The sequence below is a fragment of the Monodelphis domestica genome, chromosome 2 (assembly GCF_027887165.1).
Source record: "Monodelphis domestica isolate mMonDom1 chromosome 2, mMonDom1.pri, whole genome shotgun sequence".
Classification (NCBI taxonomy): Eukaryota; Metazoa; Chordata; class Mammalia; order Didelphimorphia; family Didelphidae; genus Monodelphis; species Monodelphis domestica.
The window spans coordinates 361962525-362034613 of NC_077228.1; the positions used below are offsets into that span (position 1 = coordinate 361962525).

The 72089-nt window shown below is 35.6% G+C and overlaps 1 pseudogene; it reads right to left on the reverse strand.

Moving 5' to 3' along the window:
* Nucleotides 1-23133: 23133 nt before the first annotated feature.
* Nucleotides 23134-44839, reverse strand: LOC100027545 (sulfotransferase 1A1-like; annotated as a pseudogene).
* Between the last annotated feature and the right edge of the window lie 27250 nt (nucleotides 44840-72089).

Below are 72089 nucleotides of genomic sequence, written 5' to 3' on the forward strand. Positions count from 1 at the left end.
GGAGAAGTCCCTCCCACTATTTCTTGACATAGCTAGGTCATTACTTATAGAACAAAGGAAAAAGAATAAAAGCACTACCCAGCTAAAAAAGCTAGCTGCTGCCATTGTCTCTCTTCTGAAGATCTTTTGTTTCTCTCCTTGAGATCTCTAGTTCCTGTTTCCAATGACCAAAATTTATGGTACATTTCCCTTTGTCCCTTTGATTCCCATTGGCATTTCCACTTTTTTGGGTAAGGCATAGATATTTAAACTCTTGTTACATAGTCATAGAATGATAGTTTATAGAGATATAAGAAATCTTAGAGATCATTTAATCCAACTCCATCATTTTACAGATGAATAGATTTTGTGCTATGCCCAAGATCAGACAGCTAATGAACTGTGATGGACCTAGGAGCTGGAACCCAAGGCTTCTAGTTCTTTCTATACTATGCTTTTTCTATAGTATTGACCTATTTTCCCCAGTTGTGTGTGTATTTTAAGTTCAATCTTTAAGGTTTTATCCCTATTTAAAATAATCGTGGGCTTCACATAGAAGATGGTAGAAGTATTTAGAATTTTGTCTACCTTTAAGCCCAAGACTTTAGGCTTAACTAAAATAGAATGCTCCATTACATTTAATTCTCTACACTGCCTATAGGAGGGTCAGTGCTGTAGCCAAGTGCTGGACAACACCTCTTTCCCTTTCCAGGTTTCTAGGCACTTTTTGAAGGCTGGCAATGAACTGTTTCATCAGTGTTCACAATAAAATCATTTCCCCTCTGTCACAGGCAAGGAGATGGCTGGGCAGCAGAAAATGGGAGCTCAGGGAGCAAGTATTATTGTTCCTTGTTCAGTGCAGTAGGGAAAAAGAATTAAGGGATCAGGAGAAAGGCTAACAACAGCAGTGCCAATAGTAGCAATCTATGGACAGCATTTGTCTGAATAGCCCCTGCAGTGAGGAGTCTGTTCTGGGGCCAATCTAATTTCAGACCCTATAAGCAAGCTTCAACCTAGTTTTGGAAAAGGGTAGAGGAATCTGACTGCTCGGTCTCTGACCCAGAGCTTAAAGGTACAGGGCTGACAAAGAGAAAGAAAAAGAGGAAATGAAAGTGGTACCTGTAGCTCATCCACTGTGACCCCCATGTGGAAAACAATGATGGATAGACAAAGTGTTGACAGTTCCAACTTCTCTGAGGTACACTTAGTTTTTATCCTGCAGAATCTCTCCTCCCATTTTCAACTCTACCCATATTTACCTCCTGTATCTAGATATTTACATCTTTTCCCATCAGAATGTACATTCCTTGATAACAAGGATTGTTTCTTGCCCTTGATCCCTAGTGATTAGTTCAGCACCTGATACATTGTAAATACTTAATAAATATTTGTTGACCATCATCTCTGTCACCTCTGCTCTGGGTTTTTCTCCCTTTCTGACTTTTTATATCTAGCTTATATCAATTAAATATTTTAATTTGATTCAGGAAAAAATTCCTCTCTCTTGTCCTTTAGTTCATAGTATAAAAAGCATGATAATTACTAAATGCCAAGAAGAAAATCCAGAAAGGAATCTTTCAAAGAATTTGTAGGTGATTAAAATAAATTTGATCATGATTCTATATACCAGGATCAGAAAAGTTGAGTAAGGAAAAGCACAGAATTTAGACCCCTTCCTCCCAATGAGCAAAGTTAACTATTACTGTGTACGGTTTACATGATCTAGATTTCTTTTTTAATTTTTAAAATGGGTCTTATGGATATCTTTTGTTTTTCCTTGCTTAGTTTCCCACCGCCATGCATTCCTTCTCATTCCCTTCCCAGAGAGCCATGCCTTATAATAGAGAACGCTTTCCCAAGAAAAACAGAAACAAATTCAGCAAAACCAATCACATTGAATAAATATGAAATTACATACAATATTCCACATATTTAAACTCTGACTTCTGCAAAGGAGCACCAGGTAGGAGGATTAGGGAGGGAGGTGTCTTCATATTGCTCCTTTTGTGGCAAGCCAATTCTTTGTAATTTCATAACATTTGATTTCTATTGTTTAAGGTGGTTATTCTTTCCATTTCCATTCCCATTGACAAGTCATTGTGTATATTGTTTCCCTGGCTTTGCACACTTCTCTTTGCATCAATTCATGTAAGCCTCTCCATCCTTCCCTGATTCATTATGTTAGTTCTGTCTTACAGCACCATAATATTTCATTATATTTATGTATCTGAATTTATTCAGTCATTGCTCAGTAGACATCTACTTTGTTTCCAGTTCTTTGCTACCACAAAGGATGTCCTCATAATTTTTTTTGTGAGAATGGAATTTCTTTTCTTGTCAGTGCTCTAGAAATTTAAATGAGAGCACTGACAAAAAAGAAGATTCCATACACCTAAATAAGAGAGCACTTTAGCTGTCCTTGATGAATTCAAACCATCTGTCCCAGATTAACTACATCCTTGGGTAAATACTGACAGATATGATTATTGAGCTCTTTTCTATGACCTCTTGTATATATGTGTATATATATATATATGTATATATATATATATAATTTTTACTTACCTGTTTACATATTGCCTCATACATCCCCTCCTCAGTGGTATATATAAGCTCCTTGAGATCAAGGGCTGTTTAACTTTAATCTTTGCATCTTAGTGCCTAGTATAATGTTTTGCAGAATTTTTTGAATAAAAATATTTGTTAGTGGATTTATTGGAGACACTTTGAAATTTATAGTCATTCTTCCCCCTCGCACTAGTGCTGATAAAAAAGAATATTGGATCAGAGGAATCTTAATTTGTTCAAATTCAATTTGAATTGGTTCAAATTAGCAGCAACAATCATGGAAGACACAGGCAAGCAACATCAAACTTGCCATCTTCTTCTCTATCTATATTCCTAGAATTATTTCCTCCTTGTATGTGTCAGTCACTCAAGAAGAACATACTCTACTGGTAACATGTCTATAAAACTCAAAGGTCTGAGTTTTGATTCTTCTCCATGTATCTGTTTCATTATCAACTACTTAATTCCAGAGATAGCCAATTCTGTTCTTTTCTCCTAACTCCATGAAACTTACTCAAAGTGAGGAACTCTTAATTTCTATGAAACTTGGAAAAGTTGGGCAACAGACCCAGATCTTAGGGGAGTAGATAACCACTTAATCACAACATATTCCCAGACTATCACCACTAGAGAGAGAGTTTTCTTTTTCTAATGCCAAGAACGTTTTTGTAAATTTCTCATTAATTTCAACCCATTTTTCATCCAAAATTTGAAATAGTCTTAATCCTGTGTTTTTATCTATTATTTCTTCAGGTTCTGCATGAGGTGAAGTGAGAAAAAGTGCATTCAGTATAATCCAAAGTAGCAATGAAAGAATCTGGACATATGTTCACTTTAACAAGCATCTTGGATGTGTTTTCAAATACTTTTAATTTGTTGAATTCCAGAAGGTATTTTGCCAAATGTTTATCTCCTAATTTGAAAACTAAGATGCACTTTCTTTAAAATCTATTCCATATGTTTACAATTTACTTACACTTAGCTTCTTAAGAACATTGGAAAGGTTATATCACAACTCCTTCAGTTTTTTTTATAAGCATAGTAACATTTTGGTTCATGAATGAGGGAAAAACCAAACAACTGAGGAAATTTTTTACCCTCAGAAATAAATATAATGATGTAAAATCCAAAATTTTTTCCAAAAATCCCTACTTTTCCTCAAAATTTAAAAATGTTGTCTCCTTGATCAGAGGAAGCAAATCTTGTCTCTTAATTTGAAAATTTTAAAATTATTTCATTATTTTAAATAACACCAACCTAATATCACACATGCATGTGTGTGAAAAACATTTTCTACCAGAAAAGATATCCCAGGATTCAGAAAACAAGCATGATTGGTAAAGGAACCTAAGAGGCACTATATAGAGAGGAACAGGGGAAGTGGTTTGGGAATAATTATGACATTTAGTTGAGAAGGATGGTAATTTATAATGCCAATGAATATGACACAATTGTGTTGTCTTTGGGCTGAATTGGTTTAGCACTGGAGAAAAGATCTAGTCTGAATAAACTTTCAGTGCCCAGGAAAGGTTATGTGGTTGCATCTGTGTGATAACCTGATTAAGCTTTTCATATGTGTATTGTGTAATTTTCCATTTGCTCATCCACTCAGAAGGCAGTCCAGGGACATATGTGGTGTGTCTTTTTCTCCCCGTTTCTAAACATCTCATTTCATAGTCCATAGTTGTGTTTAGTGCTTCTCCACTGATATTGTAATTGTTTGGGATGCTCTTCCCAAAAGATCATAGGTAAATTCACTGGAAGGGCAATTTGCAAAATTATGGTTAGTCTAATATCATATAAGATATAAAGCCTTAGCCCCCATCCTTCTGTCTGTGCAAAAATGCAATAGAATGAGCCTCTAACATAAGATCTACAGAACAAGAACCTGTTGTTTGAGTAGGGGGGTCCTCATACCACACCACCTTTCCATTACTGCTCTCTGTCTCCAACTCTAGACCCTAGAGAAGCTTTACAGACCCCTTCCTGTGACCGAAGAAATCTGGCTCACACCTATGGTACATGGCAGCTTTTTCCTGTTTTCCAATTAATTGACCTCCATTCTTTTAGAAGGAGTACCAAGCACAGCCACAATCCATGGCTATATATTATGTATGTGAGATGCCTGGAGGCAAACAGACAAACAGACACATTACAGATAACTCTGGGCTACCTTAACGACTATCTTTCACACTGCTTTATACCTATAATTCATCTTTCATAATGTGCTGCACTCCATTAAATCTATCATGTGTCTCTCCATTGCCCTTTGGATATTCCACAATTTTTATTTCTCAGGGGCTTTGATATTCCATGTTTCACAACCATATTGGACATTGCTATAAATCAGAATAACAGTGGTATAAAAAAGGAAGGAGAATTTATTTTAGGGAGAAGCTTAGAGTCACTAAGAGCATTTTACAATATCCCAGTCAATCCAGACTGATGATCCCTTCCTCCTACTCAATTATAAAACCAGTTAATTGTCTATCTCTACAATGAATTTATACTGATATCTTAACTCTATAGGTTACTCATCTACTATCATAATACAGATAAAAGGAATTCTTCTACTACTTGGTGCTTCCCTGGCAAATAGACTAAATTTTTATGAATGATTTGTGATGTCTTTAAGAACTTTAGCTCCAGTGACAAAACACCAGTGGTGAACACATATCTATGTTTTATGGTTTGATTCACACTAATAGCCAGAGAATTATCTAATGTAATTTTATTATTACATCTACTTGGTATCATTTGTTATCTTATAGAGAGAGGAGACACCATGTTGGAGATCCTTTAAGGGAACATTTTTGCTCTACCATATGAAATGCTTTTTTTATTCAACAACAAACAGTATGCACAGTAAGCTTTTGTCATCTCTGTACAGTTTTGACCATTGCATGACTATTAATGTACATTAAACTTTCTTTTTAATAGCATTTTATTTTTTCAATTATCAAATATTCCTTTTTTTCTCCTTCCCATCTCTCACCTCCTAATGGAAAAAAATGGAAAAAGAAAAACACACACTTCTAAGAAATAAGCATAGTCAAACAGGGTAACTTCCTACATTGGCCCTATCCAAAAAAGAGTATGTATCATTTTGCATATTAATCCATTATTTCTGTATCAGAAAGTAGGCAGTATTCTTCATCATTGGTCCTCTGGAATCATGCTTGATCATTATAGTGGTTGGAGTTCTTAAATCTTTCAAAACATTATAGTATAAATCATTCTTTTCTTTTGTTCGTTTCATTCTGCATTAGTTCATGTAATTTCAAGTTTCTCAGAAATCATCCACTTAAATAATTTACTATAACACAATAGTATTCCATTATGTTAATAAACCATATTTTATCAAGCCATTGCTTAAGTGATTGGTGCCATTTTAGTTTCTAGTTCTTTGCCATTGCAAAAAAAGAGAGAAAGAAATGTTATAAATACTTTTGTACTTTTGGTTATTTTTCTTCTTTCCTTGATCTCTTAATACATAGACCTAGTAGTAACATTATTGTCAAACACTCCTTTGTAAAGATTTATAAATGAGTGAATGTTCTGAACAAAATGGGCCATTGCCTTTGTCTACTGTATCTCTATTCAGTTTTATTCCTTCTCATTTCATGCTGATTTTGATCTTTGCTCTGAAAAGTCAATGAACTGACAGTACACAAATAGCCAATTAAAGCATGACTCCTATTTTTGAAGTCATTTACTAGATGTTAAGATATAATTACTTAACTCTCTAACAAAAATAAACAATATGGAAATATTTTTACATTATAATATATATATATATATAATTTGAATCAAATTGCTTACCAGCTCTGGAAAGAGGGAGAGAAGAGAAGAAGAGAGACAATTTGGATCATATAACTTTAGAAAACTTATGTGGAAAATTGCTACTACATGTAATTGGTAAAATAAAATATCTTTACAAAAAGAAAGATATAATTACTTAACTTTTCAATCTCCATTCCTCCAAATAATTATCAGAGTATAAATTGCAGAACTGTTGGCAATCTGCAATTGTTGTGGGGATTTTCCTAATTAGGAAATTTTCTAATCAGCTACAAAAATGGATTGTAAGTACTTAAGAAAAATGTATGGAATGTTACTGTACTATAAGTGATGACTTATGGAAACATGGAAAAACTTGTTGAGTTGAGGTAAAGTAAAGTAAGCATATATAGACCAAAAATTTAAACAATGGCTACAGCAATATAAATAGAAAGAACAAAAAAAAAAACACTCAAAATTTAATACTGAAAAGTTATATTAAAAGTTTGTCCCTCATTAATGCATTGCTGATGGAGTTGTGAATTGATCCAACCATTCTGGAAAGCAATTTGGAGCTATGCCCAAAGGGCTTTAAAAAAACTTTGATCCAGCCATACAACTACTGGGTTTATATCCCAAAGAGATAATAAGAAAAAATATTTGTACAAAAACATTTATAGCTGCACTCTGTGGTGGCAAAATTTTGGAAAATGAGGGGATGTCCTTTGATTGGGAAATGGCTGAATAAATTGAGGTATTTGTTGGTGATGGAATACTATTGTGCTCAAAGTAATAATGAACTGGAGGAATTCCATGTGAACCATCTGGCTCCTCATTTGTGGTTAGAAGCTGAAGACCAGCATCTTCCCTCTCCCAAATCCTCACCAATTCCAACCCTCACAAAGATAGAGCACTGAGTAGTAAGACTTCATTGATGAAGAGTCATATGCAAATATTACTTTTTATGTCCTTCATTACATTCACATGCATATTCTATATAAATTTCTCTGATATAATTTAATGTTAACATGATATACTTAAGAAATAATTCATAGGGGGCAGCTGGGTGGCTCAGTGGATTGAGAGCCAGGCCTAGAGATGGGAGGTCATAGGTTCAAATCTGGCTTCAGACACTTCCCAGCTGTGTGACCCTGGGCAAGTCACTTGACCCCCATTGCCTAGCCCTTACCACTCTTCTGCCTTGAAGCCAATACACAGTATTGACTCCAAGACGGAAGGTAAGGGTTATTAAAAAAAAAAAAAGAAATTCATCATATTAAGTACATAAAGCCATTAGTTTACATTTCCCTAAAATAGTAGCATTGGACTATCTTACCACTACTAATCTATTTGGGTATTGTTTTAAATTTCCTATTCATCTCTGTTGTTCACCATTGCTCTTGCCTTTCCCTCCTCCAAACTGGATCAAAATACATCCAAACCATGTTCCTTCCTTCCTTTAAACTGCTGCTAAAGCACATCTCAGGAAGCTTTACTCCAGTTAAGTACCACACTTAGCCTCTAACCATTCAACAAACCACAAACCAATCTTCCCTTGCATTCACTCTTGTAATTATTGGATTAGTGTCAATCATGTGTTGGCATGTTTTCTCTTCCTCCTAAATTATAAACTATGTGACGCTAGCTAGAGACCATGTCTAATTTTTTTTCCTTTTACTCAAGTAACTAGTACCATGTACTGAAGCCTGAAGATATTCAATAAATATGAATTGACTAAATGTTGGTAGAGAAATTCAACTTTTTATTACTTTCGTTGTGGCAAAATCAATAGAAAATAGGTTATTTTTGAGGCTACAAAAATATTACTAGATCTATCAGTATGCTGGTCTCATTTCTTTGAGTATGTTTAACCAACTTTGCAATATTCAGTAAGAATCATAAACTGAATAGCTAAAATTTTCCTCTTTTTTTTTCAGAATTTCCTCCAAGTTTCCTGCCACTGATATTAAAGGCAAGCATTCTTGGAGATTGACTCATAAACTATCCTGATTACCTGAGGAAATATAGATGGGGAGGAGGACATAGAGAATGGGAAATTGAGATTTTATAATTATATTTACCATTAAAATATATAATCCCATGGAAAACCCTAGATTTCATGCTGAAATGAACTTTAGAGGTTATTTATTTCAATCCTTTCATTTTTACAAAAGAGACCAGAGAAGTTAAATGATGCCCAAAGTCACATGTGGTTAAGCCAGGCTTCAAACCCATGTGGTCTAACTCCAAATCCAGTCCTCTGTACCATCATTCTTCCCAATGACAGTTTTTGCAAGTTAGCATAAACAAACATGTTTCTTTTTCTTGAATTTATAGTTTTATGTCTTCAAGTATTTCTTGAATACATCCTCTAAGTAAGGAAGGTATAGTAGCAGGTAGTAGATAGGTTCTATATGTAATTCAAATAAGTTAAATATATAGTCTGAATTCAAGGAATTTGTCAAGTTGAAACCTTCCTAGAACTTTGGATGAATAAAATGGGCCAAATAATTTTTATGATGGTGATACCTGAATATGTACATATAACTTACCTCAAGTAGTAACCACAACTAAGCACCTTAAGACAAACATGAACATGGTGAGATGTGCATAGACACACAAGGAAACTTGCAAAGTTATATATACATTTTGATTTCCATTAAAAAATTTATAAATGGAAAAAAATCAGAGAGAAAAGGATTCACTCTTAGAATTTGGAATCTTCCCAAAGAAATACATAGCACTAGAACCAGACTTAAGTATTCACAAAATTACATACAATTAGGGAACAAATCTGTTGTTCACATAGAGAATAGATTAACCCACCATACTCAGATTCTCTTCCCATTAGTACAGGACCAATTCAATCGCCAACAAGAAATCAATCCAATTTTTCAGGACCTGTGGACAGTTGCTTGGTCAATATTTAGAAAAGTGTCCCTAGGGTGATATTAGATAAATACTGCATATGACACAACTGGCCTGGATTGCAACAGGGAGTCTAAAAAGGCAACAGACAATTGGCAGGAGAAATAGAGCCATAATAATGTGTTCCCAGAGAATATATCCATAGTTCCAAGCCCTGCCATTTCCCTGTTGATTCATAATCACAGAACCACAAATGGTAGCTCAATTTGTCATGTCTCCTGGAAAGTTAAAATGTAAATGATTAATATTGCTGATAAGTGTGCATTCACCAAAGCTACCAGTGTGTGTCAGTTAGAAGCCCAGATTAGGGGAGAGGAGGAGAAAGTGAGATATTCCAATTAATGTAGATAATCAAACCGAATTTGAAGACCTTAGATTCATTAAATCTAAATATTCCTTTCTTTCATAAAGTTCTCTTTCTTCTTAAGGAATCTATAGTTTGCAGCTTCTGGTGTTCCTGTACCCCCAAAGCAACTTTATATTTATTTTTCTGTGTGCATGCCACTTGCTCCCAATAGAATATAAGGTCCTTGAGGGTAAGGTTCATTTTCTTTCAGACTTTGTATCCCAAGCATTTAGTACAGTGTCTGGCTCATGCATGCTTAATAAATGTTTGTTGAATTTAATTGAATGAAATTGATGTGAAAAAAAATTGTTTGCTGGTTACTCACAATCTAATGTTATTTCTTGTACAAAATAATTATTTAATAAATATTTGTTGAATAGTTGAAAATTTGGGTTCTTGCCTTAAAAGGCCGTATAATCTTTTCAAGCATGTACCTAAAAGAGAATTTTTTTAAGTCTACTTGATGTCTACAACCTCCTAGATCTGTCCTCTTGTTAGCTAATCAACATTTCTAAGCAACAGTTATTTTAGGGCCACTTATAAGAAGAGCAGTAGGGATCTTTTTTGCAGCTGAAAAGCAAAAAATTTAGAAACTATATATATCCACAGGCCACATCAATTTGCATTCTCAGCTCTATTTGTCTACTTTTCCCTTACCTTTTTCTATCCATAATTACTAAATTTCAACCACATACTGATAGTATCCAAGGGATGCACCAAGGGTATTTCTTGGATGTCAGTGAAATTTTAATGGAGTTGTACTAGTTCTAAGTAATATAATATTCTTATTTTTCATATCTTCCAAAATATCAAATGCTTTATACAACCTAGATGCTTAAAATCGCATAGTCTTTGAATGTCACAATGACCCTTCTTAAAGTGTTAAGTACTGTGAAGCAAGTGGTGTCCTTTTAAAGATGGAACATTGCAAGACACAAATGCTCCTAGGTTGATCCTCCAAATGGGTGTTGTAGGTTTGTAGACACTGGGATTTAATTCTTTGCCAAGAATAGTCTCTAGAGAAGAAAACTAAAGCATATTTTCCACTCAGCTGTGTTATAATAATCATTTGCATATAGCATTTTAATGTTTGCTAAGTGCTTTTGAAATATCATCTCATTTTATCCTAAGAACCATGAGAGAAGGATGCTATTATTATCCCCATTTTACAGAGAAGAAAACTGGAGCAGGCACTGATTAAGCAACTTTCTTCAGGTCACACAGCTAGTAAATGTGTGAGTCTGGACTTGAATTCAGGCACTCATGACTAGCTTTAGCACTCTATTCATTGTACTTCCTATCTACTGTACCTTCTGTCTTTAATCAGCTGTTTTGAAATATAAAAGATAACTATTAAATTAACCTAAGAATTAATTATCCTGAAATTTCTACTTATAAAAAATATGATGAGATAGTATAGCATGAAGAGCTAACTTCAGAGTAAGAAACATTTAAGTTTAAATTCTATCTATGATACATACATATGTCTGTATGATCCTGGGCAAGTTATGCAACCTCTCAATTTCCTCAGTAATTCCCTAAGACTACAAAGTACAAAGCAAAGAGTTATCTGCTTTGATAGAGAGAGTTTCTCAAAGAGAATTTCCTATATTAATGAAATCACTGCTTGATCTGAACACAAATATGGCATGCAAATTTTTTAAAGATTTAAAGTAATACAAGTTGGGTAGCAAGTTAAGCACCCTATTTAAAAGTTATAAATTAAAGTCACTTGTGGCACACAATATATTTCTTCACTATTTCCAGATTCCTCTCAGTGTTAATCTGTAATCCTACAATCTATAGGCCCTGAATAACTGAAATTATCTCTGTTATAAAGTGAAACAGAGGAGAATCAGAACTGTCAGGTTTTTTGTTTGTTAACATCATGAAATCTGTTATCAAACAGTCCTAAAATGAATCCTCAAATCTATAAAATTTGTACTCTTCTCCTGGAGTAAGCACCTACTCCAAATTGTTCCTAACTACCTATCAGGATGAATTTAAATAAATATTAATTTTATTAATTAAATTAATTAAATATTAATTTGACACAATTAATGTAAGGTATTAATTATCTATTTAACATATTCCTTTTAAATTTGAGACTCTCTCTCTCTCTCTCTCTCTCTCTCTCTCTCTCTCTCTCTCTCTCTCTCTCTTTCTCTCTCTCCCCTCCTTTTCTTCTCCCTTTCCCACTGCTATGGAACCTGAGAGATTTCTTTTCATTTCTCCCAAACAAAAAAGTCTTTACTTAACCTTCTCTTTTAAGCTTTCTGTCTCCATATTCTGCCTTACAATTTACCCAGAAGCCTCTTAAAAATAGATATACTCTGTGTCTTTGTATCCACAACTTGACTTCTTCCACGATAATCTCTCTAAAATCTAGGGTTTTATCTGTAACAGTGGCTTTCCAGCTTCTTTCCAGATTTCTTTAAGAGAATATATCTTTAAGTGTTTTCCTGAACATTTAAAATCATCCTGAACAAAATTAAAATATTGTTAAATAGAATCAATAGCCTCTTTTTCTTATCATAAAGTTCTCTAAAAATAAAAATATGAATAAGTAGAAAGCATGAACTAGAACAGAATTGTAAATATGATAAAATATTCCTCATTACTGGACAAGTTGTGTTTCTAAATTAGTTTTCCTCAGTAATTTTATTGATATGACAGAGATGATCCTCTACAAAGTAAAAAAAAAAATTAAGTGTAATTCCTATAAAAGCCACAATTAAACTATGTTCTATATCCTTCCAAGATGGAACATTTCTGAGAACAATAATTATTTCATAAGAAGAAAACATTATTAAAGGATCATTATGTATTGTGATCATCTAGGTCCCTAAAGAAATATTTTTAAAGATATAATTTTGGAAAAAATATATAGTTAACCTGAAAACACAGTGTTGTTGCTACCCAGGCTATGAAATGCATTGGGAAATACAGCAGTTTTCTCAACTGTAAAATCCTGAAATCTTGGAGGGTGAAAAATCCTACATTTGATTTAAAAAAGAGAAAAGCCTAAAATAACTTCCAAAGAGAGAATTTGTTTTGAAATAAAGGGTATAAAAATAATGACTTTGCTTAGGAAATCATTTCACACAAGAGGCAATTTAAAGATTGCATGGAATAACTTGACAGGAAGCCTGGATAATGAATCACAGGACTTGTCCATTTTTTTTCTATGTTTATCCCTTGGCTTTGTGACTTCTGTATCCAATATGATCCAAAGACACATCCAGTATTCTTACAGTAAGTTCCCATAGGCTGAAGGACTTGGTTTTGTTTAGACTGGGTTTTATTTGGCAATTTTCACTAGAATGTGTGGCTTGTTGCAATTCTGGCCCTGTTTACTGATTTATTGCTCCTATCTGCAAAAAGACTTCAACTTCCACTTTTTTTTAAATTGTCTTACATCTCTTCCTGCACAGAAGCCCTGAGAAATACACACAAGGAACAAAGACCCTCTGGTCACTGACTCTAAAATGAACAGCCAACCATTTTTGCAACTTTTCACGAATGGGCTATTCCAAATGGAACTTAACTTTAAATTCTAGTCTTATAATTGAGAAAAGGATTTTTTTACAACAGAAGGTAGCATATACACTATCAATCGGAGCTCTCCATAGACCATATCTAAAAACAATAAAATGATTTCCTTTTCTAAATATAAGAATTACATATTTCCAGCTGTATTAGAGTCCTTGGCATCACTCATATCAAGTGGTTCACCAACTGCTCTCTTTTATGAATATCTAAGCTAAAATGCAATTAAAAGACAATTTCCTCATTTTGAAGTCCTTGAAAAGAAAAATATAATCTAGAGCTACTTTGTACCATTTCTATACTTTTGTAGCTACCTCCACATAGTGTTGAAAAGAATGATTTCAAAGTGGGAAAATGCAGTCAACCTATTGTTTCATCTAAGCCATATGATTGGCTTGGTGAATTTTTATGACTAAATTGCTTGCCTTGGTATTTTAGCAATTGACATAACCTAAATTAGAACTGTGTGGTTTGGGCCTCCTTCAACAATGTCAGATAGATGTCTTATGGTTAGATTGTGTTTTTTTTTTTTTTCGTACTTCTAAAGCTTCCTCATTCCTGTATCAATTTTTTTTTATCTTGAGTTAGCAAATATGTTTTATCTTTAAGGGTGATGACTTTAATTAGGATATAAAAAAATTCTTCTAGTGGGCTATAAAAGAATTAGGTAACTCTCCTCTCTCTGTTGCCAAAGTATAACTGAAATTTAGTACAGGAAGTAATAGTAGAAAATGTCATTCACTTAACTATTCCCCAATGAACACTTATAACAGAATGACTTTGATGTTCCCAGAAGACCTATCACATTCCATGATAAGTCTGAAAAGAATGATATGCTAAGAAAACCTAAAAAGTCAAATGAAATTATGTTGATAGAGAAAATCCTACATCCTTAGAGAACAGCAAATACACACAATCCCTGCATAACATTACACCATTGTAGTAGTCAGCACCCAAGAAGGCTAGACTAGTTACTCTAAGCATAATTTAAAACATTTCAGGATCACCTTTTTTATATAGAAATCATGCAGAAAAATGACAGGCACCAGATGAAGATTATGAATCTTAAATGATGCAAAGATTTACAATAAGGAACAATGTAAAAGCAAAACATAAAAGTTTTCTGGAAAGATATTTGTTGATTTTCTGTAACAATCCCTTAACAATTTTCTAAAAGCAAAATAATCGGGTTGTGTTTCACTTTCAAGTTTCTCCTAATCTCTTTAAGCACTTTCAAGACTTGCAGTTTCATTTTAAAAACGAAATGTAAGTAGACATGGTATCTGCCCCTGCTTTGGTTTACTAGAAGTGTTTCCAAAAATTCATATAGCTCTTAATAGTTTCATAAAAATTATTGTGGATTGAATTTAGCATATAAATGTGGTTCTCTCTAGTTTGAGGTTCATGACTTGGTCCAAATCCCTTTTAAAAATCATAAAGTGCACACCCATTTCTTTAAATAATGGTAAGAATTATTCAAATGATTCTCAGTGGTCCTAAAGAAAAACAGTCTCCTATGGGAAAATTTTTATATTTAAACAAAGAGAAAAAGGAAAGAGGGAAGTCATTTTCCATAAAGAACTCTTAACATGTCTCTAAACTAATTAAAAGATGTAAATCTAATTAGTTTATAAATTTCTACTTGTACCAAAAGGAAAAATAAAAGAGCATTTTTGGACTACACATACAAAAAAGTACTTTAGAGGCTTTCTTTTGTTAACTAATGATGACACAATTTACTATAGAGAACAACTGATACTTTATTAAGTTTACCTCAGAATTTCTCTGAAATAATGAAGCAAAAAATTCAATTAATTTTTATAGCAAGAACACTCTGGCATCTGCAATCTTATCAGAAACATTTTCTCTGTCCTATTCTCCTCTCAATTGGAATAAAATCAAATAAAAACCTAAAAAGAATAAAACTATTTGCTTTAACAGATTATCTTGAATTTAGATCAAACTGAAATTATCCAGGATCTGGCTATATTTTTACACTTTTTTTTGTATTTCTTTGTTCATTGAAATTCACACTTCTTGGGAAATATGTTCTTCAATAGAGAGAGAGAGAGAAAGATTGTTTTCTAAAGAGATTCCAATTCAGTTCATTTATATGCAAAAGAAAGTTTTCCTATAAATACATTTTCATCATAGGATAATTTTTGTTATAAATGAAATTATTAATTATGTCAAAACAACAAATCATAAGTTTCCCATATTCGTTATTCTTTTGTCAGAATTGTTTTCTTTTCATGAAAAGAACAGCTCAATAAACCCATCATTTTAAGGACAACTTTAATGTTTTCCATTAGGACTCACAAAACAATCAAGACAATAGTGTTGCCACTAGCAGTAACATCTCTTTCATTAATGAGAGAGAGTTTTAGAAGTCTCAAATGAGAAGGTCTTTCTAAAAAAATTCCAGAAAGAAAATATGGCATAACCTGAGGGTCTAATGAATGACACAATTTGTATAAGAAGATAAAATTGGGCCAGGAAAGGACTTTAGTTAATCTTTGGATTGGACACATTTGACCCTCCTAATAAAGACACTTAAACATATTCTAAACCTTCACATTTCAGTACAGTTTTAGGAGGCAGACATTGCATCCTATTTGCATGTGGAGAAAGTCTTGGAACACTCTTTTCCAAGTATCATGAGTAAAGAACCCACTTTCAAAGTTCTCTACACCAAAATTCCCTTACTGTTTGATTAAGTGGCCATTTGAAAGTCAGAACACTTTCTTTCAAACTTGTTTGCCTTTTTTCCCCTTCAGCATTTCTCTTTCCCTTTTGTAGCTAAATTCTGAAGCACTCTTTAACCTTTCTGACTGCTGTTGTCAAGAGCTACAATAAAGAAGGAACCTCTAATGGGTTAGAGTCTGTTTCAAATCCTGTTCCCCCAAACACATTTGCCATTATCCATTCTGATGGCTTCCTATGATTAATATTGTCATTTACAGTCTGAAATTGATTCTTTCATCACCATCCAAACCTTTCACAAGAGAAGGCCCAGCAATGTGGGAGGACAAGGCGATTTCACTATTTTTAAGAGCCAGGAAGAAATTTAGCAAAGGAAACAAAGCACGTTAACATTAAGAAAAGAGGGCCTTCTGGACAGAGAGCAAATTGATTCATCACATGTTTATTGACAAGATCTACACTAGTTATGGCTAATTACACAACAAAACATTTCCCACTTTGTCCAGGTTTCCTTCTGCACCTTAGAAAGCAGCATTCCTGAACATCGTGGAGAGTATTTGCACAGTATTTGCAATGAACCATAGGTTGTGGGTAATTTATCATCATCATTTAAAGCATCAATCGCTTTACCTTCTCTATAGTAGAATTGTTTGCCAAGAGAAAAACCTGCAGAAACCTTACAAATCAGTCTTGCCGATGGCTACCCAAACATTTTTATTAATTTAAAAACAGCAATGAATACATCAGAGACACAAACAGAGTAGCTTTCCCCCTCCTGTCCCTTTTTTTCCTCTCTCACCTGGGCTTCTTCTTTCAGCACATAAAAATCCTCTTCTTCAGGGTTTAAAGTTGTTCTCAAAAAATAGCCCTCAGCTTCGTGCCTTTCGTTGCCTTTTCTCCTTTTTTCTGCCTGAGTAAAAAATTCCTCTGGCAAACGACATTTCTGCTTGAATTGATTGCCCAAGCCTTTAATTCTAACATTTCAATACATGGACTCAGGGAGATTATAGATGTGTCGTGTTTCATGGACTTTTCATTGTGATAATTTAGGTTTAGATTGCTGATAATGTTGGGGCATTGTACAATATATAGTCTGACAGCGGTCATAAAATGGACATTTGTTACTGCATTGTGTTTCATGTTGCTTAATGGTGTCCACAAATATTTGCAAAACATAAAAAATACTGATATTTTAATGATGCAGTAGGATTGCATCAAATGAAAGGCACTTTAGCTGTAGCTGTATGACAAGAAAATTTACTGCATAACAGTAGGAGCAGAATTTAAATGAAAAGTCCTATAGGAAAGAATTCTTTGCTTCTTGGAGGTTTATATGTATGTATGTGTTTTTATTGGTGTGCTAAATTGATTATATACAGCACATGGCATCATTTCCTTTACATAGAATTTTGATAATTTCCAGATGGCTTTGGTTTTTATTTTTAATTTATAATTTTGATGAAGAATCAAAATTATTTGCATTGACTTTCCATTTTAACAAGCTTTTCAATTTAACATGACTGTGCAACCAAAACCCAGGTAATAGTCATTGGATCATGGAATCTAGAACAGGAAGAGAGCTTGGAGATCATCTCATCCAGTTCTATCATTTTTCAGGTAAAGAAGCTAAAACTTGGAGAGGTAAAATAACTTGTACATTATCTTCAGTTGTGAATGAACTGCATCTTTTTTTATATCTTTCTCAACAGTAAAGACAGAGCTAGAGAGTCAGAGAGATAGACAGGAACTGAGAAGCACAGAAAGACAGAAAAGAGAAACAGAGACACACAGAGACAGAGACAGAGAGAGCATAAATGATATAACTATCTTCCATAATTAGAAAATAAAGTAGTTTTCATATTCAAAGATAACTTTACCAATGGTAAATGACAACCAATATTCCTGAGAGCTGTATTAAAAGGACAATACTCTTTTTCCACAATACATTAATGGAAATATTACTCTTTGTTTCCAGATGCTTGACCATTTTAGAGTCTAAATTTCTTGGTTCTATTTTTACTTACAGTATGTCCTTTGCTTTAAAGCAGTGGTTCTCAACCTTTGTAATGCCATGACCCCACAATACAGTTCCTCATGTTGCAGTGACCCCAAACCAAAAAATTATTTTGGTGGCTATCGCAAAACTGTCATTTTGCTACAGTAATGATCCAGAATGTAAATACCTGATATGCATTATGTATTCTCATTGCTACAAACTGAGAGGTTGAGAATAGCTGCTTTAAAGGATTCACCCATCTGTGACTGTTGCTCTCTAGGCTGGTCAGCCCACTACAGTTATTTTCCAGCAGTCCTCTGCTACATCACGTTATTTGATAGTAAGTACCAGCATGTCCTTGTGTTATTTCTCCTGCCCACCCTGCTTGTGGTTCCCCCCATCTTGGCTCATTGCACAGCCTATATTGTCATCCATTCTCCACACATGTCCACCCTTGCAATATTGGGTTGCATAAAGTCTTGCTTTGGGGTTGGTAGACTGGCCCAAATCCAAGATCTTGTGGGTGATCCTGTTTGACATTTAATGCTAAGTATGGTTTTGATAGTGATGAAGAAACTCCCAGAAAAGCCCAGCTGATTGTGTGTGCAGGTCTTACAGCTGTAGAAGTTAGACACCCCCACCATAACTTGGACCCTACATTTGGCATGGAGCTTGATGTCCGATTAGCTCCACATTGTCTTTCTCTGCCCTTCCCCACCATCCCCAAAGGAATAGACTTCCTGCTTTAACTATCAATCAATCTATCTATCTATCTATCTATCTATCTATCTATCTATCTATCTATCTATCTATCTATATCTATATCTATAGCTACTGTGTCTTTCCAAGTGCCAGAGTTCTAAGTATCTCTTGATTTGTATCTAAAATATCAAAATATTAAGCTTCTCTGATCTACAAAATATTAAATTACTCTTTAATATTGTTCAGGCAAAATGAATTGACTGACTAAAGTCTTCTTCTCATCAACGATTTCTTAAGACATTATAGACCACACCTCAGCAACAGCGTGTAGTTGTCTCACCATAAAATTTTACAGTGAGTTTTATAGTTTCCCAAGTATAGGTTGGAACTATATGTGGACTTAATATTTGGTTAGAAAATGATATTTCACAAAATGTTATATTTCAGCTGGAAGGAATTTGAACTGTATTGCAAACTCTCTTCCTATTTAAAAGTATTTTTATTTTGGCTTCTACATCTACATTTTTCATTGTGATTCAGACATTTTTCAGTCATATCAGCCTCATCATGATCCATTTGGGGGGTTGTTGGCATACTGGTGAGATTTGTCATTTCCTTCTCTAGCTCATTTTACACAGGAAGAAACTGAGAAAACAGAGTTAAGTGATTTGTCCACAGTCACATGGCTAGCAAGTGGACACATTTGAACTCAGGAAGATGAGCCTTCCTGATTCTAGGCCCTATTCATTCTATCTACTGTACCACCTAGCTGCCCATACCTGCATTTTATCTTCATTTTGATATAATAATCTTTTTTATCTGTAGTATTTGGAGTATTTTCAGATTCAACCATAAGAGAAGCCTGGACATTCATATTCATGTATATATACACATGTGTATATATGTATGTGTAGAGTTTTTTGTGTATATGTATAAAAGAAAATTGATAATGTTATAAATATGACATTTTGTCTCCAGGATGCCACAGAAGAGTTAAAAAAAAAGATAGATGAGAATAAATAATGGCTCAATAATATCTCCTAGAAAGGAAACGCCTGAGAAAATTGTCCAAGGATCTAAGATATTTTCTTTTAGCTCTGGTTATTGTGTCTGGTTGACCCCCATTCCTGGAATGCTTTCCCTCCTCAACTAAAATCCCATGTTTTAAAGCAAACATTCCCTAATTCCTCTAAATTCTAGTGCCTTCCTTCTGATAATTGTTTCTTATTTATCCTTTCAAAAGCTTGTTCATATTTATCTGTTTGCATCTTGTCTTCCCTACTTGTGAATTCCTCCATAGCAAAGATTATCTTTTGCTTCTTTTTGTATCTCCATATCTTGGCATAGTACCTGCTGAGTCGTTGATACTTAATAAATGTTTACTGATTAAGTGTTATGAATTGTGATAGATTCCCTGGTATATTGGAAATTTGATACACACTTTAACAGAACCAGGAGTGAGTATCAGCTTCAACCTTTGCACAAACCACTTGAAACTTTTATGGAAGCAATTATTTCACTGTTGTGGATACCCCCCCACACTCCAACTCCTACTGATACAGTATCTCCATACTCTAGGCATCCTATATATCTTTTATCTATAATTGTATTAATGTCCTATAAAGAAACAGTAACAAAACCAGCAAACATTTATTAAATATCTTGTATGCAGAGCACTGTGCTAGGCAGTTTAGGAGCCCCAGTGCTTATAAACTACATATTCAATGTCTTTGAAGAGATTATAATCATAGGTGGGAAGTGGGGGGAAAGGCAGGCAAATACATGCACTGCTATAAAACTATAGAACATTGGAGAATTGTGAAGGAAAATGCAAATTGACGTTCAAAGGAAAATATCATTACTAACTGGAAGGTGTAGGCAAATCTTATTACAGAATCTGATTTATAAACTGGCCCATAAAAACCACATAGCAATTCAACAGATGAAGAGGAGCAGGAAAGCAATTAATAGGATACAATGTAAATGAGGAGCCATAAGAACTTAGTGTCTGTTCAAGGGAAGGTAGAGAAATAGTGCCATTCAACTAGAACATAAAGTATGTAGAAAGAAATAATGTAAAATTACTCTAGAAAAGTAGGGGCCACCTGATCATGGGAACACCAGGCAGAGACAGATGAATATTATTCAGGAGGCAACAGAGAGTTTCTAAAGTTTTAAGTAAAAGAGTAACATGAACTGACCTACACATCTGAAAGAAAGATTATTACAGAAGTGATGGGAAGGCTGGATAAAAATGAGAAGAAAATGGAGGAAGCAAGACCCACAAAGGGGCAATTCTAATAGTCCATATTGGTGATAATGAAGGCCTCTACCATGGTAAAGGTAATAGTGTCCAAGAGGACAGAAATGGGATTTTCAGGGTAGAATATTGAGGACCTGGTGGCTAACTGCATATGATGGGTGGGAAAGAGAAAAGTCAAAGATAATAGCAAATTTGTACAAATGGGAAGCTGTGTGAATGGTGGTGCTATAAGCAGAAATAAAAAAGTCAAAAAAAAGAAGCAGTTTGAAGGAGGACAACAATAAGTTCAGTCTGAGAAATGTTAGTGGAATAGTCAGCATGTCCTTTACATCCTTGGAGATGTAGTTCTGGAGCTTTGAGAAGAGACCAGGGCTGAAGATTTAGGTTGAGGAGTTATCAGCATAGAGGTGGTAGTTGAAGCATTGTAGGTGGATTAAATTGATGATGGAAATAATATAGCAAGAGATGAGACAGCCAAGAACCAACATCAATAGTAAGGGAAGAAAATGAGGAGTCATCAAAGGAGCCAGAGGAAGAGTTGTCTCAAACTCATGGAAAATAGATATCTCTCAAATTCAGTAATAAAATGTGGTCATTAAGGGAAGGTAGGTAGGGCAGTAAATAGAGTACTAGGCCTGGAATCAGGAAGACATGAGTGTGAACCTAGAAAATCATTTAATCTTGTTTGCCTCAGTTTCCTCAACTGTAAAATGAGCTGGAGAGAGAAAAAAACAGTCCACTCCAGTATCTTTGCTAAGGAAACCCCAAATTGAGTCATAAAGAGTTAGATATGACTGAAATAAATAAACAACAAAATGTGGTCACAAGTGTCAACTCTTTCCCAAAAGGTCAAGAAGAATGAGAATAGATTTAAAAAAAACAATTGATTTGGTTATCAAGATATTAATGGTGACCTTACAGAGAGCAATTTCAATACAGCAATAGAAACAAAAGCCTAAATATAATAGGTTAAGTCAACAAATAGGAAGAAAGTGGAGGCATGAGTTTATAGGCAACTTTTCTTAGTTTAGCCATGAAGAAGAGAGAGAGAAGGATGAAGATCAATGAAGGCAAAAGCAGGGTATTATTGCTCTTAGAAAATACTACAGACAACCTGGAGAGAAAAAAAAAATTAATGGAGAGTTTGATGAAAATATCACAAACCTGGAACAGTATAATATAACAGTTACAGGAGACTTCAATTATCCAGAAATATGCCAGACCTCTAAATGGAAAAACCAAAATGTCAGAGGAAGTAGAAATGATGGGAACCTCTGGGGAATCAATCTTATAGTTTGTGACACAGAAGTTGAAGAAAGTCATAATGCCTAATATGAATGCTAGATTAGGGGAGGACAAATTTTTTAAAGTTCACAGATAAGTTCTTAGGGGCTAAAATTCTAAAGGGGACATTAGCTAAGGAGGGATAGGAAATGACAAGTAATTAAATTCTGAAGACAAAGAAGAGCAACAGTTCTAAAAAGGTAGAAGAAAGGAAGTTAGTTGTCTAAAGAGAACAATGTGAATGCAGAAGAAACTAAACTATTTGAGACGTTTAAAAGGTATGTGTGAAAGATAGAAGGAGGGCATAGGAAGAATGGCAAAAACAATGTCCAGAGGCAGCTAAGTGGCTTAGTGGATATAGAACTGGCCCTGAAGACAGAAGGTCCTAGGTTCAAATTTGACCTCAGATATTTCCTAGCTTTGTCACCCTGGGCAAGTCACTAAACCTCAATTGCCTAGTCCATACCATTCTTTGGTCTTAGAAGCAACACTAAGGATTGAGTACAAGATCAAAGTTAAGGAATGTTAAACCTCCAAATAAGCTAAGAACAATAAAGGATTTGGGGTTTTTTATAGCTATATTTGGAGAAAGAATACTCAAAGAATGGATATATATAATATATATATACATATATATATGTATATATATATATATAAAATACTGCTTCAGGTAGATGGAGATAGAGAGATGGCCAGCCTCATTTTTGTTCAGTTTTATCCACTAAAGAGAATGATCTCTGGGCTGAAAAGGACAAAGTTAAAGTGGCTAATTGAGAATTGCTACATAAGGCAAGCAAAAAGAGTAATAAGTAATAAGAGATTATCTAGTTATTTAGAATAAATTGTTTTATTTTTTAATCTCAGCCTAAAATAGGCAATGATCAAAGCAGAATAACACTGAGAGTGGGTCAGATTTGTTTTCCTATGAGAATATAGGGGAGCTAGTTTTGCATGCAGAAAAAGATGACTAGAAAACTGGAAAAATTGGGTATCAGTATAGAAGTATGGGCTGATGACCCTCCTCCTTGTTGCCATTCAGAGCTCAGTATGAAAATAAAGGTCTGAGTCAGTCATCTTCTTTTCAGAGTCAGCATTAAATCTCTCATTTTAAGCTACAGCGAAAATGTAGCTCTAGTCTCCAATAGTATCCTTCCTCATGAAGGGAGAGATGGAGTGGTCCATGAGTTCAGTGGGGATAGTGGTATAGTTAGTCATGGGGTTCTCTCTCATCTTCTAGAAAAATGTCTGTTGGACAATTAGTTCTAGGATATCCTCTGGCAGTGCTTGTCCCCAAAACTCTATAATCTTCTGAATTTCCCTCTTGTGATCCTTTTTCATGTCTTCAAAGAAGAGGTAGAGAATGGGATGCCACTGGGTCAACTACCACCATTCTGATATGTGCTGAAACCAAGAGCCATATGATACTTGCCCAGCCATAATTTCTCCAGGAACTCCTCACAGGTCTCAGGCTCAGGGTGTACCTTTGCCATCTTATTGAAATTGAAATAGGAGGCTGCCACATCTTTGGCATTTCTTGCCACATGGATGATCTTAACTTTCTGATGCACCAAAGTCTGTGGGACCAGTGCCAGAGGCAAATGTGTCTTGAGTAGAGGTGGTGCAGGTATTCCCTTTAGAGACTCCATGCCTGAGGGCACCCCTGGAGCCTTGAATTCAAGAAATAGCACTCAGATGAAGACTGGGGCCCTTTGGCATTTCTTTTGGTTATCCTTCTGATAAATCAGACCTAGGATCTCACTCACCCATTTTGTTCCAGATTTGGGATAGGTACTGATGAGGACATCATCTGGACATGCCTGAAAATTCTTCAGCAGTTCAAGAGTTTCAGCAAAGTACTTGATGAATAGAAAACCTTTCACAGATACCAGAAGTGGCCAGGAGGCATCTTGGATCAGCTCCAAAGTAAGTTTTCCAGGATCTGCAGATGTGCTGGTAGTGAAAGCAGTGTGTGGAGAGAAGACCCAGTGATTCAGCCTGCAAGGTTCTGTGGGTCTAGTGTGAGCAGGGTAGGAGTAGCTAAAAGGTATCTAATTATTCTTGATGAATTCGGGTAGTCTAAAAAAGATGAACTGCATTCTTGCACTTAGAAGATATGACTTCTGAGTCACTGTCTGTGATCTTGAAAGGTCATGGTAAGGAGAGATAACATAGGACTGAGAAACTGCAAGTATGCTGATTATTTTAAAAGGGGAGAGAACAGAGTCTACTAATTATAGAAGAATAAGCTTGATTTTGTTTATCCATGGGAAAATTCTAGAGTCTATTATCACAGAGTCATTTAGGGAGAAGCTATAAAAGTAAGGGGTAATTACAAAAATCTGGAATGGTTTCGTCAAGAAAAGATCATGCTTGATTAACCTTATTTCCTTTTTGATAAGATTATCAAAATTCATCATGCTATTTTTAGGGAAAAGATAGAGACATGGGTTAGATGATATCAACAGATTGATCTCTTGATGGATTGAGCACCAGATGAATAGCCAGATTCAAAAAGTAGCCTTTGTTTAATGTCAACTTAGAAGTTTGTGCCTCAGGGATGTGACTGGTCTTTGCTATTTAATATTTTAATTAACAACTTTGATAAAGACACAGATAGTATCCTTTTCAAATCTGCTGATATAAATTAGCTAATGCACTGAAAGAGAACAAAAATTAAAAAAACAAAATTGATAGACCAGAATTCTGAACTAAATAGAGATAAATGAGAAGTCCTATACTTGGTTCAAAAAATCAACTTCACACATATAAGATTTGAGGGAAGAATAAACTGATAGCAGTTTAGCTAAAAATACATCTGAGGGATTCAATAAACTGCTACCTTAATTTTAGTTAACAATGTTTTGGCTGCCAAGAAAGCTAATATGGTATGATTTTTAGATTGTACTAGGAAAGGTATAGTATTCAAAATTAAAAAGTATGATTGTTCCCTTGTACTTTGATCATACCACAAACCACATCTCGGATATTATGTTTATGGATGCCACATTTTAGGGCAGATCCTTTACAACAGAGGGCAACCAGAATACTGAAGTTTCTTGAATCCATGCCATATGAAGACTGACTTAAAAAACTGAAGATGCTTAGTCTGGATAAGAAACAACTTAGAGAGAATACTTCAAATATTCTTCAAGTATTTACCAGACTACAAGTCACAGAGGGATTTCATATGTTCTGTTTGGCCCCAGAAAGGACTAGGAACAATGAGTCAAGGTTGCAAAGAAGCAAATTTAGTTTCCACTTAAGAAAAACCTTCCTAAGGGTTAGAACTAAACAGGAGTGAAATGTATGGCCTCAGGATATAATGAGTAACCTATCGCTAGAGCTTTTCAAGCAAAGATCAGACAATTTATTGTCAAATATGTTTTAGATGGGACTCTTTCAGATAGGAATTGGGAAAGGTAGTCATTGAAGTCCCTTTCAATTGAAATTTTAACAAAGTTAAGAGCCAGACAAGCTAGAAATAACTGAGATGGGATGATAGCTGAATGACTTAGAAAGATCAAGGAAAGGCTTTTTCTATGATTATAGACAATGTGTCATGTTTATGTGCAGTGAATGGAAAGATTAATAATGTATACAAAAGAAGGAATGACTTCTAGAGAAGGAAGCAGGAAGAAATGGGACTTGGGAATAAGGTAAGGATTAATTTTCCTGAGTATTAAGGAAGTCTATAGATTTCTATGATCAGAGAGAATGAGGAAGGAAAGGGTGATAATATCCCTCACACCTTTGCCTCTTACTACTATTTTTCTCTATTTACTACTACTCATCTCTCTCTATACACAAGGATGACTGTTCTTTCTCCCTCAGCCTTAGGGATCATGTAAGAACAAAGGTCAGTAAGCCACACAACAAGATAGAAGGGCACAAGATCAATTTGCTTACAAAAAGCATTGGTTGACTCTTATTTCTTCTGCTGCCTTTGACAACCATTACCATGAGTTTTGGTCTTCATGGCTTCCTTGTGGTGGACTGGACCATACCATCAGTGGAACTTCTCAGAGAAGTCACGTGGGTGTGGGTAGTGTGGATATTTCTCTCTCTTTTATTCTTGGAGATCTGTGAGGGTAGGAGGGAGGAGTTTTAAAAGATATCTTGTGCTACCTCCATTTTCCCTTTGTTCTATAAGCTATATTATAACACTACGCAAATTTTTTTGAATCTATGGTTGAGGGGAGATATGACTAATTAAGGAGAACACAAGATAGGGATTTATTAGCTGTATACATATCACAGATTTCACACAAATATTTTAAATACTATTCCATTTTGTACTCTAAATTAATTTGTGGCCCTCCTATGGCCTTCCTTGAGAAAGAAACTAGGTGCAAGGTGAGAGTGCTCTGTTGGATTATAGGGATACTGCAGTCTTTTATAAGACTATCCCAATCATTTCCCAGAAAGACTTTCCTAAGATCATTACACTTGTGCCTTAAACAGAATGCTACATAGTAGGTAATTTAATATTCTCCTCAGAGTAATTAAAGAAATAATATACTATCTTATGACCGGCTTAAGGAACTAGTGCCACACAACTCAAAGGTACTTGGCAAAAGGTTTACAAGGGTTAGAAGGAGGAATGTGCTGGTGATTTAATAAACAGATCACTGAAAAAAAATGTGTGTAACATTTTAAAGTTTAATCTGAATTATTATTATTTTCCACCATTTTCTTGTCTATTCAATCAATAACACAAAATTTAACAATTAATTCCCATGAGTCAGTTTGAATTGGCTCCAGAACACCCCTGGACAAGTATCACACTGAAAGAATAGGAGCACTGAAAGAGAGGATCTGAAAGAATATATTATGTATGAGCAATAATTTCATTGAAAATATTTGTTATTATTCAATGTTTTGGAGACCTTCCTACAATACTTTTAATATCTTTAAATAGCAATTTAATACTTAAACTACCTACCTAATGTTTTCCTTATGCTTGCTGCTGAATAAAGTTTGCTGGCTTACATATCTTTTATTAACCAATAAAGTAATTTCCCCAATATTTGTAATTTCTAGTGATCCTACTACTCAGAGCCACTAATTGTTCAAAATAATTATAAAACAATTTGAGTATCTTTCTCAAAGTATGAGTTAATTTCTTATATTCTCACTGAAAGCAAGTCAAGTAAGATATAATTGTGGGGAACAACTAAGAACAAAGGAGTACCTTTGCCTTTAAAATATTGCCAATTGGCAACTTTATATCTTTTTTCTTTTGCTCAGCCCTGAAAATGAATGCTATTCAAATAATTTTTTCAGTATTTCTTAGAGCTAGGGGATCAACTTAGAGGGTAGAAAAAGCGATTTTTCAGAGGCTCTTTGGATTTGAAGATAAATCCTTCCCCTTCTTCAAAATACACTTGGAAATATGGAGCTTTCAATATCTATATTGCCAAAACAGTAACTGCCTGTATAGAGGAGTATGCTATATGGGAATGTTTTTGTTTGTTGTAATGAAAAATGATGAGACAATAATGGACTTGGAGTCATAAGACCTGGATCCTAGTCTTAGCTTCTATACTTTTTAACTGTGTAATCTTCACTTAATGTCACAATCTTAGTTTCCTTGTCTGGAAAAAGGCAATAACACTTGCATATAACAAACTTTCTCTTGATACTCATAACTCTAATCATTCTATATATCACCTTAGTGAATTCTTCATCCTGGGACCTGGAGGCAGGTTCAAATCTAGCCTCAGATATTTACTAGTAGTATGATCTGCCTCAGTTTCCTCAATTGTAAAATGATCATCATAATAGCATGAGATGTTTTTAAATCCCCAAGTACAGAGGCTGACATACTGAGAGCATTTAATAGATGCCAATTTCCTTCCTTCTCTTCCTTCTTCCTTCTCTTTTTCCCTTCCATCCTTCCCTTTCCCTACTACTAAATGCAAGTGCTCTCCACAGATCAATCCTTGGTTCTCTTATTTTCTCTCTCTACACTTTCTATATTAATAATATTATTCTTTTTCATGGTTCAATTGCCACAACCAAATAACTATCTCCATGCTTTATATATATATATATATATATTAGCTCCCACCCTCAGAGGTTGTCATGAAGGAGTCACTTTTCAAAATATAGATATTATAAAAATATGAATTGTAGTTTGTAAATATTTTTCAGTATTATCAATGCACTGGATTTATCCTTCTTACCTAAATGCTCCCAATCCTCAGATACCAACTCCAAATGTTCCTCTGGCATAGAGATTTCTGGAGAGGCTTTAATGGAGAAATTACCATCATCATCAATTTTGTCACCTGTTCCTGGGATGAGAGCAGAAATTTTCAAGTATTCACATCCATAAATATATTCTTAAAAACATGTTATGATAACTGTATTTCAATATTGAAATTGTACAAATTGATTTCCTTTGTAATTGTGTGTATTTTATGTATTAATTATTCCTAGACATAGGTCCATAGCCTTCACAAGATTTCTAACAAGGTACATGACAAAAAAAAAATCTTAAGAACCTCTAGTTTTGAGGTTAAAAAAAAAATCAACCCACAAGACAGAATTTTGTATTTCATTAAAACACATTGCATAAATATTCTTGAAAGTCAGTTGATCAAGAATTAGCCTAGAAGTAGTTTCATTCCTTCTACCTCAGCTGTTATCTGCAAAGAGTCCTAAATGAGTAAATATCAATAGTGACAAGAAAATGAAAATTAAAAGATCTAGTCCACCAGAAAATACTTTCAGAAAAATAACTAATGATCATCCCACAGACTGGTTGCCCCTTGAACTTAGAGTCCTCCATTAAGTATTCTTTTTTTAATGCTTACTTTCCATCTTAGAATTAATACTGTATATTGGTTCCAAGGCAAGAGTGGTAATAACTGGGCAATGAAGTTTAAGTGACTTGCTCAGGTTCATAAACCTAGGAAATGTCTAAAGCCACATTTGAACCCAGGACCCCCTGTCTCTAGGCATGGCTCTCAATCCATTGAGCCACCTACCTGCCCTCTCCACTAATTACTTTTACTCACCTAAATATGAGGCAGCTACTAGCTTAGGAATCCCAGGGAAGCCATGTTCTTAGTCCTGGATTTCCAGAATTAGTTTTCCCCTCCCCCAGAGCTAGGCATCCAAACTCCTCAGAGTAGACTGGGGTCTCATCATTCTAAGTATTTTTGTCTCTGTCTTTCCTTCTCCAGCAACCCCCTGCTTCCATCCTGTGTTTGTCCCACATGGTGGCTAATCATGAATCCTGGAGGGGAACAAAAAAAAAAAAGGAAGAGGCAGTGTTTATGTTGGGTTTGTTTTTTAATCTTATACATTGTCTAAGAGGAACTGAGAAGGTACAGAGAACATAAATGGACAAAAGAGATTAAGGACTAAAGGGCATGATCAAAAGAATGAATCTTAGATTTACAGTTGGAAGGGATTTCAGAGATCATCTAGTCCAGCACCCTCATTTTATGGATATCAAAACTGACTCCCAGAGACTTTTTCAAGATTATGGAGGGAGTACACATTTAGAGTCAGATTTAGAACCCAAGTCCTCTGTCTTCAGAGCCAAAATGCTCTTTTCACTACCCTTTCAGAAAATGCAAATGAATAGTTCATTAGGAAAATAAATCTCATGTCCTTTATTATTAAAAATGGAATAAAGAGCATTAAGGAATGAATGTTATAGATCAGGGGTTCTCCACAGGAATGGGTTCACTGAAAGCCTCCCTCACCTTTAAGTAGATCCCTCTGACAAGGAGCCCCTTGTCATCCCTAACCCTCACTCTCACTCTGTCACAGGCTTGCTGAAATCAGGGCAAGCAGGCATGAAAGCATTGCTGTGGGGACCAATATGAATTGAGAGTACAGTAAGCCAGTGATACTGATTGAAAGGAGAAGGTTCAGTAAAAGCTATGGAAATACATTTTGGAAATTATGAAACATTTTAGATTGGTGTCTATGCTACATACATGCATTTTGTGCATGTGGGGTGTGTATGTGTATGTGTGTGGGGGGGCATCACTACTTTAAATTTCCACCCTTTGATTAGCCTTGCCACTTTCTATCCAGGGGATGCTTATCTCACCTGACATAACAATCTTCCTAAATGGTTGCAGAAGCATGATGAATTGAGAAGATTTGAGGACACTGAGTGACTGCATCTGGACTCCAGGAAGGAGCAGACATTTCTGCTTCTTGTCTTCATAGCATACCTGTTCTTGATGGCATCTTTTACTCCTACTTTTCCTCACAGTTACTTTTGCTTATATTTCTCCATTCCTCTTTGTATGATAGCCATTTTTAATTCTTCACAGCTTGTATTCCAAATTTTTTTCAAATAGATATACCAGTAAAATGTTTATGCTAAATATATATACAAAAAACTACAAAGTATCCTGAAAGACCCAAAAGTTCACATTGAAATAGACAGATTGGTAGACAGATAGATAGAGAGACAGACAGAGAGATAAAGAGACAGAGAGACAGAGAGACAGACAGGCAGGCAGACAGGCAGGCAGGCAAGTAGGCAGGCAGGCAGGTAGATAGGTAGGTAGGTAGGTAGGTAGGTAGGTAGGTAGGTAGGTAGGTAGGTAGGTTGGTTGGTTGGTAGGTAGGTAGGTAGGTAGGTAGGTAGGTAGGTAGGTAGGTTGGTAGGTAGGTAGGTAGGTAGGTAGATTTCTTTGTTTCCATATGGAGCTTTGAGTCATTCAGAGTACTTTGCAGTTTCCTAAAGGCAATCCAACTCTCTCATCTTTTCCTGTTCAAATTGAGATACAATTTATTGCATGTCCCAAAAAATAATACTAAAGAGTGAACTTTGTAATTTCCCTATCAGATGCATATTGTAATCTGGATAGTCTTCATCCATTTCACCTTTCCTCTGGGCAAGGTCAGGACAAACTCTTTTTTAATGAGTACAAATATCTTTCCAGAAGACCTGAAATGTTTGGGGATGATACAACCATAACATCATTTGAAAACAGTAATATCCTGAGTGTTTTACCAAGATAGTCTAGATTTGACTTCTGACCCTAGTTACCTGTGTGAATTCATGCAAGTCACTTAACTCCCCAATTCTAGATCTCAGTTTCTTCAATTGCTTTTTAAAGAGGTGGGAGAATGTTTAAACTAAGATAGCTTTACAAGAACCTTTTAGATATAGTCAATGATCAACAGGGAATCTTTGAACAAGTTTAACACTGCCAATGTTCTCCTCCATCACTATGGAAAGTATTTCCAGTGTTCATATAACTCCTTGTTTTATCCCTCATCTGATTTTTATAATCGAGTCCTAGAAAAGGATCATTACTTTTGCTATGTCTTTCAAGACATTGAATAATTTTGATACGTGGATAGAAGATAGCATTAGAAAAGTCTTGAATATGTCATTATGCTCAATGGGGTGCAGTAATCAACAAATGGGCAAAATGGGATTTTATATTCTCTACATTTGTCAGTAAGTTGAAAAAATGGTAAATATATGGCCTATTGTTGAATAGTCCTTTCTGGACTATTCTATATAGATGACACTCATAAAACCTTTATTTTATGGGAAACTGCTGGGTAGTTCGGTGCATTGAGAGCCAGGCCCAGAGACAGGAGGTCCTAGGTTCAAATTTTACTTCAGACACTTCCTAGCGGTGTGACCCTGGACAAGTCACTTAACCCCCATTGCCTAGCCCTTACCACTCTTCTGCCTTGGGACCAATACAGAGTATTGATTCTAAGACAGAAGGTAAGGATTTGAAAGAAAAAACTTTTATGTAAGTAAGGGTAGATATGAATTGGTAGTAAATGTTTCCTTGAACACTTTTTTAGAGTATTAAAAGATCTAAAGCTTTTTATGCCTTTTCTATCTTTCACCTCCTTCAAATACCTTACATAGCAATCCTTTAACACATTCCCCACTGTGTTTCCTCTACCATGAATTTCCTCTACATATACTTGATCTAATTCAGATGCTTTTCTGGTCTTTGTTCTCTTTAGTGACACAAGGATGGTTCCATCACCTTTGATAGTTAAAAAAAGTTTATTATAGTAATATATAGAAATATTTTTTATTTTTCTTTTGTTTATTGTCTTTCCATTTTGTCATTAAGTGCTATTAATTAGATCCCTTGTCAAGAATTCTTTTTTAAAAACAAACCTTTTCCTTCCATCATAAAATCAACACCGTATTTTGGTTCCAAGGCAGAAGAGTGATAAAGGTAGGGCAGTGGAGGCTAAGTGGTTTTCCCAGGGACACATAGCTAGAGAATATCTCAGACCAGATTTGAACTGAAGACTCTCCATCTCTAGGTCTGGCTTTCAATCCTCTGAATCTCTACTACTCTTCATTTATGAGATGATACAGTTTATAATCATCTATTTATTCTTTTTAATATTTTACAAATTAATTAATATTCTAATCCTAAAGTCTTTGGCCATTATATGTTTTTAATATTATTTGAGGCTTAATAATATTATAATCCCTTTGGTTAATAAAACATCCTTCTCCCTACATAGAATAGTATATCGATTCATCAGAATATGCATTGTGAGGTGTCCTCTCTATACTGGGATATTTTACTTGATATTTTTGTTACATCTAAGAGTCCAGTGTGTGGCAGAGTGAGAAATGACTGTCAAATAAAGATAAAGGGCATTAATAGAATGCATTTCTCTTAAAGGTTGAGGGGTAATTGATGGACAGCCCCTGTGCTCAATCAAGATGTTAAGTCAAGAGAACACACAAATGATCTCCATTAGCACAGTGAGAAAAGAAGCCATTTGACTGAAACTCACACAAAGATCTTTCTCAGAAATGTCTGCTCCCTCCTGGAGTCCAGATGCAGTCACTCAGTGTCCTCAAAGCTCAGTTCATCATGCTTGTGCAACCATTAAGGAGAATTACTATATCAGGAGAGATAAGCATCCCCTGGATAGAAAGTGACATGGGTAATCAAATGCTGGAATGTTGCAGTAGTGAAACCCCAGACATAGTTATGGGAAGTATACACATAGAGAGCACAAAATGCATGTATGTCACATAGACATCAATCTAAAATATTTTATAATGTCCACAATGCAAAACTTATACTAAATCATCTCCTTTCAACCAGTATCACCAGCTTACTGCGCTGCCAAGTCATGTGGGGTCAGGCAGCTATGGTTTTCTTTAATTATTGAAGATGCCTGGTTGCCCTGATTTCAACAAACCTGTGATACAGAATGCAAGACCACTCAACTCTTCTTCATTCTTCCCTCACTGATATGAGAGCAAGTATTCAAGGCATCAGTCTGGGGTTGAAAATCATCTGCCTCTGGAGCAACAATGAACAGATTTCTTTTGAATGTCGTAGACATTATTTTACAAATAATTCTGTGAAGTGTTTTTTTCTGAGGGTGGTTGGTTGTTTTTTGGAAGGTAACTTGATAGGGAAAGAGTTGGGCATCCCCAACTGGGCAATATCTCAAAATACTCCAATGTGGTTTTGCATTGACAAGTGTTGAATCAAGTGAAACCTGCTCACTTCTCCACTCTAGATAGTTTAGAATTTTGATACTTTATCATATCAGCTGATTAGATGCAAGGTCACTTGGATCTCTCTGAGCTTCCTCAACAGAACTTTTTTCTTTTTACTTTGAATATTTGGGCCATATAGATATCAAAAACTCATTTTGATTCTTTTTATTTTGTTTTATTATTTTCTCCAAACAAGTGAGTTTAAAAGCAAACCCAAAGTTGAATGCCAGATGGCTCGGGATTACTTTTCTGTGTACTGGAATGCTAAATTCTATATGGATTGCAAGCCCTTCTCTGCAGCTGTAGGCTGCTTATATGCTTGTGAAAGGTACTGTTTCTCTGTGTGTGTCCAATCTGAACCTTATATTATTCCATTTTCTACATATGGATTTATGATCAAGAAAGAAAGCAATGCCTTTCTCATATTAAGGGGGGAATCTAAATTCTTTGTCCATGGATGCCTATAGAGCCTCTTTGTTTCTGCTGTTTTTCACTGTCATTGATATGACTTTTGCTGTTAGATTCAAATCTTGTACATATTACATTGAAAGTTTTTTAAAGGCTTACCATTAATTCATTTTAACTGCCTAATGGGTCCCAGGCACTATGCTAGGCACAGAGGAAACAAAGACAAAAAGAAAACAAGTCTTACTTTCAAGGAGCATACTTTGTCTGGGGGTAGGTGAGGGAGAAAAGAAAAGAACATATACATTAATAAGTAAGCACAAAATATATGCAAATTAACTTGAGGCTGAGAGGACACTAGCAACATGTATGGACAAAGTATCTAGGAAAGGTTCTGCTGATCCAAAAAAGGTATAAAGAAGTGATTTCCATTCTTTATTGGTCATATCTCTTTGCTGTGAGGGAATGATCCTAATAGCTGCACTTGAGCCAAGAGCTGGAGAAAGTTAGAGTTAGAAATGAAATGAGGGTTAGAGTCTAAGAGGCAGAGATAAGGAGGGAGAGCATTCCAAGCCTAGACAGAGAGGAAAAATGGAATTGTGGATATGAGGGGAAAGAGTGTGGCCAATTGACTAGACCATAGAATGAGTATAGAGGAGTAATGTGTGGAGTTAAGCTGCAAAGATGGATTGGTAGTTGATTGTGGAGGGTGTCAGATGCCAAAGAGAGGGATCTATATTTTATTCTGAAGGAAATAAGGACTCTCTAGAGCTTCTTATAGAGGAGAGTGACAGAAGAGCTTTATTGATATCATTTTGGCAATTGTTTGGAGGGAAAAAGGGAATGACTGAATGAAAGGAGATCCATTAAAAGTCTCATGAAGTAGTCCAGAGACATAATGTGGGAGAACTGAATTCCAATGGTAAGTGAAGATAAAGGAATAGATGGCAAAAGGTATAGAGGCAGTATTGACCAAACTTACAAGGGGATATATCATACATTGGTTTGCCAGCCAAAGATTTATACCCTATGTTTTTCCATATGTATAAAGACCAATTTACAATGGAGAAAGCATAGTAAGAGTCCAAAAAAAAAATGTTAGCTTTCTTTTTCCTTTAGCTAACTCTAAGGCCGTAAGGAGAGCCTTGAGCTTGGCACCTTGGGCGCTTAACATGACTTGGCAATGATGCATGCCAAAGTGTTCTGTCATTGTCAACTACAACTGCCCCTGTGATTTTTCTCCCATTGTGAGTACAGGAGGACCCATCTGTGTATAACTCTATTTCTGGATCGATAAGAGATGTGTCTTTAAGGTGTTCATTTGGTTTGTGCATCATTTCTACTACTTGATCACAATCATGTAATTCTTTTCCACCTATTGGCAAATCAGGAATCAGAGTCACTGGGTTCAATGGTGCACATCTATGAATTGTGATGTTATCATTGCCTAACAGAATGACTTCATACTGGGATATTCTTGCATCGGTGAATGAATGCATATTCTGTGACCATAGCAGTTTTTATATTGAGTGTGCAGAATACACATGCAATTTCCATGCCAGTACTATATCATATGATTTCTTGACCATCAGTGCCGTAGCTATTATGCTCCTGAGGCAATGCACCATTCCCTGTGTGACAGAATTGAGGATAAAACTGTAAAATGCAATAGCCCTTAAATTCAGCCCAAAATACTGTGCTAGCATTCCAGAAGTGATGCCTTTAGCTTCATAGACATACAAGTGGAATTCTTTTTTATAATCTGGCATTCCCAAAGCTGAAGCTGATAGAATATATCCTTTCAACTGTGACAAAGCATGTAGATGCTCTTTGTTCAATTGTAAGGGTTCTTTAAATACCATTCATACAGTAAGAGTGAAACCAAGATTAGTTTGAGTTCCATAGGGTAACATACAACACAAAACCTAGTGATAATAAAGACTAGACTTGGCTATAAAGAGAAAAATATATTCTGACAAAAGAAACCATTCTCTGGCAAATACTGACACAGATCTACATCATTTCAATGGCTATAATACAAACTATAACCTACCTTAAAAACATTTATAGATGTGTACTTCCTAAAACTACAGCACAGATCATATTAGTGGATACCAATTTGGAGACAAGATACTTGGAGAACTCCACCCTTTTTTAACTCAATCAGTCAGAAACTTGTAAATTCTTTTAGGAGTTCACACAAGCATTCACACCCTCAGAAACTGTTCAGTCGGGAAACTGTGAATCTTTTTGATGACAAATTGACCTTCAGAAGGTAAGAAGTTGATCCCACAGACACTATCCCCTGGGTAGTGCTAGATAATTTGGAAACTGTGGTTGGCTCCTGTGAAGAGTGGAGGAGACAAGAAGTCACCAAAAATTGTCCTGGATCATTGTATCCCTGATAATAACTAAATGTGAGACATGAATTAAAGGCACTTTATGAAGGACTGTTGTGTTCTAGGATTTAGGACTAGAAAGCACCTTGTTCTTATTTCAGTCATATCCAACTCTTCATGACCTTAATTGGGGTTTTCTTGGCAAAGATATTGGAGTGGTTTGCCATTTTCTTCTCTAGCTCATTTTACAGATGAGGGACTGAGGCAATAGGGTTAGGTCTAAGTGATTTATTCAGGGTCACATAGCTAGATGTATCTAACTAAGGCCAGATTTGAATTCATAAAGATGAGTTTTCCTGAATTAGTGATTATCTATTTGACATGTCTTATTTTTGTGCCTAGTGCTATGAAAGTGACAAAGTAATATATTATTCCTGTTGTCAAGAAGCCTATAGTCTAGCTAAAAAGACAAACCAAGAACACAGAAAAAGTTAATCCAAAGCAGTTCATGGAAAGTGGCAGGTAAAAGGTGTGGACAATGAGCGCTCTCAGGGTTCAGAGAAGGGAAGACTGCTTGAAGGTTGTGATAATCAGGCATGGGAGCTTTCCAGCTTAAGCTTGAGAAGTGGATAGGATTTCATCTAGGTGGAAGAGAACTGGATTTGGAATCAGAGGATCTGGGTTCAAAATTTAGCTCTGCCTCCTGTTCTTTATGTTATCATGGACAAGTCATAAACTCTCAGAGGTTCTGCTTCCTCATTTGTAAAATGAAAGAATTAGATTAGATGGCCTAGAAGACTAGGCTTCTTCCAGCTCTGGATCTAAGGGCTTGTGACTGGTAGAAAGTAGAAAGAGCAAACAAGAAGAAGAGATGGCAGTAGAAGTGGACACCTGCCAAGTAGTTTCAGGATGGTAAGTAGGTCAAATGTTCATGGAAAAAGTAGCATATGCACTTATTGATGCCCAATGAGCATTTATTATTAACCCATGTGCATTTATTGATGCCCAAGTGCAGGTTATTATTTTAAGTTTAGCTAAATAAAAAAGAAGACTGCAAAGAAGTGGAAGATAGAGTAGATATGTTTAGAAATAGAAGATGCTCTGGGGAGGGCAAAAAATATCACAAACTATCATGATACAGCAGGCTTGATTTAGGGATTCCTGGGTACCCAGGAGACAGAATATCAGGTGCCTAAATTGTAAGAGTGAGAAGAAAGAGAGAAAAAGGAGGCTGAGTGAAAACCAAGCTTCAGAATATTGCCTTGGACCCTGCCCTCCAGGAACCAATTTCATTGCATGGTTTAAGCAACAGAGCAACCAAATAAAGCTCCTTCTGCCAGCTGTATGGATCCAGCTGCTGTCACAGCTATTGTAGTTATAGGGGACTCAATCACACAGTTACTTTCTTCACCACACACAGAGTCTTTGTTAGCACCCTGCCACCTCCATTTCTATATAGAAACCAAAGCCCCCCTCACACAGGAACACCAGAAAGCTAACCTAAGTTTGAAGAACTCTGGATGTTAGCATCCATCTGAAACCATGACAACAAATATACACATGTATGTTTCTTTTTCTAGGCCAACCAAAGGAGCCATTCTTTCAAAACAAAAAGTCACTGAATTAAATAGTAAGACAAAAATAAAAGATAAATAAGGTCACCCCATACATACACACATTCTCCCAGGAGTACCACATCATTGGTGAGAAAAGGACACTTGGAGAGAGGACACATATTATGTACCTGCAAATGCAATACTCTAACCAAGCCCCATCTACTCCTGTCATGTGGTATGGTATATATTTTCAATGAATTTTTAGCTGTTTTGTGATATAGATTTCCACCTATGGCAGTTCGCATTTTTAGTCTCTCCTTTTAAACTATTTTCCCTATTGCTGCTCCAGTCTCAGTATGAATCCTCCTCTGAGTTATGGTCAGAATTTCCCTTTTAACTCCTATCGCACCCCTGGTTCAGGAGTTTGGATCACTTCAAATAATCATGGGACTCCATTTGGTGAAACTGCAAAAGTGCTAAGTAGAATGCTGATAAGGAATAGGTTAGACTAATGAGGCTTTGTCCTACCTCCCACTAATAAACACAATGGCTGTTTAGCCTGAATCCATTAATTATTTTTATTGATATCTTCTGTTTCTTACATTGTCATAAGTATCCCTTCTCTTACACACAGAAAAAAATAATGCCATTTGAATAAAAGGGAAGACATTGAGTGGGAAAAAATCTTTGCATCAAATTTCTTTTGTAAAGGTTTCATATCTAAGATATTTAATCTCACTCTCTTTTTATAGAGTCATGCATATGTATGCACATATATACCTGTATATACACAAGTATATGCATATACATATGCACTTATATGCATACATTTTATATGCTTAATAACTATTCCCCAACACATAAGCAATTTAGAATTATGCAGATAAAATGACTAAAATGTCCATAATCTTTGAACCAGAGACTCTAGTATTTGCCTTCTGCCCCAAGAAAGCTATTGGAAAAAAGTCTTCATGTACACCAAAATATTTTTAGGAGTTCTTTTTTGTGATAGCAAAGAACTGGAAACAAAGTAGGTGTGGATCAAGGGGAGATGGGCTCAATAAATTGTAGTATATGGATATAATGGAATATTACTATGCTCTGTATATAATGAATATAAAGAAGTATAGAAAGATCTACATAAACTGACATGGAGTAAAACAAGCAAGGCAGTGCTTAGCATAATGGATGGGATATAGTACTTAATAAATTTAATTGATTGAAGAAAATATTCACAATTTATTAAAATGTAAAAAGAAAGAACAACCATCCATTAAAAATCTCAAAAATAAATGTATCAAAATTATAAAGAATGAGTAGGACTTGAATGAAGAGATATGAGAACATCTCTCCCAAAACATCCCTTTGTGGAAATAAGTTTCATAGATATTACACATTGTATATATTTTTGAAGTTTTTTAATGTATTGATTAGTTGTGTTGATTTTTTCCTCTTCTTTTTCTTTTCCTCTTTTCTTTAAAAGTTATTTATTGGGAGCAGCTAGAATGCTCACTAGATTGGGAGCCAGGCATAGAGATGGGAGATCCTAGGTTCAAATCTGCCCTCAGACACTTCCTAGCTGTGTGGTCCTGGGCAAGTCACTTAACGCTCCTCCCTTATTGCCTAGCACTTACTGCTCTTCTGCCTTGGAACCAATCCATGGTATTGATTCTAAGTTGGAAGGTAAAGGTTTTTAATAAATAAAAATATTTTTTATGTGAAAGGACCCTCTAGGAAGAGTGGGAAAAGGGTTATTGGAGATAATTGTGATAATGTAAACATCAGAAGACATAAATAAAAAATTACTTTTAAAAATATTCAATAAAAAGCATAATTGACTTGCTTACATTCTAATATAGAGAGCTGATACAAGGTCTCCTCTAAAACCTATCATCATCAAGTGTCACGGAAACTATTTAATTATTCAAGACCTGTAGTGATTTTATGTCTTAATCATCTTAAGAAAAGAATGAAAAGAAAAGGGAAGAGGAATATACTGGGATGAGGCAAGACAAAGGAAAAGAAGATTAGGGGAAGTTCTCTCACTATAATTAGGGTATACAGTAGACCTCTATAGTATGTATACAAACAAGGAAGGGGTGAGAGGAACAGCTAATACTTCAATCTCTGAATTAGTTTAAACAGGAATCATGCACACCCACAGAGTTGGTTACAGAAAGACATTTCATTCAATAAGAACAAGGGGGTCCAGGAAATTAGAAGTATATGTTAAGGGAGGTATTAGGCCTAAGCAAACCAGATTTAAAGGATGTACAAAAGAAAAATTCATATCTCTTTTGAGGTGGCATGTAATGGAAATTTGAGGGGGTACCCATAAATTGGGGAATGGATGACCAAATTATGATATATAAACCTAATGGAATACTATTGTGCTGTAAGAAATTATAAAGGGGATGTTTTCAGAGAAATATTGAAAGATCTGCATGATCTAATGCTAAGAGAAGTGAACAGAAAAGGAAACAATGTGTCCATGACAGCACTATGATAAAGGCAAATAATCACAAATTAGGAACTCTTCTCAATGTTGTTGTTGTTGAATCATTTCAGTCATCTCTATTTGTGACCCAATTTGTTGTTATCTTGACACAGAGGGTGGCTGGGTTTGCCATTTCCTTCTCTAGCTCATTTTACAGATGAGGAAACTGAGGAAAACAGGCTTAAGTGACTTTCCCAGAGTCAAATAGCTAGTAAGTATCTGCAGCCAAATTTGAATTGAGAAATATGAGTCTTCCAGACCACAAGCCTGACACTATCCATTGCTTCACTTCACTGCCCCATCTCAGGGCTATGACCAACTACAATTCCAGATTACTATTGATGAAATATGCTACTGTAAAGATTAAATTTAACTCTTCCCTGATTGTGAAAATGAAATTAATTAACTCTCTCCTGATCTGATTGTGAAGATTAAATTAACTCAAGCCCATTTTTAGATTTAATCACCAAAGGTGTAAACATTTGGGTGGGAGAGGTCTATGATTTACATGTGCGATAGAGGGTAAGGAATCAGAATCAACTAATCCTAAGCAAAACTTTTGACTGTGATTTGTCCACATAAGAAGTGGAGGAAGACACAGGAAGTGATGCAAAAGAAAATGTCTTTAAAAAGGAGTTACAACTTCCTGTGTGTGGTCATACTTCTTCTGGAGTTATGAATTCGAGTTGGAGGCTGGTGAAGAATCTGCTGACTGGACCTAAGACCATGTATATGGTGATACTGTCCTTGAATCTTACCCCTTAGGACTGACATGTGGTGAGTGAAAAAAGGCAGACTCCTTTCCTGGATTTTCTGAGGATACTAGCCTCAGGAGAGACTTATCTTCTTGAGAGAAGCTCCCTGCATCCCCAGGTCCTCGGCTCTGGTTAAGGACTAAACTCCCCTGCCTGTTTTTGAGCCAGGGGTCAGAGCAAAATACTTAGTGCATAGGCTATATATCTTACCCTATCCTCTCTCTGATTTTCTAATTTTACTCTTTCTATATTTTGTAAATAAATTGTAAATAAATCTCTTTGGAATTAATTAAATTCCTGGCAACCTTATTTTTAAATAATCCAGCCCAACCTTTTTATAATTAGCCCCTTTCCCCCCTTACACTACCAATATCCTAATATAGAAGTGAGGGACTCAGGATTCAAAATAAGGCAAAAAAAATTTTTTTTGGACATGGTCAATATGGAAATTTGTTTTGACTGATTATGCACATTTGTAACAACATTTTTTTCCTTTGGTTCTCAAACTGAAGGGGAGGGCATGAAAGCAGATTTTTGCTCATTAAAAAAAGCAAATATTTTTAAAATAACAACAGAAAGAGTTTAAAGAGGGAAGGCCTTTCTGATTTGTACTATGTTGGGTTATTACAGGCTTGAGTATAGGATGCAGCAAAGCAAAGGAACATAGAAGAAAAAAAAAACTGAAATAGTTCATTCTAGGATTCTCCATAGACCTTGAAGACCTAAATTACCTAATCATCTAATTCTAATTCAAGAGAATTTTATGTAGAGAAACAAGTAGAGAATTCTAAAGTAATAATTTTTCTCTCTCTAGATTTTAAGATTCTTAATCAAAATGCTGGAACATGGGGGAAGAGAGAAAAGAGAAAAGGTATATAATTTATTTATCCTCTTTCCACCTCTGTCTTCTGATTGGCAGGTTCCCATATGAGACTATTTCCTGAAAAGATCAAGTTCTTCAGGCTCACTTTTCTCCTAGCTCCCCATTCCTGATTTACTAGATTTCTCTATCCTCTTTCTAGGTCCTTTTTAAAAGGTTTCTTCCCTATTTGAATGGAAACTCCTTGAAGGTAGGAATTGTCTTTTATACTTGTATTTGTATTCTCCATGCTTAGGACAGTTCCTACCATGTAGTAAGTGCTTAATGCTCTATCTATATATCTATCAATCAATCATTCAGATAGATGTATATTTAATATCTGAATAAATGTATCTCTAATGTATATATACATAATGTATGTGCATATATATTCTAGAAAGATATTAGTATTCTCCAAAGGACAGATCATAAAGTGGAGAGAGCTCTGAACTGAGAGGAAAGAAAACCTGGGTTCAAAACTCACATTCAGCACTTACTATCTTCCATCTCGCCCTAGCTAAAATTTCACCTTCTACTGGAAGGTGATCCCATTTAATGCTAATACCTTACCCCTCAAATTAGTTTAGTTATTTGTATGTTGCTCCCCCAAAAAATTAGGCTGTCAGCTTCTTGAGAACAGAGATTCTCTTTTGCCTTTCTTTGAATCCCAAGTACTTAACAGAATGCCTGGCACATAGTAGGTGGTTAATAAATGCTTCCTAGCTAGCTGTGTGATTCTGAGTCAGTTATTTCACTTCTCTAAGCTTCAGTTTCCTCATTTGTAAAATGGGGATAATAGTAGCATCTCTTGTACCTCCCCAAGCCATTATGAGGATCAAATAAGATTCTTTCTTTAAAACACATAATAGGGGCAGCTAGGTGACTCAGTGGATAGAAGACAAGGGCTAGAGATGGGAGGTCCTGAGTTCAAATTTGACCTCAGATGCTTCTAGCTTTGTGACTCTGAGCAAGTCATTTAACCTCCATTGCCTAGCCTTTACCACTCTTCTGCCTTGGAATAGATACTTAGTATTGATTCTAAGACAGAAAGTAAGCATTTAAATTAAAATAAAATAAAGCATATTATAAACTTCAAAACATTCTATAAATTTCAGCTGTTCTAACTACTTTGGGAAGAATAGAATATTCACGAAGTTAAATACACTTTAAAAAGAGGATCTAAGAAAATCTAACTCTTGTAAGTTCTGAAGATGCTTACCATTGATGTTGTGGTCCCAAGATTGTAATTTGTACCACTCTCTACAGGGATCATTCTCTAGTGCCATTAAAGAAGATCCCTCTGTATCATTCAATTTATATAGGACTATCCCTAAGTGTGTATTTATGAACATAGTCAGAATGTGTGTTTGATACATAAACAAATGTATATATGCACAAACGCACATATATGTAAACATAGAAACAGATACGTGTATATGACAGCACTTCTTGTCAAAATTGGGGGGGAGGATCACTGTATTCTCCTCCCCTCAGAAATAGTCTCTTAAAATAATGAAATACAATATTATTTTAAAATAATAAAATGTAATATAATAAAAAGAGAAGACATAAAATGCAATACTCCCAAGAATTTATGTATTTGTAAATAAATTCACTTAAGATCAGCAGAATTCTATATTTTTATCAATTTGACAAAAATTAAAGGTTGAAAATTAAGAGAAATTATTTTCATCTTCCAAACATTTTAAATGCTATTTTAATCTCCCAGCACTTTCAAAATAGCCCCAAGAGTGAGCAATACAATATTTACAAAAATTGTCTGAATATATAAGAACCAAGAAATCCATCAAGTTGTTCATCTCAATGTGGCTTGTTTTAATATAGGTATCTACAAATATGAATCTGTATTTATGCAAATTTTATGTGTATAAAATCGTGGTGTATGATTGTGATGGTATACTACTGTGCCACAAGAAATGATAAAAAACAACCTGGAAAGAACTATATGAGATCATAAATAGTGAAATGAATAGAACTGGGAGAACATTATACACAGCCACAGAACACATATTGGAAGAATAAACTGAGCATGTTACCTCCAGAAAGTGAACAGAAAGATAAAACATGAAAACATGTATATGATCATGTTGGCTTCCCTGACAATTATCCTACATAATGTGAGAAGGGTAGGAAGGGATTGGGATACTTGTGCATGGGATCTATTATGTATGAAGAAAAGTAAGTTAAAAGTATAGATTTGTGTTTTATTTATGTAATATCTTCTTTTTCTTTATATGTGGAAATGTGTGTTTTGTTTGGATTTGTAAACATTTGAAATAATATAATAAAATACTAGACAAAACTTCTAAAAATAATTAAATCTTAAAAAGGAACTAATGGCAAAATAAATAAATAAATATATGTATCTAGCAGTTTGTGAGAGTAATTCCAATCCAAAATTCCAAAAGACTTCACAATGGCACGTAGCTTCTGTCCATCTTTCTCTGTTTATCTGTCTTTTTGACATCCATGCATTTTAGGGTTTGTGCACTTTGCAAACCCATACAAACACACACACACACACACACACACACACACACACACACACACACACACACACACACACGATATGCTAGTTTAAATGCCATTAGGAACCAAACAGCAAACTAAACCCTCATGAAAAGATGGTAGCCAACTTACTTTAAGGTAAAAAGAAGTTCCCTCCTATAAACTTCTCCCCTTCCTCAGACACCTACAAAAAGGTACCAGGTGACTTACCACACAAGTGTAGCTGGTCTTTGTCTCCAAATATCAACAGTATCACTACCACAGCTAGATAAATATCACATGACATGAAGGATAACAAACATTCTGCCATCGTATGAGATAGATCTGGGTTTACAAAGATTAAGGAAGGCAACACTGTGAAACTCGGGCAAACAAAGAGCCTCAAGATGTTACTTCCTCCCAATAGTGCTGGAAATCAATGGGAAGCTGCAGAGGAGCTGGTTCTGTGTGTAGAGAGCCTTATAAAAATAACTAAGAGACAATAAAAGTTTGAATATTTGCATTTCATTAAATGTCTACAGTCAGGGTCCAGTCTCTAGTAAGAGAGAGGCAGCAAGGTGGCATAATGGATAGGTTGTGGAGCCCAGAGTCAGAAACATGTTTCTGAGTTTAAAATCTGGTCTCAGACACTTACTTGCAGTGTGAATCTAAGTGAGTCACTTAACTTTATTTGCCTCAGTTTCCTCAACTGAAAAATGTGCTGAGGAAGGAAAAGGAAGTGGAAAATTATGATCTTTGTCAAGGAAACCCCAAATGAGGTCAAAAAGGGACTCAAAAATTGAAAATGGCCAAGCAATAATAACAGTAGTCCAAGAAAAGCTGAGTTTAGAAAGCAGGGAATCAGCACTAGCTTTACAAGAATCTGAATAGGCAACCATGGGGAAAAACAATGGTGAAATGGCAGGATAGTCAAGAAACTCCTTCCCACTTTGTCCATCTTTTCTTCTAAATCCTACTGTGTGACTGACCCACATCCTCTACTTGTCACATGCCTTTGATTTTAACTTTGATACCATTAATTGGTAGGGGGAACAGTAATTTATTCAGAGCTTACTATGAGCAAGGCACAACTACTAAATTTCTATATTTCCATGATGTCAATCAGTTATTCTTACAAACTATTCCAGAAATGTTGTGTTTTTATATTTTGGAAATGGACTGAATATCTAATCACTCTTCATTTTGAAGAATTTTTTCATGTCAGAAAATTTTGTTTTAATTTTTTTGAGAGACAGAAATGTGTCTTTATATACATTTGCTTCATTTTCAGCAACAAAATTACCTAATGATGGAAAAATTCCTAAACATTCGTTTTCAAAACGAATTCTAACATAAGTTCCTTTCAAAATTTTTACTTGATGATATCTAAAATATCAGTTAGTTAGGGAAATAAGACAAATATGTTGCACTAAAAACTACTCCTCAAAAGATGTGATTGAGTAAGAACAAAAGATTCACAAATGAAGACTTCCAACCTATTAATAGCCAATTGCTCCAAATCTTTGATAGCAAGAGAAATACAAATCAAAGCAACTCTAAGATTTTCTCTGACTCCAGCAAATTGGGAAGGATAAGAGGAAAATAAGAGGGGATAGCCATCGTGAGAAGCATTGTAAAAATACAAGTGCAGTAATGCATTATTGGTGGACCTATGAAATAAACTGAAATTAGAACTATTCTGGAAAGCAAGTTGGAATTATTGCAATGGCATAATTAGTCACTCTAAAATACCCATAACTTTTAATCCAATGACCTCCTCCATTGCAAGGCACTAAAGAGGTCAAAAAGAGAAGGAAATGTCAAAAATGTATATACATTTCATAGCAGCAAAGAAATAGACACAAAATAGATGTATATTGATTGTGGAAATGACTAGAGATTAAGTACATGGGTATAAGAAAATATTATTGCATTGTAAGAAACAACAAAAAGAATATTACAGAGGCATGGGAAGAACTGATGAAATGAAAAATATATGAGGTACTGCAAAGTGAAAAGGCAGAACCAAGAAAACAATATCCATAATGACTACAGCTCTTCTACTACTTCCATGCCTGACCTTGCTCTTTCAATCTCATGTGTGGGATCATCATTCAAATCACTACCTCTAATAGTAAGTGCTCTCCAAGTATCTGTCCTTGGCCTTCTTCTTTCTGTCTCTCTGTCTCTGTGTCTGTTCTCTGTCTCTCTGTCTCTGTCTGCCTTTCTGTCTGTCTGTCTGTCTCTCTTGCTCCTCCTCTCTTTCTCTCTTCCTCATCTGTTCCCATGAAATTTAATAAGCCTCTTGAATGAGTATTTATCTTAAATAGCTCTATCCCCATTCAAACTGAGTGTACTAGAGATTACTCAATTTCAAAGTATTCAAGACTTCCCTATTTCCTCTCAAACCCTCTTCTATGCTTTCATATTTCTATCTAAGGCAAAATCACTTTTCTAGTTTCCCAAGTTTCTAACCCCAAATTACCCTCTACTTCTTACTCTCGCTCAAGCCACATATCTAATCAATTTCCAGATATGGCCATTTCTACCTTTGCAACAGCTTCTCTTTACTCACACAGCCACCAACTTAGTTCAGGCTTGGATCATCTCTGGCCTAAATTATGGCAATTACCTCCTAATTGGTCTCCCTGCCTCACATCTCCCCAATCCACCCTTGACATAACTGCCAAAGTGATTTTCTTTAACACAAATCCAGCCATGTCACTCCCTAATCAATAAAATCCAATTGCTTCCTAGTGCCTATAGTATCTATCAAATATAAGCTCCTCTGTTTAGCTTTTAAAGCCCTTCACACCCTGGCCTCTTCCTGTCTTTCAAGCTTCGTTATTTTTTCCCCTCTTTCTTCCTTCTATAGCCCAGATAAACTGCCCAGCTCTTGGCTTCTCACATATCTCCCATCTCTGTGCCTTTGGACTGGCTATCTCTCATGCCTATAATAACACTTTCTTCTTGCCTCTGCCTCACAAGATCCCTCTTTTCCTTCAAGACACATTTCTAGAACCAATTTCGACACAAAGGCTTTCCTGATTTCCCCAATGGCTAGTGCCCTGCTTCCCTAACTACTTTGTATTTACTTTGTATTTATTCTGCACATATTTATTCTATAGGTACTTATATGGGAGTCCCAAAAGCCTTAATTTTTAAAATTTTTTTAAAAGTTTTAGTGATAGTTTACAATTGCACTAAAACTTTTGGAGTATACAGTACATGCATAAGTTGTTTATACCAATAAAATATAAGCTCCATGAAGTAAGGGATTGTTTCACATTTGCATTGCCAGAATCTGGCACACAAATAGGTGCTTGATGAAAACTTGTTGGTTGAATGTTACAGTAATATAAAGTGAAAGAAAAAACAATAGAAAAGTTAAACTGAAGAATGAGTAACAATAATGACCAAGCTTGAACCTAAAGAAATTATGTAAGAATGGATCTCTTTCCCTTCTTTTGAAGAGGTGAGAAACAATGAAAGTGAAATATGCACTATACTGTGAAATTTGATTGATATGTTAATTAGCCTTAGAATTCCTTTTTTCACAGAATGTTTTATTATAAGGAATAGCTGCCAGGAATATGGAACAATATGTTGGACTATAAATGTGATGTGGGAACAAAAGATATTAATAAAAATTTAAACTAATTAAAAACAAAATCTTGATAAACTAAATTTGTAGCACCTTCTATGAAAATAGAAGGAAGTAAACAAGCATTTATTGTCTGCTGTTTTAAGTCTTTTACAAATATGATTCCATTTGATTCACATAACAATGAGGGTGCTATTATTATCTTCATTTTACAGTTGAGGAAACTGAAGCAGAGGTTAAGTGACTTGCCCAGGATCACACATTTAGTGAGCATCTGAGACCAGATTTGAACTCAGGTAATCCTGACTCCAGGACCAATTTCCTGCTGTGCCATGAGCTGCCTCCATTCATAAACATTTTTAGCAAACATACATTATGTAGGGTTTATATCTCAACTTTTAGTAAAATTTGAGAGTTGCCAGACAAAATTTTCTTTGTTGTTACACCTATCAAAGTATCTTTCTTTTTATTAATATAGTCATATGTAATGACATTTTGCCTTTAAGGCAGCATTTAGCTCAATTTTAAAAATTCAGTTACCAAGAATTACAGCGTGATCTTTCATTCTCTGCATCTTTTAGACAAAATTAGAGGTCCAAAAATGTCTTTTGCTATAAAATATCATTTGCAAAAGTCATTCTGTTAATTCCACTCTCATATTTTTATGGAAAATTCTTGATGCTTGTTTATATATTTTAATTAAATTTTATTGAAAAATAATATTAAACATCAATAAAACTACCTAAACTTATTTAGCAAGTACTTAGTTAAATTAATAAATTTCAATGAATAAAATGGACTTTTTTTTCTTTTTTTCCCATGTCTTTTGCTACTCATAAACCCATCTTACACCAATCCTCCAATTTTCCTTCCCAAGTAGAAGAAATCCCTTATAAGAAAAATGTATAATCAGGCAAAGCAAATCAACATATTAGTCATGTCTGAGAATATATGTCTGGTTTTGTGCATCTAGTCTACCACCTCTCTGCCAAGTGTTTTGTAGTTATATTTATATAAGTATTGGGTGTATCCTGGTAAATGGACTCCCAGATACTTTATACATTTGTAGTTCTCATAAAAATTTTCTAGAGATGAGAAAGTAGGTTGATAGTCATTGAGTCATCATAATCACTATTTTTTGCAGTAAGAATATCATGGTTTTTCTCATTCATTTGATATCTTTCCATCTTTCAGATGGCCTCATATCCTTGAGTGATCTTAAACTGGGTTACTTCCAAAAAATATCTCCTCTCTTTACTGTCTGGTTCTGGTATTGTTCCTAGCTTCATTTTAATTCCTTATATAACCTTTTATTTTACTAAACCTGTGATTTAATTTGTATAGAGAACCATTGTTAATGAAACTTCATTTGCTAATGCAGATATACCCCTGCTCGGTAACATTTAGTCTTAGAGAATTAGCTAGGTTACTGAGAGTTTGTGACTTCCTGACTCTTTGGCTGGTTCTCTATCTACCACTGGTAGCATATTAGCCACATAATCAAAATATATCTAAGTTTTAAGGGAAGAATTACTTCTCAAGTATCCAAATCTCTGTGTCTTGGCATCACAACAGTGTGAACAGAGTAGACTCGGGAAAGAATAACAAAAAAGGGTGGAAAGAGAGACAAAGACAGAGATGGACAGAGGGAGACAGAGAGAAAGGAAGGAAAGAAGAAAGGGAAGGAAGGAAGGAAGGAAGGAAGGAAGGAAGGAAGGAAGGAAGGAAGGAAGGAAGGAAGGAAGGAAGGAAGGAAGGAAGGAAGGAAGGAAGGAAGGAAGGAAGGAAGGAAGGAAGGAAGGAAGGAAGGAAGGAAGGAAGGAGGGAGGGAGGGAGGAAGGGAGGATCATAGACAGTCACAGAGAGACAGAAGCAGAAATAGGGAGAGATAAAGACAAACAAAGAAACAGAGACAAAAAAGTACTATGCTGAATGACAATAATACAAAAACAAAAATGAAATCGTTTCTGTGCTCATACTCTACAAGAAAGGTATAACATATATTCAGTCCACAAAAATGTATAATGTACTCATTATCTGCCAGATACTCTTCTAAAAGCTGAGATAAAAAGGCAAAAACAAGATCTCTGCCTTCAAAGATGTCTTATTTTAATGGGGAAGGAAATTTTCAAATAGCTATATTTATGCAAGATATGTACAGAATAGGAAGGTAATCTCAGAGAGCAGTATAAACATTTGAGGGTAGGATGGAAGGTAGGAGGGAAGAGAAAGAAGTAATCAGGAACAATTCCCTGCAAAAGATGGCATTTGAACTGAATTTTGAAGAAAACCAAAAGGTCAAGGTGAAGGGGGAGCACATTTCAGGCACAGGGGACAGTCAGTGAATGAGTATAGAGTTGAAAAAAGGATTATCATGGATAGGGAACAGCAAGAAAGTTGCTGGATCAGAGAGTATGTGAAATAGAGTATGATGTAAGATGAGAAAGATAGGAAGTTACCAGGTTGTAAAGGGATTACCTAAGACTTTTGGGATATACTATATATATATATATATATATATATATATATATATATATATATATATATATATATAAACTTAGAGAGACTAAAGATTACAGAAAAAGTGAGCACTAATAGAAAGGGCAATCTGATAGAGAAACAAGATGGTGTAGAATCAAGGGTACAAGTAGAGGTGTTACCTTAGCAAAAAGGAGGGCTACTTCTTCATGACAGAAAGGAATGAAGAGAAAGTTAATGAGGGAGACATTTGAATGTACTATGTATGTAGGTTTACCATGGCTGCAGAATGAGTAATATGCTATCATTATATTGATTCATTTGTTTACATGGGTTTTCTTAGAAGGGGCTTACTGGGAAATGCTAGCACTGCTTTTAAAAGTATAATTGAAGCAATCTCTAAATAAAGAGATGAATCGTAATTTCAACAAAACTGTGAAGAAGTAAGAAAGAGGAAAGAATTAAGGATGATTATGAAGTCTGGAAGTCTGTTAATCTATTTAATAGAAATAGGACTGTTTGTAGAAGGGTGGCTTTAGTTGCTAAGGTAGAGTCTTGCTTTGAATGTTTTAAGTTCGTATACCTATGGAACATACAAGTTGAACTACCATGCAAACCACTTAAAATTTGGATTTCTATTTCAAAAGGGTGATAAGGAATGAATATGTAAATTCTAGAATATTTTCATGGAGATGATAATTGATGCAAAGCAAGAAAATGAGCTCCCCAAGGGAAAAAATGAAAAGAAAAGAGAATCCACTAAGAGTTTTGGATAATCTTCACCCTGAGAAGAGGGATGATTAATCAGCAGAGGATATTGAAAAGTACTTGTTAAACAGGTAGAACTAGGAAAGAGAGATTCCCAAAGCCAAGGAAGGAAAGAATATCAAGGAGTCAATAGTATTAGAAAGTGCAAAGAGCTAAATTAGGGTAAGAATTGAGAAAAGGGCATTAGATATAACAATGAAGGGCTCACTGTTAACTATGAAGACAGATTCAGATCAGCAATGACTATAAGGAGTGGAGAAATGAAAAAGTCATGAGGAAGTGGAAGCTTTAGACTCTGAAAGCTTGGCAATGAAAAGAAAACTTGAAGATACAACAAAGTCAAGTGAAGGTTTTCTAAGGATAACTGTTTATAGACAATAAGAGTCGGATATGTAAAAAAAATAGAGGGTTATATTAAAACCTACAAAATATTAAAAGATCCAGTATATTGGGCAGATCCTTTGTGGAAGACATTGAAAGACATGGACAAGAATTTCACAGGATAAAAAGACATGGATGAGTTGTGATTCATACTAATAGAGGAGATATTTACACTAATCTTAGTTCCATTGAATTATCTTTTGTGAATTTTTAAAAGTGGTGTTGATGTTTTATTTTTTTACATTGTAGTCATTTATAGATTATTTCCATTCTGTTAGAGAACTTTTTCAACAAAGTAAAGCAATTAGGTAAAACAATATAGATTTTTCAGTAAATAGACCACCAGGCTTAAAGTCAGGAAGAATCATTTTTCTGAGCTCAAATGTGGCCTCAGACACTTACTAGTTGTGTGACCCTAGGCAAGTCATTTAATCATGTTTGCCTCTGTCTCCTTATCTGAGCTAGAGAAGGAAATGGAAGATCACTCCTGTATCTTTGTCAAAAAATTCCAAAATGGGATTCACAGAGTCTGACATGACTAAAAATGACTAAGCAACAAAACAAAACAACATAGTGACTTCATCTGAAAATGCATGCAATATTCCATATCCTTAGCATTCCTTCATCTCTCAATTTAAAAAAGTTAAATTTATTTTCTCTTCCTTCCACTCCCTACCCCTATTAAGAAAAGGAAAAAGATAACCAAATTACTTATAACCAATATTTATAATCAAAAGAAATCTCCCAACTGGGTATACACAAATAGATATGTATGTAGGGAGATATATGGATGTGGATACAGTATAATTGTGCATCCCAGATCTCTTACTTCTCTGTCAGGAAGTGAATAACATCATTAGTCTGCTGTGATCATGGATGATTCATTGAATTGTGAAAGGATAGACATTTTCTTAGTCAGCATTAAAAGAAAAAATAAAATAAGATAGCAAACTTCTAATCAATTCAATTCAGAAAATATTTATGATCATGTACTAGTCCCAGAAAATGACATGACTCAAGCATTTATACTGAAAGAAAGGAAAATGAGAAGTTTCAAACCTAGCAAACATTTACTCATGTAGATTAAGTAGAAGAATATCACTCTGAATTAGTGAAAGGTTGAATTATAAAATATTTTTAAGGAAATTCAGTCTGATTACTTTTAAGTATTTATAGTTACAGCCTAAGCTAACAAAATGTTGCCAGGTAGATGTCCTGGGGGGGGGGGGTGCCTATAGCCTAATTAATAAATAAGAAAATTAAATAATTTGCACATCATTTTATATGTATGTTTTTATATCTATTTGTATGTACTATTATATGTACTTCAAAATATGGCACAGTGGATAGAAGAACAGACTTGGAATCATGAAGGTTTCTTTAAGTTGTGTCACTAGCTATGTGACCACAAAAAAGTTACTTAACTTCTCAGTGTACCAGACAACTCCCCGACTGTAAATTCCAGATGAATTGTCACTAGTTGTCATCACACCAGGGGGAAAAAATAGCCAGATCACCTGTATTTGCATTTACAATGTTAATTTTCACTACATGAAAGGAAAGTTCTACTAAGCAAAGGCAGCCTTCATTTCCTCCCCCAGTTATCATAGATTCTACATTAATACAGATCAAATTCATGTTTTTTTAAACAATTTGTGCCCTTTGTCCATAAGTAATATCCAACAGTATCTAATTCTCCTTCTTCTATGTTCTGACCTGCTGTCAAATTAAGATTACATTTTGGGTCCTTTTTTTTTTTTACCTACCCTAGCAATTAATTCCAAAGCTCTGTAAGTATGCATAAGGAGCAGGGGGCTGTCCCTACTATGTACCAGATAAAGACTTCCTGACATTGATGAGCAAATTGTAAAAACAAATGAGATAAAGTAGGATAAGTGAGGAATACAATTAGAATAACTGTGCATATGTGTGTAGGGGGGTCTTTAGGCTATATTTTTCTGGATATTCAATAATTTATTTTCCTTGAAAATAGGCAAGTAGATGATTCAGGCAATAGAAATGAGTTCAAATCCAGTCTGAGGTAACCACTATGTGGTTCTGGTTAAGTCATTTCGTCTTTTTCCTACCTTGGCTTGTTCGTTTGTAAAATGAGGATAATAACAGCACCTGTCTCCCAGAATTATTATGAGGATGAAATAGGACAATACATAATAATAATTTATAGTAATGGCTAGCATATATATAGCTATAAAACCTTTAATATCTGCAAAGTATTTTAAAGATATCTCATTATGTTAAGTTATGTGTAATACATGCATTCATATATGGGGCATTTCTCAAATCTTAAAGTGCTGCTTAATACTAGCCACTAAGGTATTAACAAGGAAACATCAAAACATATACAGTAATTATGAAGAAGCCTGCTATAATTATAGGGTCACAGATCTAGAGCCAGAAGAGTCCTCAAGTCCCCTAGTCCAAACCCCATTTTGCAGATGAGGGAACTGAGGACCAGAGGAATTTTAATTTTGGACACATATCAACAAAAGGAAATTGAGTCACAAGTCAGGTCTTGTGCAAATTGGACAGCAATGTTTCCTGATTTCATCAGTGAGGAAGTCCTTCCAGGATCTCATGAATACAAACAACAACAACAAAAATATCCCATCTACTACCAAGAGAAAAGACTTCAGGACCAGAACTAGATCCAGAATATTATTCAGAACTTGAGTTAACCAAAATGTTCACAAGAAGATAAAAAATTTAACTAACTTCATTGGTTTGTAGGCAGTAAAATAAGCTTTTTTACTTCCTCCTCATGACCTGTTTCCTGATTAGGGATGATGGAATTAAATTTCTCTTCCTAGAATATGAAATCCCATCATTGAAGGTGGGGGGGTGATGGTCATCCACAGAGGGGAAACCAGAAGAAAAATCTCAGAGAAAAAAGAACCTGGTCATTTCTGAAGGAGACCATGTGTCATTAATTCAGTTATAAATTATTAGCTGAAAGCAGCCTCTCAGCATTTGTGTTTGATGAACAAAAATTGATCGCTTCAAGGGCATTGCAATCCTTTTGATGTTACCATCTCTTAGCCCACCACAAATCTGAATCCTTAACAGAATGATTATAGCATTATAGTAATCCTAAGAGCCAATACTAAAGGATTTGGAAGAGCAACAGAGATCAATAGTTTGAAAAAAGAATGTCATTTTGAATTGACAGGGCTGTCTGGTCTGATAGTGAACCTGAAAAAAATAAAGGAGGGGTCTAAGTACACATCCCATTGCCCCAACCAAACTAAACTAAGATGATGAGCCATTTTTTCTGAACCGTTGAATAGGCCCCAGAGCCTAAATATTTCTGAAGGATTAAACCCAAACTAATGGCAACCCAAAGATATTTTGCAAACAATCAACCACCCCCTTCAGAAAAAAAAAAAAAGTTTAGATAATGCATTAGAGGTCTTGGTTGTTATTCAAAAAAAGATCGGGTTCAGCAACAGGTTCAACATTTGCCTTTTACATCAAGCTGGAGCTGATGTGAAATTGGATTAGTGGTAACACTGTCTTAATGACCATATTTTTTCAGTCACTCCGAAACCCAGAATTCAGGCTAGTTTCCAGTCCTGGCCACATCAGTTCTGCATAGTGAAAGGCCTCGGGCTGTTTAAAGACACAATTGCACACATCTAGGGGATTTTCAAGTTGTAACATCATTTAGGTACCTCAAAAGACAGAGCGAGCCAGCTGAAAGTGAACGGCTCCTTCAACAATTCGGGGATTAGCATAAAATTAGACATTCAGGAGGGCAAGGCCAGCAGTGCCACTTGCTCCAACACTGGGAGTATTGTTAAGGATCTCCAATGGTCTAAGGGAAAGTATAAAGGCATCTTAGCGTTGTCTGTGCGCCTGCATGTTTTAACATTTGATGTATATATTTTCCAGGTCTTTGTTTCCTCGACAAGAGGCCAGCTTACTCTAGTGCAGCAAGGACAGAGAACTTCAGATGCCACACATCTGGAGAACATCCCATGGTAAATTGTGAATGGCTAAGTAATCTCTTTCAATGCCAAGACAAGGAGTGGTAATTTATGGCTCAACACACAAGCTACCAGGCCTGCCATTAATTCTAATGGATAAACTGCAAACCAGATGATTAGAAAGATTAATATATATGAAACAACAATTAACACACACACAAATATCTTTTGAATAATGACTCAAGTTTCACACATTCTTTTTAACTTTCTATTCTTCTTTCCTTTGTTTTGGGTTGTTGTTATTTTTGTTGTTGTTGTTTTGTTTTGTTTTTACTTCTCCAAGGACCCAGGACAGGTGATGAAGACTACAGGATTTACCTTATCAACCACAACAGTGTTTTCTTGCTGGACAGATGTTGAATTCCACTTTGAGGCCATGCTCACATTTCTTGAACCTTCAAGGAGTGACCCAAATGAAATACACATGAAAGACACAATTCCCAAAAGTGGGGTGGCTGCAGACCCAAACCGTTTGTTTGGAGGCTATGCATGATACCATGTGATCCTGAGAGTTAACCTTTATCTCAAGGAGTTTAAAATGTTTTGTAGCTGTTCTTGTCTAGATGAATCAAAAGGAGGATAAGCAGGAACTGGTATAAATAATAGCTGCCTTAAAAGGGGGCAGCAAAATTGATGGTGCTACAAATGGCAGCCACCTGTACCAGGAAACTATAAGAAAAACTAAGCATTCAAAGGGAAAGAATAATTGGAGAAGTGACAGCAAGGAATAGAAACCATTCAAAAGAGGTGTTTAAAAATCCCTTCTCTCTCCTCCTTAATCACTGTTCTCTCAAGCCTATAAATTCAAACACATCATGGATGTTACATACTTCATAAGTATGAAACTTGTGTACCTATTATACCTTGCCACCTTCTAGGAAATTTTCCTATTACTAGACCAAACACAAAAAGTATCATTCCAGGATGAGATTCTAAAGAGAACTCTTCTACATGACCACATATGGTTTTATTGGCTTTCACACTGATGACCCCTCTCCTCTCCTCTCCTCTCCTCTCTTCTTTTCTCCTCCTCCCCTATCCCTTCCCAAAAAAACCTCTTGCTTTCTCTTTGGCTCCAAGCTCCAGTGTAAACATTTTCCTGAGATTGTTTTTAGGAGGAGGGAGAGGAGGGCAATCTATATGCAAGAGACTGGAGAGAAAAGACCAAGGATGTGGCTTTAAAGAAAAGAAAAAAATTAATTGAATGTGAAAGGGGTCTGTAAAATAGTGAAGCTGTTGCTAGCAGTTCATCTAAAGGAAAGAAACTGATGTTTGTTGCATTCGGTGTCCTAATGGTTCTGTAACTTTAAGCTAAATGCTCTGAAAACATCTGCTGCTGGAGAAGGCAGAAGTGTGTGTATGGAAGGATAATATTTGAAGGGGAAAACTGACGTTTCCAGGAAGTGCTCAAGTCTCTTCCTCATCAAGTTAAGAAGAACTTATGCTTTTTGTTTCCTAAGGAAAGCTTTAAAAGTTCTATAACAGACTTGTCTCCAAAAGTTGTTGGTTTATCTTTTATTCGTTTTTTGGCAATAGTGTCATGTTTGAATGGCAATTTTCAAAAAACTGGTTCTGTCATTTCATTATCAATCAAGTTATCATTGTCCCCCAAATGTAACAATGGCAGAAAATACAATTGGATTTCAAAAAGGTTTACATATATTAATACATGGTGGGCTAACATATAATTACTAATAGAAACTGGTATATACCTACCTTTAGAGTGATCAAGGAGGACAACCTTGCCTTCTCCTGGCACATCTTTGGGAATAATGTTGGAAATTAAATATTAACCTAGATGGACATTAGTCACCCAGAGACAGTATTGATGCAGTGAAAAGAGCCTTAACTGCAGAGACAGGGTAGCTGGCTTCAAATCTCTCCTCTTATGCTTACTACTTCTTCATCCTTGCATGGTAATCATGTGCATCAAAGCACTTTACATGTTATCTCATTTGATTTAAGGAAAGTCATTTAAGCCTTAGGTCCTTCATGTGCAAAATGAGAAGCAAATGAATTACATAGACTCTGAAATCCCTTCCATCTCTAGATCCGCAATCCCTTGAAATCTCCTATGTTCTAGCATTAAATGAGTTATTTTAGAACTCTTTTTGCTAATGGCATGCTTCAATGTGAATCAACGGTAAAACTATTCTCAATACCTGTTACTCAATTTTAGGTTTCTTTGTTGTTGCTGCTTTTGTTTTCTAAACTGGAAAGAAAAATTTCAACCACACAAGATTTCATCAAATGCTTTACCTTATATTTGTGTGATAGGTTATAAAAATTGAGATTAACCTAAAGACCAAGAACTAGTTACTTAAGATGAAAATATGATAGAATTTTCTTAGTATTTTATATGTTAAACACTAGAAAAACATGCCTAAATTGGAAGTCTATAAGAGATTCAAGTTCTATTGCAACAGAATAAAGATCATTAAAGAAGAGGTGACTAAATAGTAAAGCTAAATAAAAGACAAATTGGGCCAAGGCTTATTAGATTGGGATCCTCAATAACAAGATGCCTTCACTATCCAGAGCCATGGTTGTAAGGTGGGGTAGTTTGTTATTCACTGAAAATTTCTAATAAGCAAGGAATTTAAGATTCTACCTGGAAGGTTTAAACAAATGTCACCAGAAATATTCTGATCATTGAAAGGACTACAAGGCAAAGTGAAACAAGTATAGAATTGAAGGAGTCTATAGAAAAGTGATGGCAAACATTTTAGAGACTGAGTGCCCAAGCCACAGCCTTTAAGCTGCACGTGAGCCACCTGCCTTATCCTGACAGGGGAGGGAGAAAGCACTTCCATTGGGCTGCTGGGCAGATGGTAGGGGAGAACTGAGGAATTTCCTCAGGCATGCATGGATATGGAGTGGAGAGCAGCCCCCTACCTCATGCTCTAACACAGGTGCCATAGGTTGGCCAACATGGTGATAGAAGATGCGTGTGGGTGTATACTAGAGTCAGTTCATGCAGAGTAGTTAATTGTCAAATTTTCAGTGAGAGCATTTACTAGAAACCCACAAACACTACAAATCAAGGCTTGCTTTGTTGGTTGTTAGACTTATGAAAGAGATGGAGAAAATGTTAATGATGCAAATTAAAACTAAAATTGTGGCCAGACCAAAAAAAAAATGTTTTTCAGAGAGTCAGTTGTCAAACACTTAGCAGCAACCTGCTGGATACCAATTTCATTTTAAAAGTAGGGAAGTTAAAAGCAACTTCTCAAGAGGTGTTAACAAATTCAGCTGGGGAAAGAAAAGTTATGCAAAGGAGAGTGCCACAAAGTACAGTATGCTCTTAGAGTGTAGCCTTTGCCTCTGAAGCACAACTATTCTTATAACCACCATTTACATTCTCCCTTCTCCCCCACTCCAAAAGAGAAGAAGGAAGTATCAGTGAGGTGAGACTAGAGAGGGAAACTACAGCATTGCAGCCCTTAGGGATATGGCTCAGAGACAGGCAAGAGGCAGTTGCTCTGTGACAGAGGCAGACAGGACAGAGAATTATACCTCCTGCCACATTAGAACCCATGGATAAAGTCTTGGTCACTTTATTCTAATTATGGATTTACAACTTCTCTATTTAGTCCTTAGTGTTGAAAGAAAAATCTTCAGACCAGCTTTCAGTTCTAGTCACAGTTGCTGACTACAAACGTTGCTACCAGAACCTTCCAAGTAGCCAGGCAATTTCACACTCCAATGAGGTCTTTAGAGAACTAGCCTGAAATTGCTTAGAGTTCAATTCAATTCAGCAAACACTTATTAATCCCCTACAATGATACAGAATGGAGTAGATGCATCTCCCCCACCATGTATGTTCTAGGATGATTCCCATGTGACTCAGCCTTTCTGAACTGTCAGACCTTTTTCAAAATATCATCAACCTCCCTTGCAAAATTATTAAGGATACTTTCAAACACAAAAGATAACATCCATGGACTGTTATTAATAAATTTCATTTATCACCTATAATTCATGAACAACTTGAGGTTCAAAATTAGTGATTTTGTGCTCTATGCCACATATGTCAAAGATGCTGCATCCAAAGGCTTTAAAGGACTTATTGGGAGATGAGGGTATAGGGGGAGGATGGGAGGAAGTGGTAAAAAGCTTTTCCAGCCAGGTTTTGTTGACTTGGGTCTACAGAACAGTTAATTTTAAAATATGTGCACTTAAAAACAGCGTTTGATCTGCCAACAAGTAAACCAAGAATTTTCAGTAAAATGGAAAAAGTTTTAAAGTCTGGAAGTGATATAAAATTGTCATGAAAAATAAAATGTTTCAGTCGTGTGATAGCTGTCTGGTGCCAGGTCTGATAGATTCTGTAAGATACGATGGAAAGTGGGGGTGGGGTGGACGGGAAACAGAGGCCAATGCTGAGGTAGGAGTTTTATGTATACCAAATCATTGCTGGTACTTTATACCAGGCTTTTAATACAGGGCTAGTCAGTGGATATATTGAAGTATCTGTTTTCATATTGCTTTAGTTGAAATGGCAGAAACTTTATGTAGCTCAATTGTGGCAAATGTGAAACATTCACTCTGTTTTTAAGATCGCTGGTGCAGAACAGATTGGGATCTATTTAAAGGTGAATTAAGTGAGCTGCTCCTCTAATGGCTCTGTATTAGCTTCAGAAAGCCAAGGCTACTTCTATTAACAGCAAATGACTTGCCTCAGAACAGCACCACGAGGTTTCTGTGACAGGACAACACCGTTTGGACACAGAGAAGACCCAAAAAGCTTCCACTGTCAAAGAGAAAATGATCGTCGCTAAGGAAAGTGAAGAGAGGCTGGGCCTCCGAATGAATTCAGAGCCAGTTCTGTTCAGGGTTGGCTAGAAGTATCAGGTGGGAATGGGCAACCTGTACATGATTAGCTAAGCTTTGAAGAATAGCAATGTTTCCTGAAGGGAAGTGCCTGACTGGAATGTGTAAGAGAGTTGAAAATGCAAGGGAGATGAGTGCACAGTGGGAAGCCTTAAAATGCATTTTTCTTGCTCCAGCCAGTAGCAAATGAACTCTACCAATCAGTTTGCATTGGATATCAGCTTTGTCACAGATAGATTCCACTCTTCTCAGGGTTTATAATTAGTACTCTGACCTCACCATTGTAAGGTAGGAAGGCAGATCCAGATGGAGCTATGGTTACATGTAGGAGCAAAAGTCAGAGCAAGATGAACTCCGTATGTGATGTGGTTATGAAGACAGTCTTCTGGCAAATAAAATATTCTGGTTACTACATATATCATCTATCAATTACCAATTTTCAAAGAATTAAACTACAATTGAACACCTGGCACATGTTAGGCACTCAATAAATGTCTGGTAAATTGAGGGGGGGGGAAATCCCTGACCTGAATACTAAAAACACACTAAACTTAATTCAACATCTTTGGTAATTTAGAAGACAATTCAGAATTTCACAGTGGTTAATGGTCATCATAGGCATGTGAAAGTATTGGTTAACACACTAAGTATTGGTTAACCATCTAAAAGAATGCCAGATAAACCAGGTTTTTGTTTTTTCTTTTGTTTTGTACAACAAAATGATTTATATGCTCTATGAATATTAATATACAATGCCTAAAGCCTAGACCACAGCTAATATTGATTGATATTAACTACATTATTTGGCTAAAGTCTAGAAAATGTACATAGCCACTATTTCTGCCTCGTCCTACTAATGATTGCCTTAGCTAGTCCTAGAGGCTTAGCCATAACACACATGCACACAAAGAGCTGATTACTAGGTAACTCTATTGATGCGTGCCTGTTACTCTTTAGTTTGTCCATAAATAAACTGATCAAATCAAATATAAAACATTTCTTAAATGTCTACTATGTGTGAGGCACAATGCCATTCACAGGAGATACAAAGAAAAAAATGAAACATCCTCAAGGAGTTTTTGTTCTGGGGAGAAACAATGTACACACATGCATTTAGACAAAAACCTTTCTAGAGAATCATAGGGTTACCTAGAGCTGTAACAGACCTCTGGGATTATCTAATCCAGTCCCTTCATTTTACATGTAACAGAAACTATGTCTCAGCGAGATTGTGACATAGCCAAGAATACACAAACATGATTGGCATAGACAAAATTTAAACCCGGGTCCTCTGACTCTAGAATCCGTGTTATTTCCACTGTACTACGATGCCTCCCCAAGAGATAATCCTTGGGTTATAATATATAGGCTGTTCCCCAACTACATAATTCAAAAGGGTTTCATACTGAAGACCCAGAAAAACAAAAAATTTTAAAGGGGAGCCTCTATAGAAAAGGCCAAGGGGTTAGGGAAGAGGCAAATGACTGCATAAAAATCCCTAAAAGACAAAATGCCACATTTTAGAGAAAATCCCCTGCCTGCTTCAGGCGGGATAGAAGGCATAACTCATTAGCATTCTGAACAGGCTATGCACAGTTTAGAAATGGCTGACTTGCTGGCTTCACCCCTCCTCCCCATTCACGGACGCCCTGCTGCTGGGGACACTCCACAGACGAAAGCACTCCACACATGCTGCCCAGCAAGGCATCTGGGCTTTTATCACCACTGAGACGGGTGGATCTGGCCGGACCCACTGCTGGTTACTCCAAATTTTTCTCATGACTAGATGGCTGGAGATGCATTAACTTGCACGGAACCTCTTTGTAGTTGATTTTTGCAGATATTTGCTCTTTCGACACATTTGTATTACAAAGGGGAACATATGGCCCCCAAAAAAGCTATTTCCCTATGCAGGGAATCCAGGGTTTTCAGATCTTTTTGGTTCTCATTTAACTTTTTTTTTTAATCGCTTTTCATACACATTAAAGGTGGTTTGCCTATAAGGACCACATTCAGTCATACTTAGAATTCCTTGAGGTCATCTGGTTTTGAGGGGGGGTGGTTTACTGTATAGATTAATACAGCTCTTCATGAAGCTTTAAACTAAAGAGTTTCAGGGATGGTTTTTTAATACCTTAGCAGTCAAGAAGAAAAGATGTTTACCAACCCCCACCCCTTTCCCTGTATCATAAAAAATCATAGGCTATTAGAGCTGGGAGGGAAGTTAGAGATCACCTAGCCTAACCCATCCATCTTAAGAGAATATTGAGTTTCATAAATGTAAAATGACACAATCACAGTCACATAATATAAGGTCAGGTAATCAGTGGCAAAGATGGGAATAGAACCCTCAGGTCTAATTTTTGATCCATTGTGATGTTTTGTTTTGTGTGTTTTTCACTTCTCCTCAAACCATCCCAAGGCACTTTAAAAGGATGTTTCCCTCTTTGTAGTTGATTTTTGCAATTTGACAATTGGAGTAAGGAGAGGCAGAATACCAAGATTATACAAAAGAAACCAAACATGTTATCTTTTTATTTACATGTTGTTTCCCTCCATTAGAATGTGAGCTCCTTGAGATCAGGGATGCTTAGTTCTTGTCTTTTTGTCTACCATATTAGTGCAGGTTTGGCATATGATTAGTACTTAATGAATTCTGATTGATTTTTAAAAGGAAACTATTGAGATTATGAGATTCTTCTCAGTTTAAACCTAAAACAACTGGCAATCAAAACAACAGGTTGATGTGTTTAAGAGAATACTTCTCTCTCATGGTGGTTACACTTGTTAAGCAGAGGCAGGATGACCATTTGTCAGGAATGCTGTACCATGATCACTCCAAGGGACTCTTGACAAACAACAACAACAACAACAACAACTAACCACTGCCATCGAAGGAACAGAGTTTGAATATAATTTGAAGCCTGCCATTCTTCACTTTATTTCCTCCATGAATTTTTTCTCTAGTGTAAGCAATATATGTTATTTCACAACATGACAAACCCAGAAATATGTTTTGTATGATGACACATATACAACCTATATCATATTACCACCCTTCTTAGGGAGGGGGAGGCTGGGAAAGAGGGAGAGAATATAAATTGCAAAATATCAGAAAATGATTATAAAAATTTTATCAATGTGTAATCTGGAAAAAATAAATATAATTTTAAACAAATGCTATAAAGGAGCCTTTACTGAGATATAGATTATACTCAATGGAACTCAAGTCCCTTCAAACACTGAAATTCTAATGAATTAATGGTTCAACAAATACCCAATGATCAAAAGATCCAGGATTTTGAAAATGAGTCACCAATTGCTTCCATCCTATGTTTTCCTCTCTTAATATGAGGATGATGGTTGTGATGATGGTGATGACAATGATGATGATGGCTGCCACTGACTCACTGACTCAATTACCCTCATTAGCAAGTACTTTGAGCTGTGTTTCTTTCTCATAGTGGAAAAGATTTACTCTGAATCAGTAACACTCTCATTCCTGGTCCTGTCTATAAAAGGGACAGTTGGCTTAGGAAAGAGTATGCTATCTGACAGTCAGGGGACAATACAAAGCTCAGTTGTCATGGAGATTGGATCTATAACCCTCCCCTCAAATATATCTCATGTCCTAACCAAGTGGAGTGATCACAGGTAGAAGGAAAGGGAAAAAAAGAAGGAAAGAAACAATAATTAAGTACCTACTATGTACTAGACATTATTTCTAAGTGTTTTACAAATATTATTTCATTTGGTCCTCATAACAACCCTAGAAATTGGATACTATTATTATACCTATTTTATAGCTGAAGAAACTAATGTAAACAGAGATTAAGTGATTTGTTGCAGGTCATACAACTAATAAGAATATGAGGCTACATTTGAACTCATGTCTTCCTGATTCCAGATCCAGCACTCTAGCCACTTTGCCACCTGGCTCCATCTAGTAGAGAAATGTAATGGTTTTCACAAAATAATGTGCTAGACAGTAGTGAGCAGGGTATAGAGAAAGCAGCTGGCTTCCTGATCAATGAAGCACTTAGTACAAGGTAGAGGCTATATAAGTTCTCCTTGAATCCTTTGCACGGGGACCTATTGGATATTTCCCTTCTTGTTTTCTCACTTATCACAAAGATATAGTCTCAAAGACCTAGTCTCAAGTCCAGTCTCTAACATATATTGACTTTGTAATGCTGTGCAAGTCACTTAACTTCTTGGTGCTCTAAGCTACTCTCTAAGACCTTAAGTTGTAGAGATGATAATTTGCCTTGGTAATAGCTTGCTAATCTGGGGGTTCCTACCCCAATGATAATTTATCTTGGCTCTTCCCTAGAGAATTTACTCCTAAAGTCCTACTCACCTCTTCTAGAGCCAGAGGCAAATAGAAAATTTCCAATGTGAATAAGGCAAAATTCATTCCACCCACAACCCAAATGACTGTAGATTTTCTTTTCATTTTTAAACCCTTGCTTTTTGCCTTAGTATTAATTTTAAGACAGAAGAGTGGCAAGGGCTAGGTGATCAGAGTTAAGTGACTTGCTCAGGAGCACAGGAAGTGTCTGAGGCCAAATTTGAACCCAGGTTCTCCTACCTCTAGGACTAGAGATCTATCCACTGTGCTACTTAGCCTTCCTTATTATTCTGTTTTAATCTGCCTCAATGAGAAATAGGACAATGGAATATGAAGATAAAACCAAATCCCAAAAATCAGAGAAGTATTAAGTTTTTATGTCTGTGGTACAATGGATGGAAGGCTATACTTGGAACCAGAAAAACACAAGTTCTATTCTATTCTCTGACTTCTACTGGTTGTGTGATTGTGGACAAATTATTAAATCTCTCAAAGCCTCAGACAACTCTCCAAGATGGTGAGTTGCAGATGTACATAAGTGGAGAAAGGAAGACACCAGGTGTTCTCCACATTGATGAAATCACAGAATAATCAATCATAGAATAATCAATCAATAAGCATTTATTAAGTATTTACTATGTGCCAGGAGCTGTGTTAAATACTGGGCATACAAAGAAAAGGCAAAAACAAAAGAATTCTGCCATCTTCCTTCCAATTATTTTCTTATTTCTTAATTTGCACTGGTTTGGAAGCCTGAGTACTGATTAGAGCAATAATGTGGCTATATTTAAGCCATTCACACTCTTGAATCCAAGAACATAACCTTCCTCAGTTTTGCTTTATATTTAAAATACTGAATAACTGAAAATAACTAAGAAAATGATGCTCTTATGATCCCAGAGTTTGGAGACCATTTTATAAAGGAAGCTGAGGCACAAGAAAATTAAATCATTTACCCACAGTCACACAGATCTCAACTTTCCCCATCACTTTCCATGTATCTCAGGTCTGCATAAGGAATTAATGGGTATTTGGGGGGAGTTTTGCAGAAGCCACATTTGACACCGAAAACATTTAGAAATTCAAAGATACATAAAATATACATGTAGTAGTTTTTTACTCTTAATTTTTCATTTTTTCCCCATGGTTAGGTGATTCTTGCCATCTCCCTCCCCTCTTCCCTCACCCTCCCAGAGGTGACAAGCAATTTCACTCGGTTAGGAATATATCACCACTCAAATCCTATTTCCATATTATTCATTTTTATAATAGAGTAATCTTTTAAAACCAAAACCCCAAATTACATACCCATATAATATATATAGTATTATATAATTTCAACACATTTTATATTTTAATTCCGTAAATAAACACGATTTCTTTTTTTAAGTTAAAATAAGTAAAAAGTTAAAGAATGCAAAAGCCAATAGACAACACACAAAAGCTAGAAATGTAGTTATCTTAAAAGGTTTAGTAGCTCGTAAATGCACAAAATTTTTGTACTTATGTATAACATTACATATACAGTATATATTTTACTACGTAATAGCATTAATGAACACCTACACAATTATTTTCTTAAAATTATATTTGCAGTAAAAGAACTCAAGTTTTAAGCACTGTTTGGGAATGCCACGTGAATTTATAGCAATCTCTCATAAAAAATCTCCTGGTGAGAAAGAGACATTCTGTTTAAAATCACCCTAGACAATATAAAATACTTAGGAATCTATCTGCTGAGACAAACACAGGAACTATATGAACACAACTACAAAACACTCTACACACAATTAAAACTAGACCTAAACAATTGGAGAGACATTGATTGCTCATGGGTAGGATGAGCTAACATAATAAAAATGACAATCCTACCCAAATTAATTTACTTATTTAGTGCCATACCCATTGAACTACCAAAAAACTTTTTTAATGAATTAGAAAAAATAACAAAGTTCATTTGGAAGAACAAAAGATGGAGGATATCTAGGGAAATCATGGGAGGCGGGGAATGCAAAGGAAGGAGGACTTGCAGTCCTAGATCTCAAACTATACTATAAAGCAGTGGTCATCAAAACAATTTGGTACTGGCTAAGAGACAGAAAGGAGGATCAGTGGAATAGACTAGGGGTAAATTACCTCAGCAAGACAGTCTATGATAAGCCCAAAGATCCCAGTTTGGGGTACCAAAACCCACTATTTGATAAAAAAAAATGCTGGGAAAATTGGAAGACAGTGTGGGAGAGATTAAGTTTGGATCAACATCTCACACCCTACACCAAGATAAACTCAGAATGGGTGAATAACCTGAATACAAAGAAGGAAACTATAAGCAAATTAGGCGAAAACAGAATAGTATACTTGTCAGATCTTTGGGAAAGGAAAGACTTTAAAACCAAGCAAGAACTAGGAAAAGTCACAAAATGTAAAATCAATGATTTTGATTACATCAAATTAAAAAGGTTTTGTACAAACAAAACCAATGCAACCAAAATTAGAAGGGAAGCAACAAATTGGGAAACAATCTTCATAACAAAAACCTCTGACAAAGGTCTAATTACTCACATTTATAAAGAACTAAACCAATTGTAGAAAAATTCAAACCATTCTCCAATTGATAAATGGTGGAGGGACATGAATAGGCAATTTTCAGTTAAAGAATCAAAACTATTAATAAGCACCTGAAAAAGTGCTCTAAATCTCTAATAATCAGAGAAATGCAAATCAAAACAACTCTGAGGTATCACCTCACACCTAGCAGATTGGCTAACATAAGTGCAAAGGAAAGTAATGAATGCTGGAGGGGGTGTGGCAAAGTAGGGACATTAATTCACTGCTGGTTGTGAATTGATCCAACCATTCTGGAGGGCAATTTGGAGATAAAGACTGTCTGCCCTTTGATCCAGCCATAGCACTGCTGGGTTTGTACCCCAAAGAGATAATAAGGAAAAAGACATGTACAAGAATATTCATAGCTGCACTCTTTGTGGTGGCAAAAAAATTGGAAAATAAGGGGATGCCCTTCAATTGGGGAATGGCTGAACAAATTGTGGTATATGTTGGTGATGGAATACTATTTTGCTCAAAGAAATAATAAAGTGGAGGAATTCCATGGGGACTGGAACAACCTCCAGGAATTGATGCAGAGTGAGAGGAGCAGAACCAGGAAAACATTGTACACAGAGACTGATACACTGTGGTACACTCGAATGTAATGGACTCCTCCATTAATGGCAAAGCAGTGATCCTGAACAACTTGGAGGAATCTACGAGAAAAATCACTATCCACATTCAGAGGAAACACTGTGGGAGTAAAAACACCGAAGAAAAACAACTACTTGAATACATGGGTCAAAGGGATATGGTTGGGGATGTAGACTCTAAATGAACATCCTAGTGTAAACAGCAACATGAAAGTAGGCTCTGATGAAGGACACAAGTAATATCCAATTAAATTGCATGTCGGCTATGGGAAGGGTGGGTGGAGGGGAAGGAGGGAAAAAAAGTGAGTATTGTAACCAAAAAATATTTAAAAGAATAAAGTAAATTTAAAATTAAAAAAAAAAAGAAATCTCCTAGTGATCAAAAAATTTTACTCAGATTAAGGGGGGCGGCAAACTGAGCCCCTAATCCTATAACATGGATGAGATATTGGTGGTAAATGTTAGAGATGGGATTTGAACCAGATCATCTGACTCCTGAGCCAGTATTTCTTTTCTCTACATCAGAGCAAATCACTGTTTTGAGGAATATTTTAATTTTGCAGGATTATTTAGGATACATTTGCAAAATTCTTTTTTGCTGACTTTTAAAGGATAAGCTTATAATTCTGCTGAGTTACAGTTGAATAATGGAGATAATTTTGGGATTAGAGTGATAACAACCTAGATAAATATTCTACCTCAGACACTAACTAGATAACCTTGGACAAGTTACTTAATTTCTTAGAATTCACCTTCTTAATCTATGAATTTAAGTCCCTAATATATATTTAGTACCTACCTCAGAAGGGTTATACATGACTAGTATCAAGTAACCTCACAAAAAATGAAATGTAGTATTTTAACAGAAAGTTCCTAATACGTCACTTTGAATCAACTTTCTTCGTACAGTTAGATCACAAATTTATTGGAATAAAGAAAATTGGTTCAAAATGGGAGAACTGGCTGGTTCAGTAAATTGAGAGACAGATACAGAGATGGGAGCTCCTGGGTTTAAATATGGCCTTAGACACTTCCTAGCTGTATGACCCTAAGGAAGTCACTTAATTCTCATTGCCTAGCCTGTACCATTCCTCTGCCTTGGAACCAATACCAACTGGAAAATAAGAGGTTGTTTTTTTTTTTAATTGGTACAAAACTAAAGGAATAAAAATATGAGAAAATATACCATGTGCAATTTAAATAACTCCATGCTGAGCAATTTAAGCAAGTTATTGATAATGGGAAATGTCACAGGCTTGGAAAAAAGGCACAAATTACAATAATTTCTTTCAAAAATTTAACCTATGTAAATCAATTGCCATTACAAGTAGATTCAAAGGACCCTAAAACTTTCCCTAGTCAGCAAACACTTCATTTACTTGCTAAGCAGAGAGACAATAACCAGGGGAACACCATTTTAGAATGTAAACTCACTTGTAAAATCTTACAAAGGATGAGCGAAGATTATGAACGGTACTGCTTTGATCCACTACTCTATTTTTTAACCAGTACAAGATACTGATGGTTGCCACTTTATAAAACAGTTTGAGATCGACACAGCTAAGCCATTTTACTTTGTATTTTTTTCCCATTAATTCCCTTGATATTCTTGTTCTTTTGTTCTTCCAGAGGAATTTTACTATTGTTTTTCTAGCTCTGTGAAATAATTTTTGGATAGTTTGATTAGGAATCGATTAGACAGTCTTTTGTCTTGATCTCCACTAACAAAGGCTGCTTACTGATGGACTCCTCCGCATGCTCTTTATTACTGCCAATGCTGCCTGGACCTTCCAAGAGAATCAATACCCTCGACCAGCTGTAGCTGCCCTGATGAAGCACTCAAAGGCTGCTAAAAATCAAGGTAAGTGAAAGAGAATGGTCCCTCCCCCAAAACAGACAGAAGACAGTGAAGATGAGGACATGTCAGAAAATGAGGAAGGAAGCAGTGGGAAAGAGTTTGTAGTCCTTCAGAGGGGTGAAAAGGCTGGGGTTACACCAGCAAAGAAGATTGCAGATTCACCATAACAAAAAAAGCTACAGTTTCTACCACATTTGCAAGAAAGCAGCCATGGTAAGAAAGTCACTGTGACCCCAGTCAACAAAGTGGCCACCTCAGCCAAAGATGTCATCTCACTAGGCAAAAAGGAAGCTAAAACAGCAGCCACTCCAGCTAAAGCAGCAATATCCTTGGCCCAAAATGAGAAGAATGCTAAGAAAGAGGACAGCAAAGATTATGAAGATATGAAGAATTTGAATCACCCAAACCACAAAAGTGAGAGCAGCTCTAGTCAAACAAGACAAGGAGGAGGAAGAGGAAGATGATTCTGAAGAAGCTATGGCTGCTACCCCTGCCAAAGGGAAAATGGTTTCTGTGAAGTTTCCCCCTGGGAAAGCTGAAAAAGCCAAGGAATCTGAGAAAGAAGAAGTAGATGAAGAGGAAGTCTATATCAAATAAGTCTCAATAAAGAGGAAAAAGGAAATGGACAAAGTTTCCAAAGCCAAGAAACATAAATTGGAAACCAAAACATCTACACATTTTCATCTCTTGGTGGGAAAGTTGAAATTCAGCAAAACTACTTCAGAGCTAAAATGTGGCATCACAGATTTCATTGCAAAAAAGAACCTTAACATTGTGGACATCCAGAATTTGAATCTACATGGAAAAGTCTCTGGAGCTCAGTGGTGCTAAAGTGCTTAGTTTTGTAACAAAGCTAGAAAAAAAGTAAAAGAAAACAAGAAAAATCAATACACACAGTTGGTTTTCTTATAAAGTAATTCAGGAAGAGCTCAAAGAAATGTCTGAAGACACTTTTGAAGTCAGACTTGTCTGCACCAAGGATAAAACACCCAAAGGAATTGCCTTGGAAGAGAAAAGGGGGGTTGAAACTGATGGTCAGATACTTATTCTGAACTGCATTGGGGAGAAAAGTCAAAGACAAGAGAACTCCCATGTAGCAAGAATGACAGGAGCCATTAGACTCTTAGACACTAATGCTGAACAACCTTCTTTAAATGGTTTGGCAGAGGCCAGAATAGTCACAGACAGGGAGATGGTGTCATCAAAAGTGTTCCCTTTTGTGGACTTCAACTCAGAAGAAGATACTAAAACTGCAAAAGAGGAAATGGAGGATGGAGAAATTGACAGAAACAAAGTCACTCTGGATTGTTCCAATCCTAGCAGCTTTGAAGGTTGTGGCAGCAATGGTCATGGAAGCTTCAGGGCCAAGGAAGCAGAAAAGGCAGATGAGGACGCTTTGGTGGCAGATACTGGGGAGGAAACTTTAGAGGTCACAGTGGTTTTCGAGGAGGTTGAGAAGGAAGAGGAGACAACAAGCCACAAGGAAAGAAGATGAAGTTTTAATAACTTCTACTCGTTCTCTTTCCCCAATGGACTTTGGAGGCTTTATTCTGTCATTTAATCATTGATAGAGCCTTCTGAGGACATTCCAAGACAAACATGCAGGGAAAAATTGTGTTGGTTTTGACTGGATGGTCATTCCATATAAACTTTTTTGCAGAGACTTGGGTGATAGATGTAGGAGTTCACCTTTTTTTCTACAAATTTTCTTGAGTTTATCATGTTATATACTCTGTGTACAAAATCACTTTTCCCTTTAAAAGAAAGAAATAGATTAGTCACTCAACATGCAATAGTAAATGACCACAGTAACCTAGTGTTCAAAAAACCCAAAGATCCAAGCTATTGGAAGAAAAACTTACTATTCAACAAAACTACTAGGAAAACTGAAAAACAACATGGCAGAAACTAGGCACAGAACAATAACACATCATACCATACACAAAGGTAAAATCAAAATGGATACCTGATTTAGAAATAAAGGGTAATACCATAAATGAATCAGAGGAGATGGAATCATTTACCTATGGATAAGAAAAGAATTTATGTTTAAACAAGACAGAGAGAACATTACAAGATATAAAATGGATAACTTCATTACATT